General features: G+C 51.2%; 1 protein-coding gene and 1 long non-coding RNA gene across 4 annotated transcripts; one reads left to right on the forward strand and one right to left on the reverse strand.

The window, feature by feature from the left end:
* Positions 1-2,331: 2,331 nt before the first annotated feature.
* Positions 2,332-38,142, reverse strand: LOC140404076 (uncharacterized). The gene is made up of 3 exons (XR_011938451.1): positions 38,091-38,142; positions 7,075-7,189; positions 2,332-3,553 (listed from the first exon to the last, which is right to left on the reverse strand). It is a non-coding gene; the product is annotated as an uncharacterized lncRNA (long non-coding RNA).
* LOC140404075 (dynein axonemal light chain 4-like) lies at positions 29,230-42,493 on the forward strand. Of its 3 annotated transcripts, XM_072492452.1 has the most exons (5): positions 29,292-29,345; positions 35,497-35,660; positions 37,344-37,429; positions 39,473-39,556; positions 41,411-42,493. In XM_072492452.1, the coding sequence occupies exons 3-5, from the start codon at positions 37,361-37,363 to the stop codon at positions 41,573-41,575; spliced, it is 318 nt and encodes a 105-aa protein (XP_072348553.1). In that variant the 5' UTR covers positions 29,292-29,345; positions 35,497-35,660; positions 37,344-37,360; the 3' UTR covers positions 41,576-42,493. The 3 variants fall into 3 exon arrangements, with proteins under 3 accessions (XP_072348552.1, XP_072348553.1, XP_072348555.1); XM_072492451.1 differs by lacking the exon at positions 35,497-35,660 and having other exon boundaries at positions 29,230-29,345; XM_072492454.1 differs by lacking the exons at positions 29,292-29,345; positions 35,497-35,660 and adding an exon at positions 29,406-29,557.
* The last annotated feature ends 28,261 nt before the right edge of the window (positions 42,494-70,754 follow it).

Genomic DNA, 70,754 nt, shown 5'->3' on the forward strand with positions numbered 1-70,754 from the left:
CAAAGCGGTATACTTGTTTCTCAGGGGAACGACCGCAGGGGATCCCTGCACTGACTGCTTCTTCCCAGTCCCTCTTACCCAGACCCATCTATCTCCAATCTTTGGTGTAACTAATTCCCTGAAGCTGCTATCTATGACCCCCTCTGCCTCCCGAATGATCCGAAGTTCTTCCAACTCCAGTTCCAGTTCCCTAACTCGGTCTTGGAGGAGCTGGAGATGGCAGCACTTCCTGCAGGTAAAATCAGCAGGGACACTAACGGCATCCCTCACCAAACATCCTGCAGGAGGAACATTGCACTCCCTTCCCTGCCATCCCTCTAACTTTCTACCAAGATCTGGCTAACAACTAAATTAAATTTAAAAAAAAATAAAAATAAAATAATAATAATAATAATAAAATATGGTACTTACCTCACACCAATGGGTTTTATTATTAGGTTAGAGGAGGAGGGCGGGTGGGAGACACTACACGTGTAGTGTCTCGGGTTTCCTCTCCACCAGAATTTATTGGTGAGGGTCTTCCCAGAAGTCCGCGGGTCGAACTTCCTGTTCCCGCCTTAAACACTAAAATAAAAAAAAACAGCAAAGAGGGACCGAAAACGGGACCAGGTAAGTGTTTACCGCTGAAATTGACTAGCCTGCTCCTGTGAAGGTCTCCCAGAAATCACTAACGCACCGCTCCCGCTGAAATCGACTGGCCTGCTCCTGCAAAGACAAGTGTTTTTAAAGGAGAAACTTACCTCCCAGAAATCACTTGCGCACTGCTCCCGCTGAAATTGACTAGCCTGCTCCGCTCCCGCTGAAATCGACTCATGGAAAGACACTAGAGAGTGGATCAAATGACATAATTAATCACCTCAGTTTAACATCAGTAACAAAGTCACCTAAAACAAACTTGTTCAATGAATGCTCTGGTTGTACTTGAGGGAGCAGGAACCGTCAGACATAATGACAGCCATGGTTAAGGTTGTACACTGGTGCTCATATTCCAGGAGATAGCTGAAATGGTAGAATGGTAAAACCACAACTCGCATTTTTGAAAACATTTGTACATGGAATTGGGGCTATTGGCAAAGACTGCATTTGTTACCCATCCCTAATTGCCCTTGAACTGAACATTACAGAGGGTCTGGAATCACATGTAGTACAGCAGGTTTCTTTCTCCAAGGAACATTTGTGAACCAGGTGGGTCTTGATGACAACTGATGATAGTTTCTTCATGGTCACCATTACTGAGACTAGCTTTATGTTCCAGGTTTATTAGTTGAGTTTAAATTCCATTAGGCCCATCAAGTCTGCACCGACCCTCTGAAGGAGCACCCTCAAACAAAGAACAAAGAACAAAGAAATGTACAGCACAGGAACAGGTCCTTCGGCCCTCCAAGCCCGTGCCGACCATGCTGCCCTCCCTGAGATTTGAACCCATGTCCCCATATCCCCATGCCTGGGCCTCTAGAGTACTAATCCAGCAACATCACCACCATCTCCCCATTATATCACGGCTATAACGTAGTAAAATGTCCCACGCTGCTTCACAGGAATGCTATCAAACAAAATTTGACACTGAGACACGTCAGGAGCTATTACAGCAGAGGACTAAAAGCTTGGTCAAGGAGGTTTTGAGAAGCGGCTTTAAGGATGTGTGAGCGATTGAGTGTGGGAGAGGTCTGGGGGGTGAATTCCAGAGTTTAGAATCAAGGCAGCTGCAGGCACAGCCACCAATGGTGGAACAAAGGCAACACAGGTGCAGAGATCTCAGAAGGCTGCAGGTTACGACGGCAGCGAGACCATGGAGGGGTTTGAACACTGGACGAACAGGACGTGGTGTGAGTTAGAATATGGCCCAGCTGAGTTTATGACGAGATAAACTGCAAACTGAACCTTGAAAGGTTGTGTCACGATCTTGGTCATTGAATGCAACTCTGGTTCAGTATTACAAAGGCATGGCCTAACTAATGCTGAGACATATTTAACATTTGTGCCAGTAGAGACTGATTAATAATGGATGTCTAAGTGCTTTTTGTGCTCACTGGTTAACATTGTAATGATGTTGGGTGTGTTTTTATAGATGCTGTTGAATAAAACTGTGTTAATTTATGCATTTGCAAGCTCAGTTCTCAGTTAAGTGATTCTGGCAGGAGTTCATTGTGTTCTGGTCTTTGGCGCATTGTCAAGATCCAGGAGCAGACCCCAACATAAGGACAAGAACCCCAAACCCTTTTTTTTCAATTTGTAAAACTGTGTGGAAAGGATACTTCACTCCAGAAGTGATGACTCTGACCAATACGTATCTTTTAGATTAAAACAAACTTTATTCTTAACATCGGATTAAACACATTAACATCGCAGAAAATAGCTTACAATTAACAGTTTTAATAATTCTTAACAATAAAAGGAAACACTTTAACTTTAAACTGGTACCTTCTCATCTCCAAACAAGCAAAGCCCATCACAATTCAAAAGCCACTTATAAATGAAGTTAGCAAACACAGAGATACTTGTTATTCCCTGGATAGAGATTTCTTGGAAAGACTGCTTGGAGAAACCCTTTCAGACACCAGTCTTGCTGTCTTTGGGGGAAATACTGCTTAACCTGACAGCCTTTGGCAAAAGCTCTTGCTCAGCTTTAAGCTCCTAGCAAAACTACAAGCTAAACTACCTGCGACAGACCTTGCTCCTCCCATTTATTACATCATCTCTGTCCCACCAACTGGGTTATGACCATCTTACTAAGGCTACCCACAACCCCTCAATTATCTAAACCCCAGGAAACCTTCTTTCTATAAACAAAATTCCAATAGCCCTATATAGATAAACCATATACGTGGTTGGAATGAATTATGATCTCACGTTTATGACATCTTAATTGCACCTTTTGCAGCCACAGAGCCTGGATACCTTTCCTTTTTAAAAAAATAATCTTTATTGTCACAAGTAATCTACCTTAACCTAGCTTATTTAATAATATTACTGCAACAGATATATATACTTGAACTCAGGCTTATAAAAAAATTACTGCAACAGTTATAAAATACTATATATATATATATTTATGAAATTCCTACATTCATTACAGCACCTTCTGATTTTATTCACTGGGGACTGTGCCTTCTTTATTTGGGCACAAAGGTCTGAATTTCCCTCTCTAAACCTCTCCATCTCCCTCTCTTCCAAGGCGTTACTTTAAGCCTCCCTCTATGATTATGTTTCTGTCCTAATGTGGCTGGGTGCCAGATTTTGTTTGATAATGCTCCTGTGAAGCTATTTGAGATTGCATAATTCTTTTTTTTAAAAAGCAGGTTGTTGTTATACCTTGTCCCAGTACTGACTGTTTTGGAATGGGTAATCATCAGTACGTTGTGGATTGTGGTATTATAAGGTGGTCACTTTAGAGGAAATCCCGGAAAATGCGTGGACGGTTCCACTGGTGGTGGCTGCCCTCCAGCACGTTGTCTGATTCCTCACCCGTCATTGGGCTATTAGGCCAAGGTGGGCATCACGGGTCAGGATGCTGCCATCGTCACTCAGCACGTGGAATGTGAATTCAATTAATCTGGAATTGAAAGATAGTCTCAGTAAAACTGACCATGAAACCCCCAGTGAGGGTCATAAACACCCATCTGGTTCACCAATGTCCTTATCATAGAATCATAGAAGTTTACAGCATGGAAACAGGCCCTTCGGCCCAACCAGTCCATGCCGCCCAGTTTTTACCATTAAGCTAGTCCCAGTTGCCCGCACTTGGCCCATAACCCTCTATACCCATCTTACCCATGTAACTATCTAAATGCTTTTTAAAAGACACAATTGTACCCGCCTCTACTACTACCTCTGGCAGCCCATTCCAGACACTCACTACCCTCTGAGTGAAGAAATTGCCCCTCTGGGCCCTTCTGAATCTCTCCCCTCTCACCTTAAACCTATGCCCTCTAGTTTTAGACTCCCCTACCTTTGGGAAAAGATGTTGACTATCTACCTTATTTATGCCCCTCATTATTTTATAGACCTCTATAAGATCACCCCTAAGCCTCCTACGCTCCAGGGAAAAAAGTCCCAGTCTATCCAGCCTCTCCTTATAACTCAAACCATCAAGTCTCAGCAACATCCTAGTAAATCTTTTCTGCACTCTTTCCAGTTTAATAATATCCTTTCTATAATAGGGTGACCAGAACTGCACACAGTATTCCAAGTGTGGCCGTACCAATGTCTTGTACAACTTCAACAAGACGTCCCAACTCCTGTATTCAATGTTCTGACCAATGAAACCAAGCATGCCGAATGCCTTCTTCACCACCCTGTCCACCTGCGACTCCACCTTCAAAGAGCTATGAACCTGTACTCCTAGATCTCTTTGTTCTATAACTCTCCCCAACGCCATACCATTAACTGAGTAGGTCCTGGCCTGATTCGATCTGCCAAAATGCATCACCTCACATTTATCTAAATTAAACTCCATCTGTCATTCGTCGGCCCACTGGCCTAATTGATCAAGATCCCGTTGCAATCCTAGATAACCTTCTTCACTATCCACTGTGCCACCAATCTTGGTGTCATCTGCAAACTTACTAACCATGCCTCCTAAATTCGACAATCTCTATACTCTTCAAGGGATCCACTTGATCCCAGTTGCTTATGTACGTCATATGCCTCCTTCTTCTTTTTGACCAGAGTCTCAATATCTCGAGTCATCCAGGGTTCCCGACTTCTACCAGCCTTGCCCTTCACTCTAAAGGGAATGTGCTTACCCTGCACCCTGGTTAACACATTTTTAAAAGCCTCCCATTTACCAGCCGTCCCTTTGCCTGCCAACAGTCTCCCCCAATCTACCTCTGCAAGTTCCTGTCTGATACCATCAAAATTGGCCTTGCCCCAATTAAGAATTTTAACTCTTGGGCCAGACCTATCATTCTCCATAGCTATCTTAAAACTAATGGAGTTATGGTCACTTGTCCCAAAGTGATCCCTCACTAGCACTTCTGTCACTTGCCCTTCCTTATTTCCCAAGACGAGGTCAAGTTTTGCCCCCTCTCTAGTCGGTCCATCCACATACTGAATGAGAAATTCCTCCTGACTACACTCAACAAATTTCCCTCCATCCAAGCCCCTAATGCTCTGGCTGTCCCAGTCAATGTTGGGAAAGTTAAAGTCCCCTACTACTACCACCCTATTATTCTTGCAGCTATCTGTAATCTCCTTACATATTTGCTCCTCAATTTCCCGCTGACTATTTGGGGGCCTGTAGTACAGTCCTACCAAGGTGATCTCTCCCTTCTTATTTTTCAGTTCCACCCATATAGACTCAGTGGGCGAACCCTCGGATATATCCCCTCTAAGTACTGCCGTGATGTTCTCCCTAATTAAAAACGCCACTCCCCCTCCTCTCTTACCTCCTGTTCTATCCTTTCTATAGCATCTGTACCCAGGAACATTGAGCTGCCAGTCCTGCCCCTCCCTTAGCCATGTTTCAGTCATAGCTATAATATCCCAGTCCCATGTGCCCGTCCATGCCCTGAGTTCATCCGCTTTGCCCGTCAGGCCCCTTGCATTGAAATAAATGCAGTTTAATGTAGACCTTCCTTGCTCTCTGCCCTGCTTTCTCTGGTCATGCTTTACACACTCTCCCTTCCTGCCTTTTGTTTCTGTCCCCACTGACTTCCTACATCGGTTCCCATCCCCCTGCCACATTAGTTTAAACCCTCCCCAACTGCACTAGCAAACACACCCCCGAGAACATTCGTTCCGGTCCCACCCAGATGCAGACCGTCCGATTTGTACAGGTCCCACCTCCCCCAGAACCGGTCCCAATGTCCAAGGAATTTGAAACCCTCCCTCTTGCACCATCTCTCAAGCCACGTATTCATCCTAGCTATCCTGTCATTCCTAATCTGACTATCACGTGAAACTGGTAGCAATCCTGAGATTACTACCTTTGAGGTCCTACTTTTTAGTTTAACTCCTAACTCCCTAAATTTAGCTTGTAGGACCTCATCCCGTTTTTTACCTATATCGTTGGTGCCTATATGCACCACGACAGCTGGCTGTTCACCCTCCCCCTCCAGAATGCCCTGCAGCCGCTCCGAGACATCCTTGACCCTTGCACCAGGGAGGCAACATACCAACCTGGATTCTCATTTGCGTCCACAGAAACGCCTGTCTATTCCCCTTACAATTGAATCCCCTATCAGTATAGCTCTGCCACTCTTTTTCCCGCCCTTCTGTGCAGCAGAGCCAGCCACGGTGCCATGAACCTGGCTGCTGCCACCTTCCCCCGGTGAGCCATCTCCCCCAACAGTTTCCAAAACGGTAAATCTGTTTTGGAGGGAGATGACCGCAGGGGATCCCTGCACTGCCTTCCTACTCTTCCTCTGTCTGTTGGTCACCCATTCCCTATCTGCCTCAGTAATTTTAATCTGCGGTGTAACCAACTCACTGAATGTGCTATCCACAACTTCCTCAGCATCGCGGATGCTCCAAAGTGAGTCCATCCGCAGCTCCAGAGCCGTCAAGCGGTCTAACAGGAGCTGCAGTTGGACACACTTCTTGCAGATGAAGGAGTCAGGGACACCAGAAGGGTCCCTGACTTGCCACATCTCACAAGAGGAGCATGACACGGGTCTGAGCTCTCCTGCCATGACTTAAACCTGAAGTTAAATTTGAACTACACTACACAGCTAAGAGACGTCAAAGAGAGAGAACTCACTTACCAGTTACAAGCCAATCACTTACCTGCTGGCTGTGATGTAATTGCTCCCGAGGCTCCCTCACAGGTCTGCTTCTCTGCACCTCCTTAAGATGAGTTAATTAATTTACTTAATTAATTGGATTTTTTTTTTTGGGGGGGGGGGAAACTCAACCCCAAACACCAAACTCCAAAAAAAAACACAGCCCTCACTCAGCCTTACCCAAACTCAGATACACTCTGTTTGCCTCCAGCACTCTGTTTCTATAGGCACTTCAGCCACACCCTTTGTATCCTTCCTGATTTACAGTCAGCCAATAGGCCTGCTCCCGAAACTGATCTTCCGAAACTAACAACTGACCTGCAAGGTAAGGAAGTTGTTAAGCAGCACTTACCTCACCCACGCCGCGACCTTTTAAACTGTCCCCTCTGCCTCGCAGCTCCCGTGCTTTTTCAAACTCCCGCGCTGTTTCCAAGGTCCCGGCTCTCTCTCTCTCCCGAACAGCTGACCTGCAAGGTAAGGAAGTGGTTAATCAGTACTTACCTCACCCACGCCGCGACCTTTTAAACTGTCCCCTCTGCCTCGCAGCTCCCGCGCTTTTTCCTTCTGGGAAGGAAATCCTCCATCCTGACCTGGTCTGGCCTATAGGTGACTCCAGGCCCACAGAAATGTGTTGACTCTTAATTACCCTCTGCAATGCAATTGCAAGGGCAATTAGGGATAGGCAACTTACTGGCCTTGCCATTGATGTCACTTTCCATGAAATAATTTTTAAAAAATTCTAGTTGGAGGTAGGATTTCTTTCCCTATTTGTTTCCCTAGATCACTCAGGAAGTTGCCTTTTCACACTCTGTAAGAGTAGAAAGCCCTAAACAACGCTCTCTGCCTGCATCCTAAACATGCCCTGTCACATTAGCCTTCACGGCATACTATTAAAAATTTATGTCTCCATCCTGCCTTCTGCAGGCAGATTTACAACAAAAAAGTACTGATCGCTACAAGTAAAATATTAATCCCACTGCTGGATCTTTAACTGTTTCCTTTCAGGAAACAGCCTTGTGAGTTTGGTGCAGATGCTGGTTGGGGTTGTTGCTGAAAGCGCAGGTCCCTGCTCCTTCCCTCTCATTCAGATCATTGTTGGAGTGCAGCATCTGGTCCTATAGCTGCCACACTTTAATCATGATCCAACATTTAAATGCTCTCAGCAAATTGCTCTCCGTGCTTTTTCAAACAAGCACGTGCTAATCCATTAGCACAGCGCCTCCTGACACATTAGCTGCTAAATGGACTTGGCTGATTGAGAATCCAGGGGCAGAATTCTCCCCCCCCACGCTGGGTGGGAGAATCGGCGGGGCGCCGCGCGTGTCCCACCACGACGCCCCGACGCCTTTCTCCCACCCCACCCCCAAACTGGCGCGGCGATAATCACGGCTGGCCACTGGGAGAATCGCCGCTTTCCGTTTGTAACGGGCGAGCGGCAATTCTCTAGCCCGGATGGGCCGAGCGGCCTGCCCAACACGACAGGTTCCCGCCAGCGCCGTCCACACCTGGTCGCTGCCGGTGGGAACAGCGCGGGAACGCTGGGGGGGGCGGCCTGTGGGGGGGGGTTCCTGCACCGGGGGGGGGGGGGCCTCAAATGGGGTCTGGCCCGCGATCGGTGCCCACCGATCGGCGGGCCGGCCTCTCTGAAGGAGGACCTCCTTTCCTCCGCCGCCCCGCAAGATCCATCCGACATCTTATTGCGGGCGGCCTTGGGGAGGACGGCAACCGCGCATGCGCGGGTGGCGTCGCCGCATCATTTACGCGGCGCCGCTTCTACGCGGCGCCGAGGCCCGGCGCGCGTAAATGACACAACGCCGCTCCTAGCCCCCTGGGGGCGGGAGAATAGGGGGCTGGGAGCGGGCTCCGACGGCAGAGTCGGCACTTAGACTCCCGATGGGAGAATTGCGCCCCAGATGTGCGTATGTTCATTAAGGGCCAGTAAATAAAAATAAGCAACATGTTGGTCATGCTGGCGCGATACACATTCGCTTGGTGCGTGCATCTAAACTTTAACCTTTCTGAGCATTTGTTGGTAAAGTGTTGGGAATGAAATGTTTGTGAAGATTGTGAGTGCTTTACTACCTTGGTTGACTGATTGGTGGGAGGTGCCCCTGTATTGTGTGTAATATATTTTCTACTAATCTTAGTGCATGTGGCTTCTTTGTGTTGCTGGAGGTTCTCTCTCTGTCTCTCACTTTGCTGTTGTCCTCTAGCTGTGCAAATTTTCCCAGGTACTAGGGAATATTCTGGTTACTCCACAATAAATCTGCCACACTCTGTTTAATGCTCTTCTGTTTAACACTCTGTCTGTCTCGCCATCTCTCCACAACTCATTTTTATCACTTCCCCAAAGTGCTTCACCCCAAACTCACTACATAACCACTTTGCGGCAAAGCAACTGTGCGTCATGGAGATTTCAGCTATAATAACCTCTCACAGAATGAAGACATCACGTTCTTCTAACCTTCAAATTAACTGAAGGCACAATAATGGCTCTTACACTGGGCTGGTACATGCTCAAAGGGCTCCTACCTTCCAACCTGTGATAAGCAAATTCACACTTGGGACTCGGTTGTTTCAAGAAACATCAATTTGAGTTTGTGCAACTTAGGTTCAGGGCAATTCGGATTAATTGATGGGCTAAAAACAGGTTTCCTTTTTTTAAACTGACGCTACCTGGCTAGCAGAATGTTTCCAGCATTTTGTGTTTTATTTTCAGATTTTCAGAGTCTGTGCTAGTTTGCTTAATTGGAACTGCGGTTGTTTTGGGTTTGTACTGTCTGTCTGTTTATCACACACTGACCAGCCACTGGGTAGGGTGCAAAAGCTTCCTTTTTCTCGCCCAAGTGGATTCTGAAAGCAAAAACAACTGGCATTTATTTTTAAATAAATTTAGAGTGCCCAATTCATTTTTTCCAATTAAAAGGCAATTTAGCGCGGCCAATCCACCTAACCTGCACATCTTTGGGTTGTGGGAGTGAAACCCATGCACACACGGGGAGAATGTGCAAACTCCACACGGAAAGTGACCCAGGGCCGGGATCGAACCCGGGACTTCGGCGCCGTGAGACTGCTGTGCTAACCACTGCGCCACCGTGCTGCCTACAACTTGCATTTATATAACACCCACAATACAGTGAAATGTCCCATGGTGCTTCACAGTAACATTATTAAAAATTTGACACAGTCACACGAAGAGATGCTCAGGGCAGAAAACCAAAAGTTTAGCCGAGGAGGCAGGTTTTGGGAGTGTCTTGAAGGAAAAGAAAGAGAAAAAGAGCTGGAGGTTTAGAGATGGATTTCAGAGCTTAGATCTAGGCAGCTGAATGCATGACCACCGGTGGTGGAGCAATTAACGCAGGGGATGCTCAAGAGGCCTGAATGCAGGAGCATAGAGATCTCCTGCATTTAGCGTGGACAATCCACCTACCCTGCGCATCTTTGGTTTGTGGGGGTGAAACCCACACAGACACGGGGAGAATGTGCAAACTCCACACAGCGAGCAGGTGATAGTATTCTTGGGAAGGTGAGATTAGATGGGCTGAAGGGCCTTCTTAGCCTGAGTCTATGTTGTAGAAATCAGGGGAGCTTTACCTCGAGTCCTCTGGCCAACATTTATCCCTCAGCCAACACCAAATTTCAAATATAGTCAGTAACACATTGCTGTTCGTGGGTGTTAAGAACTATGCTGGTGTAACATGCTAGAGTGTCTCAACACCCGAAGGATAACTTGAAACACTGGTTCTTAATGGCGTATATTTGTTTGGAATAATGTGAGGAACCATGTAAACCCAGTGAGGAACCAGTTCAGTCATTGTGTAAACAATTAATAAAGAATATTTATTAAAGTAAAGAAAAAGGAAAAACACATAACAAAATACTATTATACACTAAGACACTTAAGTATAACAATAACTAAACACATTGTGTTATCTGAAGTTATCTCTTGCTGCCAAAATATACCTACATTCCCAGAACTCTGAGACTCCCCTTTTCCCCAAGTAACATCCAATTTTAGTAACTCTATAGGTCAAATCCAGTTAATAGTTACCACACAATACTGCTTAGGTGACCAAGTCGGGGAAAACATTTATTTCTGGTTCAGTGAAGGCACAAAACTGTGTTTTTTTTAAGAGGAGAATATCTGCAATCTGCTGTGTGTTCTAAATGTTTGATGGAACAGTCCTCTGCGGCTTAGATCATAAATGGAACTGGTCTGCCTGACTGTTGGATGGACAACTAGCCTACTTCCCCAATGAGGGTGTTAGCAGTTATACTGTTTAGTCTCGTTGATATTCCTCGCTGTAGATTCTGCTGTCTACCTCTCTCAAATTCATTGCTGTTACAAGTTATTATTTGTGTAGCCCCGTTGATCTCTGGTAAATGTTTCTGATATGGCCATTCGCACTTTGATGCCTCTAGACTCCTGCTAATCTTGTTACAGGACAGATCACATCTCATTATTCCTCTAGATACCTGCTAGTCGTGTTACTTGTCTGTTATTTTATTTTATCTCAAGTTCACTGTTAATCCCGTCAACTTCCCACATGCCTAACAATGGGATCTTGCTGTGTGCAAATGATATGCCATGTTTACTTTAAAAAAAAAAAATTTAGAGTACCCAATTCTTTTTCTTCCAATTAAGGGGCGTTTTAGTGTGGCCAATCCACCTACCCGGCACATCTTTGAGTTCTGGGGGTGACACCCATGCAGACATGTGGAGAATGTGCAAACTCCACACGGACAGTGACCCAGGGGCCTGAGGTAGCAATTCTAACCACTGCGTCACTGTGCTGCCCGACATGCCATGTTTCCTGCATTACAACAAGGGCAGCACGGTAGCATTGTGGATAGCACAATTGCTTCACAACTCCAGGGTCCCAGGTTCGATTCCGGCTTGGGTCACTGTCTGTGCGGAGTCTGCACATCCTCCTCATGTGTGCGTGGGTTTCCTCCGGGTGCTCCAGTTTCCTCCCACAGTCCAAAGATGTGCGGGTTAGGTGGATTGGCCATGATAAATTGTCCTTAGTGTCCAAAATTGCCCTTAGTGTTGGGTGGGGTTACTGGGTTATGGGGATAGGGTGGAGGTGTTGACCTTGGGTAGGGTGCTCTTTCCAAGAGCCGGTGCAGACTCAATGGGCCGAATGGCCTCCTTCTGCACTGTAAATTCTATGATGATAAACAACAATGATGACACTTTAAGGAGTACTTCATTCATGGTGAAGCCCCTTGGGATGTCCTGGGATTGTGAAATGTGCTGTAGAAATTAAAGTTCTTTATTTATTTATTTCTATCTTCTGACATAGTACATATATATTTTTAAATTATTTTTTGTCCAGCCCTTTTTTTGATCTCTTCAGTCTGTGCACTACCCCAGTCCCCACTTAAGTGGAAAGGGAGAGGTTGTTCCATGGCACTCTCTCTTGTTCAGTTTTGCCATTAGAAAAATTAGAACACAAGGAGATTACTCAGTCCCTTAAACCCATTTTTGCTGTTCAATTATGGTTAATAAAGATCAAAGAACAAAGAAAAGTACAGCACAGGAACAGGCCCTTCGGCCCCCCAAGCCCGTGCCGACCATGCTGCCCGACTAAACTACAATCTTCTACACTTCTGGGGTCCGTATCCCTCTATTCCCATCCTATTTATGTATTTGTTAAGGTGCCCCTTAAAGTCACTATCGTCCCTGCTTCCACCACCTCCTCCGGCAGCGAGTTCCAGGCACCCACTACCCTCTGCGTAAAAAACTTGCCTCGTACATCTACTCTAAACCTTGCCCCTCGCACCTTAAACCTATGCCCCCTAAACTTCACTCAAACTTCTGTAACTTCACTCCATTTATGGGTGAATGTCTTAATTACCACCACCCCTCATGTGAAGTGATTCCTGACATCACCCTTGAATGACCTAGCTTTATTATTATGTGCCTTTTATCTGCACTGGCCCAGCAAGGGGACAGATTCTATCTACCTGGTCAAAATACTTTAATCTTTAACCCTTCTGAAGTATCTAAACACAGCCTGAGATGACGTATGTCCAATTATTCCACTGTGCCTGTGGTGAGGCAATGAGATGGCCTGCCTCTCTGCTCTGCCTCCCACTGAGATTGTTGGCTAATGATGAGAACATTATTTTCTCTGTTAATGACTCCTGATGTAGGGAGTTTTTCCACCCCCCAGTCTTCTATTGAGGCCATCAAACTGCAGACAACACACACATTATTGATGAGCCACCGCTGAGAGTCCTGGTTAAAGGTTGACTTTATGTGGCAGTGGATTTGACTGAGCATTGCGCTGAACATTCTTGGCAGTTTCCACCCACTTCCCCCTCCTGAATGTGCTGACACTTAGCATGATTTGACAGGGCCAGTTTCTCACCAGTCTGCTGCCAAAGCAGTTAGCAAATCATTTGCTGTGAACTTTGACAATCAGCAGGGTGTTCAACTGCAGGTTCACCACAGCCAAACTCAATTCTTCCTTCTCCCTGTGATTGTATGTGCAAACATCCTGTGGGGAATTGTCTCTGCTACGGGTCAGGGTGAGTCAAAGCCAACAACAACCAATATTATGTAAAAGTTAAGGTAAAGTCACCATAGTCCCAGTTGACCATGGGCTGCTTTCCCCTTTGAGGGGTGTGGTGGTATGTATTAAGGGTAATACGGTACACCATGAATGCCAAGGAGCCATTGGAGGACAGATGCTGGATCCCGATTGGATCCGCCGCCTACTGGGCTCCACCCAGATAGGCGGGGTATAAGAACCTGGGTTTAATCCCCGCAGCTGCATTCTGTGACTGAGCTGCTGGGGAACGAGTCTGAACAAGTCTGCTCAATAAAGCCTTGATTGAAGTTCTTTACGTCTCGCCTCGTGTGTGATCGATGGTGCTACAATTTATTGAGCAGACTTAAAAAGGGATATGGAGCTCCGGATCACCCCGGAGTGCCTGCGAATCGGCCCCCATGCAGCTAACGCAACTTCGGCGTTTAAACACTGGCTGGCGTGCTTTGAGGGATACCTCCGAACGGCCCCCAGCAGACCAACAGAAGACCAGAAGATGCAGGTCCTGCATTCCAGGGTGAGTCCCGAAATCTACTCACTCATCGAGGACGCGGAAGAAGTCCCAGCGGCGCTCAACTTGCTGAAGGAGATCTACATTAAGCCCGTCAACCAGGTCTACGCACTCTACCAGCTCGCGATGAGACGACAAATCCCCGGGGAATCGCTAGACGATTTCTTCAATGCGCTAACGATCCTGGGACGAAACTGCAACTGCCCAGCGGTTACGGCGGAAGAACATACGGACCTCCTGATCAGAGACGCTTACGTAGCAGGTTTGGCATCGTCGCAAATTCGCCAGAGACTTTTAGAGAAAGACTCTCTCGGACTCACAGAGGCACGGGCCCTTGCAGCCTCCCTCGACGTGGCCTCCCAAAACGCCCACGCCTATGCCCCCGGCCGCGCTGCAGCCCCTTGGGCTCCGTGGACCCCCGCCGCAACTGTCCCCCAGGCAACCCCAACCCCTCCGCAAGCGTGCGCAGCCAGAATCCCAGACCACCCGGGGGGGCCCCGCTGCTACTTTTGCAGGCAGTCGAAACACCCCCGCCAGCGCTGCCCGGCCCGCTCGGCCACCTGTAAAAGCTGGGGTAAAAAGGGGCACTACGCAGCGGTGTGCCAGTCCCGTGGGGTCGCCGCTATCTCCGGGGAACAAATGGGACCACGGGCTCAAATCCCCCAGCGACCCACGGGCTCCGCCATTTTGGACCCCGGACACCACGAGGGGGGGACGGGCGCCGCCATCTTCCTACCCACGGGCCGCGTGCGATCCATGGGAGCGGCCATTTTGTCCACCCCCGACCGCGTGCGATCCATGGACGTCGCCATCTTGGCTGACAGGCAAGGACCCCAGCGTGGACGGCTCCACACTGCCTGAAGACAACGATCTGATGCACCAACCACGTTTGGCATCTGTGACCCTCGACCAGTCACGGCCCCGGACGCTCCAGACGACAACGACAAAGGTGCTGGTGAACGGGCACGAGACACCGTGTTTGATCGACTCGGGGAGCACGGAGAGTTTTATTCACCCGGACACGGTAAGACGCTGTTCCCTTGTAATTCGGCCAAGCACCCAAAACATTTTCCTGGCGGCGGGGTCCCACTCCGTTGAAATCAAAGGGTTCTGCATCGCAAACCTAACGGTGCAGGAGAGAGAGTTCAAAAATTACCGGCTGTATGTCCTTCCCCACCTCTGCGCTCCCACCCTCCTGGGGTTGGATTTCCAATGCAACCTCCAGAGCTTAACATTCAAATTTGGCAGCCCTATACCCCCACTGACTATCTGCGGCCTCGAGACACTCAAGGTCGAACCGCTCTCCCTGTTTGCGAACCTCACCCCGGATTGCAAACCCGTCGCCACTAGGAGCAGACGGTACAGCACCCAGGACCGGACGTTTATCAGGTCCGAAGTCCAGCGGCTGCTGCAGGAAGGCATAATCCAGGCCAGCAATAGTCCCTGGAGAGCCCAGGTGATAGTAGTGAAGACAGGGGAGAAGCAAAGGATGGTTGTAGACTACAGTCAGACCATCAACAGGTATACGCAGCTAGATGTGTACCGTGGGCAGCACGGTAGCATTGTGGATAGCACAATTGCTTCACAGCTCCAGGGTCCCAGGTTCGATTCCGGCTTGGGTCACTGTCTGTGCGGAGTCTGCACATCCTCCATGTGTGTGCGTGGGTTTCCTCCGGGTGCTCCGGTTTCCTCCCACAGTCCAAAGATGTGCAGGTTAGGTGGATTGGGCATGATAAATTGCCCTTAGTGTCCAAAATTGCCCTTGGTGTTGGGTGGGGTTACTGGGTTATGGGGCTAGGGTGGAGGTGTTGACCTTGGGTGGGGTGCTCTTTCCAAGAGCCGGTGCAGACTCGATGGGCTGAATGGCCTCCTTCTGCACTGTAAATTCTATGAAACTCTTCCCCGCATATCCGACATGGTCAATCGGATTGCACAGTACAAGGTCTTCTCCACCGTGGACCTTAAGTCCGCCTACCACCAGCTCCCCATTCGCCCCGGTGACCGCAAGTACACAGCCTTCGAAGCAGACGGGCGGCTATACCACTTCTTAAGGGTTCCATTCGGCGTCACGAACGGAGTCTCGGTCTTCCAACGGGAGATGGACCGAATGGTCGACCAGCACGGTTTACGGGCCACGTTCCCGTACCTCGACAATGTCACCATCTGCGGCCACGACCAGCAGGACCACGACACCAACCTCCGCAAATTCCTCCAGACTGCTAACGCCCTCAACCTCACCTACAACAAGGAAAAATGCGTGTTTAGCACCGACTGTCTAGCCATCCTTGGCTACGTAGTGCGTAATGGAGTGATAGGCCCCGACCCCGAACGCATGCGCCCCCTCATGGAGTTCCCTCTCCCCCACTGTACCAAAGCCCTGAAACGCTGCCTGGGCTTCTTTTCTTATTACGCCCAGTGGGTCCCCCAGTACGCAGACAAGGCCCGCCCACTAATCCAGTCCACTACTTTTCCCCTGTCGACAGAGGCCCGCCAGGCCTTCAGCCGCATCAAAACGGATATCGCAAAGGCCACGATGCGCGCCATCGACGAGTCCCTCCCCTTCCAAATCGAGAGCGACGCGTCCGACGTAGCTCTGGCGGCCACGCTCAACCGAGCAGGCAGACCCGTGGCCTTTTTCTCCCGGACCCTACATGCTTCAGAAATTTGCCACTCCTCAGTAGGAAAGGAGGCCCAAACCATAGTGGAAGCTGTGCGACATTGGAGGCATTACCTGGCCAGTAGGAGATTCACTCTCCTCACTGACCAACGGTCGGTAGCCTTCATGTTCGATAATGCACAGCGGGGCAAGATAAAGAACGACAAGATCCTGCGGTGGAGGATCGAACTCTCCACCTACAATTATGAGATCTTGTACCGTCCCGGAAAGCTGAACGAACCGTCCGATGCCCTATCTCGCGGCACTTGTGCCAACGCACAAGTGGACCGTCTCCAAGCCCTCCACGAGGACCTCTGCCACCCGGGGGTCACTCGTTTCTACCACTTCATAAAGGCCTGCAACCTCCCTTACTCCGTCGAGGACGTCCGAACAGTCACCAGGAACTGCCAAATCTGCGCAGAATGCAAACCGCACTTTTTCAGGCCAGATAGAGCGCACCTGATAAAGGCTTCCCGTCCCTTTGAACGCCTCAGTTTGGACTTCAAAGGCCCCCTCCCCTCCACCGATCGCAACACGTACTTTCTTAACGTCGTTGACGAATACTCCCACTTCCCCTTCGCCATCCCCTGCCCCGACATGACCGCGGCCACGGTCATTAAAGCCCTCGGCACCATCTTTACCCTGTTCGGTTTCCCCGCCTACATCCAGAGCGACAGGGGGTCCTCCTTCATGAGTGACGAGCTGCGGCAATTCCTGCTCAGCAAGGGCATAGCCTCGAGCAGGACGACCAGCTACAACCCCCGGGGGAACGGGCAGGTAGAGAGGGAGAACGGAACGGTCTGGAAGACCGTCCGACTGGCCCTACGGTCTAGGAGTCTCCCAACTTCCCGCTGGCAGGAAGTCCTCCCGGATGCCCTTCACTCCATCAGGTCCCTGCTGTGTACCACCACTAACCAAACGCCTCACGAGCGCCTTGTCTTCTCTAGGAGGTCCGCTTCTGGAACGTCACTTCCGACCTGGCTGGCAGCCCCGGGACCCATCCTGCTCCGAAAACATGTGCGGGCGCACAAATCAGACCCGCTGGTGGAAAAGGTACATCTACTCCACGCAAACCCGCAGTACGCCTACGTGGCGTACCCAGACGGCCGACAGGACACGGTCTCTCTGCGGGACCTGGCGCCCGCCGGAGCTCCCCCCCCCCCCCACCCCCCCAACACAAATCACCTCCCCCTCACTCCCGCCGGTGCACCCCACAGCCTCCCCTTCCCGGGGGGATCAGTTCTCCTCCCAGGGCCATCCAGGGGTAAGGCAACAGAGGGGGACAGCGCGATGCTCCCAGAGTCGACCGGACCCGAGCCTGCACCACCACCACCACCCGGGCTGAGACGATCGGAAAGGGCGACCAGAGCACCATCTCGACTCATCGAATCGACTTAAGATGTATATAATTCAGTGGCCCAGTAAAGCGGCATTGTTGTAAATAGTTAACGCTGCTAATCGGGTAAAATATGAATAATTCGGTAGCCCAGTAAAAGCGGCATGATGGTATATAGTTCAATGGTTAAGGTACCGACCCTGTAAACCCCTACCACCAAACCACCCACCACCCCCCCGGGTTCTTTTTTAACAAGGGGAGAATGTGGTGGTATGTATTGAGGGTAATACGGTACACCAGGAATGCCGAGGAGCCATTGGAGGACAGATGCTGGATCCCGATGGGATCCGCCGCCTACTGGGCTCCACCCAGATAGGCGGGGTATAAGAACCTGGGTTTAATCCCCGCAGCTGCATTCTGTGACTGAGCTGCTGGGGAACGAGTCTGAACAAGTCTGCTCAATAAAGCCTCGATTGAAGTTCTTTACGTCTCGCCTCGTGTGTGATCGATGGTGCTACAAGGGGGAGCACTGACTGGCGCTGATTTAACCTGAGGATCACCACACTTAAGGCAAGGGACAAGATTGAGAAGGCAGGGTCTTCATGAATAACTTCCAACCGGTACGGGAACTGAACCCCTGGCCTTGCTCTGCATTACAAACCAGCTGTCTAGCCCAGTGAGCTAAACCGGCCCTCAATATTTAAACAGTGACACAGAGGTTAGCACTGCTGCCTTACAGTGCCAGGTACCCAGGTTCAATTCCGAATTTGGGTGACTGTGAGGAGTTTGCATAATCTCCCAGTAACTGTGTAGGTTTCCTCCGGGTGCTCTGGTTTCTTCCCACAGTCGAAAGATGTGCAGGTTAGGTGGATTGGTCATGGTTAATTGCCCATTGGCGTCCAAAGATGTGCAGATGAGGTGGGGTTATGGGGATAGGGCAGGAGAGTGGGTCTCGGTAGGGAGCCCTTTCAGAGAGTCAGTGCAGAGTCAAAAGTCCAAAGAGCTTCCTCCTGCACTGTCGGAATTCTATGGTTCTATGGAAAGTAATGAAATGTCCCCAGGTGGTCCACAGGGCAGGAACATTATAAACAAAAGTCTGACACCAAACTACGTAAGGCAATGTTAGATCAGATGACCAAAGGCTTGGCCAATGTGGTAGGTTTTTAAAAAAAATATATATTTATTAAAGTTTTTTAACACAATTTTTCTCCCTTACAAACAATCACCCCCCCCCCCCCCCCGTCGTAACAAAAAAAAGCAAGAAATCACGCAGAGCAAGATATATACATGGCAAAATGATATATTTACACAGCTTTGTACACTGGCCCTCACCCGTACGTGCCAGTTTCCCCAACCCTTCATGTTATCTCTTGCTCATCCACCCTCCCAGGCAGTCCCCCTCTCCCCCCCCCCCTCCCAGGCAGTCCCCCCTTTCCCCCCCCCCCCCCCCCAAGGTTGCTGCTGCTGCTGACCGACCTTCCTCTAACGCTCCGCGAGATAGTCTAGGAACGGTTGCCACCGCCTGTAGAACCCCTGCGCAGACCCTCTCAAGGCGAACTTAATCCTCTCCAACTTTATGAACCCAGCCATATCATTTATCCAGGCCTCCAGGCTGGGGGGCTTCGCCTCCTTCCACATTAGCAAGATCCTTCGCCGGGCTACTAGGGACGCAAAGGCCAGAATGCCGGCCTCTTTCGCCTCCTGCACTCCCGGTTCGTCCACTACTCCAAATATTGCTAGCCCCCAGCTTGGCTTGACCCGGACTTTCACCACCCGAGATATTGCTCCCGCCACTCCTCTCCAGAACCCTCCAGTGCCGGGCATGACCAAAACATATGGACATGGTTTGCCGAGCTCCCTGAGCACCTTCCACATCTGTCCTCTACCCCAAAGAACCTACTCAACCTTGCCCCCGTCAAGTGCGCTCTGTGGACCACCTTAAATTGTATCAGGCTGAGCCTGGCACACGAGGAGGAGGAATTAACCCTACCTAGGGCATCAGCCCACAGACCTTCCTCGATCTCCTCCCCCAGCTCCTCCTCCCATTTACCCTTCAACTCTTATACCAGCGCTTCCGTCTCTTCTTTCAACTCCTGGAGTATTTCCGACACCTTGCCCTCCCCGACCCAGACACCCGAGATCACCCTATCTTGAACTTCTTGTGCCGGGAGCAATGGGAATTCCCTCACCTGTCACCTCACAAAAGCCCTCACCTGCATATATCTAAAGGCATTTCCCGGGGGTAACTCGAACTTCTCCTCCAGTGCCCCTAGGCTCGCAAACATCCAGTCGATGAACAGGTCCCCCATTCTTCCAATCCCCGCCCGATGTCAGCTCTGGAACCCCCCGTCCATCTTCCCCAGGACAAACCGGTGGTTACCCCGATCGGGGACCACACCGATGCTCCCATTGCACCCCGGTGCCGTCTCCACTGGCCCCAGATCCTTAGCGTTGCCGCCACCACTGGGCTCATGGTATACTTTGTCGGCGAGAGCGGCAGCGGTGCCGTCACCAACGCCCACAGGCTCGTTCCTTTACAGGACGCCATCTCCATCCTCTTCCATGCCGCACCCTCACCCTCCATAACCCGCTTGCGGATCATCGCCACATTTGCTGCCCAGTAGTAGCTCCCCAGGTTTGGCAGTGCCAACCCTCCTCGGTCCCTACTGCGTTCCAGGAACCCTCTCCTTACTCTCGGGGTCTTATTCGCCCACACAAACCCCATAATACTCCTGCCTACTCTCTTAAAAAAGGCCTTAGTGATCACGATGGAAAGGCACTGAAACACAAACAGAAACCTCGGAAGGACCACCATTTTGACCGACTGCACTCTACCCGCCAGCGAGAGCGGTAGCATGTCCCATCTTTTGAAATCCTCCTCCATTTGCTCCACCAACCTTGTCAGATTCAGTTTATGTAGGGTCCCCGAACTCCTGGCTATCTGGATCCCCAGATACCGAAAGCTCCCCTCCGCCCTCCTCAACGTTAGGTCCCCTATCCCTCTTTCTTGGTCCCCCGCCTGTAATACAAAGAGCTCACTCTTCCCTACATTGAGCTTATAGCCCGAAAACTCCCCAAACTCCCTTAGAGTCTGCATGAACTCCACCATCCCCTCCATTGGGTCCGCCACATACAGCAACAGGTCACCTGCATATAGCGACACCCGATGCTCTTCTCCCCCTCAGACCACCCCCCTCCATTTATTAGACTCCTTCAATGACATGGCCAATGGTTCGATCGCCAATGCGAACAACAGGTGGCACCCCTGCCTCGTCCCTCGGTACAGTTGAAAGTACTCCTTCCTCCGCCGGTTCGTCACTACACTCGCCACCGGGGCTCTGTAAAGGAGCTTAACCCAACTGATAAACCCTCCCCCGAACCCAAACCTACGCAGCACCTCCCAGAGGTACTCCCACTCTACTCGGTCAAAGGCCTTCTCCGCGTCCATAGCTGCCACTATCTCCGCCTCTCCCTCCTCCGATGGCATCATAATCATGTTTAAGAGCCGCCGCACATTGGTGTTTAATTGCCTGCCCTTTACAAATCCCGTCTGGTCTTCGTGGATTACCCCCGGGACACAGTCCTCGATCCTCGTGGCCAGCACTTTTGCCAGCAACTTTGCATCCACATTGGGGAGCGAGATCGGCCTGTACGATCCACATTGCAGTGGGTCCTCGTCCCGCTTTAGGATCAAAGAAATTGTCGCTTCCGACATTGTCGGGGGCAGGGTCCCCTCCTCTCTTGCCTCATTAAAGGTCCTCACTAATAGCGGGGCCAACAGGTCTACGTACTTCCTGTAGAACTCCACCGGGAATCCATCCGGTCCCGGGGCCTTCCCCGCCTGCATGCTCCCCAAACCCTTGCTCAGCTCCTCCAACCCAATTGGTGCCCCCAAACCAGCCACCTCTTGCTCCTCCACCTTCGGGAATCTCAGTTGATCTAGGAATCGGCTCATCCCCTCTTCCCCCGCTGGGGGCTGGGATCTATACAGCTCTTCATAAAAGGCCTTAAATACCTTGTTTATTTTCGTCGCACTCCGAACCGTGGCTCCCCTTCCATCTTTGACTCCCCCTATTTCCCTCGCTGCCATCCTCTTACGGAGCTGGTGTGCCAGCATCCGACTAGCCTTTTCCCCATACTCGTAGGTCGCCCCCTGCACTTTCCTCCACCTACCCTGTGGTCAACAGGTCAAACTCCGTCTGGAGCCGTCGTCTTTCCCCAAGTAATCTTTCCTCCGGGGCCTCTGCGTATCTCCTGTCCACTCTCAAAATCTCCCCCACTAACCTCTCCCTTTCCATACCCTTTGTCTTCTCCCTATGAGCCCTAATGGAGATTAGCTCTCCCCTGATCACTGCCTTCAATGCCTCCCATACCACCCCCACCCGCACCTCCCCGTTGTCGTTGGCCTCCAAGTACCTTTCGATACACCCCCTCACCTTCCCACACACCACCTCGTCCGCCAGCAGTCCCACGTCCAGCCGCCACAACGGGCGTTGGTCCCTCTCCTCTCCCAGCTCCAGTTCCACCCAGTGCGGGGCATGGTCCGAAACGGCTATGGCTGAATACTCCGTCCCCTCCACCCTCGGGATGAGCGCCCTACCCAGAACAAAGAAATCTATCCGGAAGTAGGCTTTGTGTACATGGGAGAAGAAAGAAAATTCCCTGGCCTGCGGCCTTGCAAACCGCCATGGGTCCACTCCCCCCATCTTATCCATAAACCCCCTAAGTACCTTGGCCGCCGCCGGCCTCTTTCCAGTCCTTGATTTGGAGCGGTCCAGTGCTGGATCCAACACTGTATTGAAGTCCCCTCCCATTATCAGGCCTCCTATCTCCAGGTCCGGAATGCGCCCCAACATGCGCTTCATGAATCCTGCATCATCCCAGTTCGGGGCGTATATGTTTACCAACACCACCCACGTCCCTTGCAGCCTACCGCTCATCATTACATATCGCCCTCCATTGTCCGCTACAATAGTCTTGGCCTCAAATGACACCCGCTTTCCCACCAATATTGCCACCCCTCTATTCTTCGCGTCCAGTCCTGAGTGGAATACCTGTCCTACCCATCCCTTTCTTAACCTGACCTGGTCCGCCACCTTCAGGTGTATCTCTTGGAGCATGACCACTTCCGCCTTCAGTCCCATTAAGCGCACGAACACTTGAGCCCTCTTCACCGGCCCATTCAGGCCCCTCACATTCCACGTTATCAGCCGGATTGGAGGGGCTCTCACCCCCCCCCCCCCCCCCTCCCCCGCCGACGAGCCATCTCTTTTTCTGGGCCAGTCCCGTGTCCACGCCTCCCTCACCCTCGAGTCCCCCAGACGGGGGACCCCCGTCCCGACCACCTCTTCTGTGTCCCATTCCCTTTCGGCCAGTGCAGCAGCAACCCTTTTCCCCCCCCTTCCCCCCCCGCTAGACCCGTCTAGCTTTTTTGCTCCCACCATGTCACTCCCGTAAGTCAGCTGACGCCTGCTGACCCCGGCTTCCCCCGCCGTCCCTTTGACCCCCCCGTGTGGGAGTCTCCCAAACAATATGCATTCCTTCGTTCCCCTTCCCAACTTTCTTCCCGCGTGCGGGAAAAAACCCCGTGCTTTCCAAAGCCCGCTCCGCCCCCTCTGGCGCAGCTCCTGTCGCGGCCTTGTCTCTCTCCCCCAGCCCATGTAACATTTCCTGCACGTGATTGACCCCCTATATACAACAACCATCACACATCAAACATCACCCCCACCCTCACAAACCCTCAGTTAGAGTCCAACTTTTCGGCTTGTACAAAGGTCCACGCCTCTTCAGGCGTTTCAAAGTAATAGTGTTGGTCCTTGTATGTGCCCCACAGTCGCGCTGGCTGCAGCATTCCGAATTTCACTTCTTTCCGGTACAACGCCGCTTTGACCCGGTTGAAACCCGCTCTCCGCTTTGCAACCTCCGTGCTCCAGTCCGGGTATATTCGGATCTCTGCATTGTCCCACTTACTGCTCCGCTCCTTCTTGGCCCATCTCAGGACTCACTCTCTGTCCGTGAACCGGTGGAACCTCACCACCATCGCCCTTGGCGGCTCATTTGCCTGGGGCTTCTTCGCCAGCACCCGGTGTGCCCCGTCCAACTCCAGCGGCCCCGAAGGGGCCTTCGTGCCCATCATCGCCTCGAGCATCGTGCTCGCGTATGCCCCGGTATCGGCCCCTCCACTCCCTCAGGGAGACCCAGGATTCGCAGATTCTTTCTCCTCGACCTGTTCTCCAGGTCTTCGAGTCTTCCCGCCCACCTCTTGTGTAGCGCCTCGTTCTGCTCCACTCTCACCGCCAGGCCCAAGAGCTCGGCCTCGTTCTGGCTGACTCTTTTCTGTACCTCCTGGATCTTAACTTCTTGGGCCTTCTGGGTGATCCCGAGTCCTTCGATTGCCGAAAGCATAGGCGCCAACATCTCCTTGCGCATCTCCTCGCGCTGCTCCTCGAAGCAGCGCTTGATGAACTCCTGCAGCTCCCCTTTGTCCCTGGCCGCCGCCATTTTGTTTTCTTTCCCTCGCTTCTCCCGTTGCTCCAGTGCCGCTCCTTTGGCCGTTACACTTCTGGTCCGTTTCATAGAAGTTGGAGGGGGTCCTCTCTCTTCCCTTCCCCACAGGTTGCGTCAAAAAAAAATTCCGTTGGGGCTCCTCTAACGAGCCCGAAAGTCCGTGGTAGCGGGAGCTGCCGAATCGTGCGGCATAGCTCCGCATAGCCGCAACCGGAAGTCCCAATGTGGTAGGGTTTAAGGAGAGTGCCGAGGGCTGGGAATCTGGAACTCACTGCCTGAAAGTGTGGTAGAAGCAGGAACCCTTACAATACTTAAGAAGCAGTCAGATGAGCAGTTGAAACGCCGTGGCATACAAGGATATGGATCAAATGCTGGAAAGTGTGTGTAGAATAGAAGGGTGCTTGATGGCCGGCACAGACATGATGGGCCGAAAGGCCTCTTTCTGTGCTGTAAAGCTCGAGGATTCGATGGCCCAATCCATTCCTCAAGGCTCACTCGCAGAGCCCGGTAACTCGGCCGATCTCTCACTCACTAATGAGTCTTGTCTGAATTTCATGCGGGTTGGAAATGGCTATTCTCACGGCTCCTGATCACATTGCTGAATACATCTAACATTCCCCGAGCAGTGAATCCAGGCTGACACTGACAGGAGGTGCCGCACTGTCAGAGGGTCAGTACTGAGGGAGTGCCGCACTGTCAGAGGGTCAGTACTGAGGGAGTGCCGCACTGTCAGAGGGTCAGTACTGAGGGAGTGCTGCACTGTCAGAGGGTCAGTACTGAGGGAGTGCTGCACTGTCAGAGGGTCAGTACTGAGGGAGTGCTGCACTGTCAGAGGGTCAGTACTGAGGGAGTGCCGCACTGTCGGAGGGTCAGTACTGAGGGAGTGCCGCACTGTCAGAGGGTCAGTACTGAGGGAGTGCCGCACTGTCAGAGGGTCAGTACTGAGGGAGTGCCGCACTGTCAGAGGGTCAGTACTGAGGGAGCGGCGCACTGTCAGAGGGTCAGTACTGAGGGAGCGCCGCACTGTCAGAGGGTCAGTACTGAGGGAGCGCCGCACTGTCAGAGGGTCGGTACTGAGGGAGCGCCGCACTGTCAGAGGGTCGGTACTGAGGGAGTGCCGCACTGTCGGAGGGTCTGTACTGAGGGAGTGCCGCACTGTCGGAGGGTCAGTACTGAGGGAGTGCCGCACTGTCGGAGGGTCAGTACTGAGGGAGTGCCGCACTGTCGGAGGGTCAGTACTGAGGGAGTGCCGCACTGTCGGAGGGTCAGTACTGAGGGAGTGCCGCACTGTCGGAGGGTCAGTACTGAGGGAGTGCCGCACTGTCGGAGGGTCAGTACTGAGGGAGTGCCGCACTGTCGGAGGGTCAGTACTGAGGGAGTGCCGCACTGTCGGAGGGTCAGTACTGAGGGAGTGCCGCACTGTCGGAGGGTCAGTACTGAGGGAGTGCCGCACTGTCGGAGGGTCAGTACTGAGGGAGTGCCGCACTGTCGGAGGGTCAGTACTGAGGGAGTGCCGCACTGTCAGAGGGTCAGTGCTGAGGGAGTGCCGCACTGTCGGAGGGTCAGTACTGAGGGAGTGCCGCACTGTCGGAGGGTCAGTACTGAGGGAGTGCCGCACTGTCGGAGGGTCAGTACTGAGGGAGTGCCGCACTGTCGGAGGGTCAGTACTGAGGGAGTGCCGCACTGTCGGAGGGTCAGTACTGAGGGAGTGCCGCACTGTCGGAGGGTCAGTACTGAGGGAGTGCCGCACTGTCGGAGGGTCAGTACTGAGGGAGTGCCGCACTGTCGGAGGGTCAGTACTGAGGGAGTGCCGCACTGTCAGAGGGTCAGTGCTGAGGGAGTGCCGCACTGTCAGAGGGTCAGTGCTGAGGGAGTGCCGCACTGTCGGAGGGTCAGTACTGAGGGAGTGCTGCACTGTCAGAGGGTCAGTACTGAGGGAGTGCCGCACTGTCAGAGGGTCAGTACTGAGGGAGTGCCGCACTGTCAGAGAGTCAGTACTGAGGGAGTGCTGCACTGTCGGAGGGTCAGTACTGAGGGCGTGTCGCACTGTCAGAGGGTCAGTACTGAGGGAGTGTCGCACTGTCAGAGGGTCAGTACTGAGGGTGTGCTGCACTGTCAGAGGGTCGGTACTGAGGGAGTGCTGCACTGTCGGAGGGTCAGTACTGAGGGAGTGCCGCACTGTCGGAGGGTCAGTACTGAGGGAGTGCCGCACTGTCGGAGGGTCAGTACTGAGGGAGTGCCGCACTGTCAGAGGGTCAGTACTGAGGGAGTGCTGCACTGTCGGAGGGTCAGTACTGAGGGAGTGCCGCACTGTCGGAGGGTCAGTACTGAGGGAGTGCTGCACTGTCAGAGGGTCAGTACTGAGGGAGTGCTGCACTGTCAGAGGATCAGTACTGAGGGAGCGCCGCACTGTCGGAGGGTCAGTACTGAGGGAGTGCTGCACTGTCAGAGGGTCAGTACTGAGGGAGTGCCGCACTGTCGGAGGGTCAGTACTGAGGGAGTGCTGCACTGTCAGAGGATCAGTACTGAGGGAGTGCTGCACTGTCAGAGGGTCAGTACTGAGGGAGTGCTGCACTGTCAGAGGGTCAGTACTGAGGGAGTGCCGCACTGTCAGAGGGTCAGTACTGAGGGAGTGCTGCACTGTCAGAGGGTCAGTACTGAGGGAGTGCTGCACTGTCAGAGGGTCAGTACTGAGGGAGTGCCGCACTGTCAGAGGGTCAGTACTGAGGGAGTGCTGCACTGTCAGAGGATCAGTACTGAGGGAGTGCCGCACTGTCAGAGGGTCAGTACTGAGGGAGTGCCGCACTGTCGGAGGGTCAGTACTGAGGGAGTGCTGCACTGTCAGAGGATCAGTACTGAGGGAGTGCTGCACTGTCAGAGGGTCAGTACTGAGGGAGTGCCGCACTGTCAGAGGGTCAGTACTGAGGGAGCGCCGCACTGTCGGAGGGTCAGTACTGAGGGAGTGCTGCACTGTCAGAGGGTCAGTACTAAGCGAGTGCCGCACTGTCAGAGGGTCAGTACTGAGTGAGTGCCGCACTGTCGGAGGGTCAGTACTGAGGGAGTGCCGCACTGTCAGAGGGTCAGTGCTGAGGGAGTTCCGCACTGTCGGAGGGTCAGTACTGAGGGTGTGCTGCACTGTCAGAGGGTCAGTGCTGAGGGAGTTCCGCACTGTCGGAGGGTCAGTACTGAGGGAGTGCCGCACTGTCAGAGGGTCAGTACTGAGGGAGTGCTGCACTGTCAGAGGGTCAGTGCTGAGGGAGTGCTGCACTGTCAGAGGGTCAGTGCTGAGGGAGTTCCGCACTGTCAGAGGGTCAGTACTGAGGGAGTGCCGCACTGTCAGAGGGTCAGTACTGAGGGCGTGCCGCACTGTCAGAGGGCCAGTACTGAGGGAGTGCCGCACTGTCAGAGGGTCAGTACTGAGGGAGCGCCGCACTGTCAGAGGGTCAGTACTGAGGAAGTGCCGCACTGTCAGAGGGTCAGTACTGAGGGAGTGCTGCACTGTCAGAGGGTCAGTACTGAGGGAGCGCTGCACTGTCAGAGGGTCAGTACTGAGAGAGCGCTGCACTGTCAGAGGGTCAGTACTGAGGGAGTGCTGCACTGTCAGAGGGTCAGTACTGAGGGAGCGCTGCACTGTCAGAGGGTCAGTACTGAGGGAGCGCTGCACTGTCAGAGGGTCAGTGCTGAGGGAGTTCCGCACTGTCAGAGGGTCAGTACTGAGGGAGTGCCGCACTGTCAGAGGGTCAGTACTGAGGGAGTGCTGCACTGTCAGAGGGTCAGTGCTGAGGGAGTGCTGCACTGTCAGAGGGTCAGTGCTGAGGGAGTTCCGCACTGTCAGAGGGTCAGTACTGAGGGAGTGCCGCACTGTCAGAGGGTCAGTACTGAGGGCGTGCCGCACTGTCAGAGGGTCAGTACTGAGGGAGTGGCGCACTGTCAGAGGGTCAGTACTGAGGGAGTGCTGCACTGTCAGAGGGTCAGTACTGAGGGCGTGCCGCACTGTCAGAGGGTCAGTACTGAGGGTGTGCTGCACTGTCAGAGGGTCAGTACTGAGGGAGTGCCGCACTGTCAGAGGGTCAGTACTGAGGGCGTGCCGCACTGTCAGAGGGTCAGTGCTGAGGGAGCGCTGCACTGTCAGAGGGTCAGTACTGAGGGAGTGCCGCGCTGTCAGAGAGTCAGTACTGAGGGAGTGCCGCGCTGTCAGAGGGTCAGTACTGAGGGAGTGCCGCACTGTCAGAGGGTCAGTACTGAGGGAGTGCCGCGCTGTCAGAGGGTCAGTACTGAGGGAGCGCCGCACTGTCAGAGGGTCAGTACTGAGGGAGTGCCGCACTGTCAGAGGGTCAGTACTGAGGGAGTGCTGCACTGTCAGAGGGTCAGTACTGAGGGAGTGCTGCACTGTCAGAGGGTCAGTACTGAGGGAGTGCCGCACTGTCAGAGGGTCAGTACTGGGGGAGTGCCGTACTGTCAGAGGGTCAGTACTGAGGGAGTGCCGTACTGTCAGAGGGTCAGTACTGGGGGAGTGCCGTACTGTCAGAGGGTCAGTACTGAGGGAGTGCCGTACTGTCAGAGGGTCAGTACTGAGGGAGTGCCGCGCTGTCAGAGGGTCAGTACTGAGGGAGTGCCGCGCTGTCAGAGGGTCAGTACTGAGGGCGTGCCGCACTGTCAGAGGGTCAGTACTGAGGGAGTGCCGCACTGTCAGAGGGTCAGTACTGAGGGAGTGCCGCACTGTCAGAGGGTCAGTTTAACAGCAACAACAATCAAACGTTCCGCGGGCTCCACCCTCTTCCAGGCCCCGCCCCGCGCCGCTCGCCGATTGGCTTTACCGCCGACCATTGGGCGACCACTCCTTCGCTGACCGACACACGGCGGTGGCCAATCACAACCAGCGGAAGGCGGGACCCACTCTGAGTGGCGTCTCTAGCCATCAATCAGGCGGCGGAGTCGCGGCGGCGGCGGCCAATGGATTGCGTGGGAGGGCGGGACATCCGGCGGTTGCTGGGGGGACCCGGATTCTGTGCCTGACAACGGCCCGAGCGACGGCGGGAGCGGGTCGCCGGCCCAGGTGAGCCCGCCGCCTCTCCGGCCTGAGGGACGTTGCTCCGGGGCGGAGGAATGAAGGAATTGCATTTCTCTAGCGCCCAGGACATCTCAGTTGGAAGCCCTTTTCTCTCTGAAGCGCAGTTGTTGTTGTATTGTGGGAAACAGCAGCAAATTTCCGCACAGCACACAGCAAGATCCCACAAACAGCTATGGGATAATGGCTGGCGAATCTGAGTTGGGTTGGGGGTTGTGTTGGGGATTGGGGGTTGTGTTGGGGGTTGTGTTGGGGATTGGGGGTTGTGTTGGGGGATTGTGTTGGGGATTGGGGGTTGTGTTGGGGGATTGTGTTGGGGATTGGGGGTTGTGTTGGGGATTGTGTTGGAGATTGGGGGTTGGGGGATGTGTTGGGGGTTGGGTGTTGGGGGTTGGGGATTGGGGGTTGTGTTGGGGGTTGGGGATTGGGGGTTGTGTTGGGGGTTGTGTTGGAGATTGGGGGTTGTGTTGGGGATTGTGTTGGAGGTTGGGGGTTGTGTTGGGGGTTGGGGGATGTGTTGGGTGTTGGGGGTTGGGGATTGGGGGTTGTGTTGGGGGTTGGGGATTGGGGGTTGTGTTGGGGGTTGGGGATTGTGTTGGGGGTTGGGGATTGTGTTGGGGGTTGGGTTGGGGGTTGTGTTGGGGTTGGGGGTTGTGTTGGGGGTTGGGGGTTGGGTTGGGGGTTGGGGGTTGTGTTGGGGGTTGGGGGTTGTGTTGGGGGTTGGGTTGGGGAATGGATTGGGTTGTTGGATTGGGCGGCGGGGAGGGTTGGCTGGTGGGGGAATGTTTGACCAGGAGCTGTGGTCCTGAGCAGTGAAGGCCACGCGGTGGAATGGGTCCAGGCACCCAGAAGCATCCGGGATTCCGACAGCGCCTTGGGTGTTGAATGAAACTCCCCAGGATGCTTCGCAGAGACAAACTTCACGTGGACAGAATTGGTGCCGAACCTTGGTTTGACTCCACCTGGGCTGCGGCGTGCAGTTTCAATCCCCTCACCATAGGAAGCATTTTATTGCCAACAGAGGTTCACTGGACCTGTTCGGCCGGGATGGCGGGACTGTCCTATAAAGCAGTGTTCTTCAAACTTTTTTTCCGGGTACCCATTTTTACCAACCGGCCAACCTTCGGGACCCAACCCGGCTGATCTTCGCAACCCACGCCGGCTGACCATCGCGACCCACCATTTTCTCTTTCCTTGTTTGCTGCTGACAAAAATGGAGGAAATGGTTTTGGGTCTCTTTGGCCCTCGTACTCGCTCCTCCAATGGAACCTGTTGGATGAAGGTGAAGCCTTCCGGTGTCAGAAAGTATGGAGTCTCCATCTGTCCAAAGTTCTGCATTTCTTTCCTGTAAAATTTTATCAAATAAATCCCCCCCGAACTTGGAAAGAAAAATGAAGTGAATAAAATAAATGAATAAATCCCCCCTGAACTTGTAAAACAAAAAGCTGCGACCGTTTAAATAAAAAAGTGGCCGCACTGCGCATGCGCACTGATGATCGGGCACGCATGCGCAGTGCGGCCGTATTTGTTTTACATGATCGTGGCCGTTTTGAAGGCTGCTTGCAGCCGGCGTTATTAACAGCCGGCTGTTGCGCGCAGATTTGCGCGATCGGGTGCGCCGTGACGGACGGCTCCGCGGTCGCGCCCCTGAGTTTGACAATGCCTGCTATAAAGGGCAGTTGCTGAAACTGGGCCTTTATTCGTAGAATGAGGGGTGATCTTATTCAAACCTGCTAAATGAATATTTTTCGTCAGTATTCACACAGGAAAAAGATAATGTTGTCGAGGAGAATACTGAGATTCAGGCTACTAGACTAGAAGGGCTTGAGGTTCATAAGGAGGAGGTGTTAGCCAGTGTTAAAATAGATAAATCCCCTGGGCCGGGTGGGATTTATCCTAGGATTCTCTGAGAAGCTAGGGAGGAGATTGCTGAGACTTTGGCTTTGATCTTTAAGTCATTTTTGTCTACAGGAATAGTGCCAGAAGAACTGGAGGATAGCAAATGTTGTCCCCTTGTTCAAGAAGGGAAGTAGAGACAGCCCCGGTAACTATAGACCAATGAGCCTTACTTCTGTTGTGGGCAAAATCTTGGAAAGGTTTATAAGAGATAGGATGTATAATCACCTGGAAAGGAATAATTTGATTAGAGATAGTCAACACGGTTTTGTGAAGGGTAGGTCGTGCCTCACAAACCTTATTGAGTTCTTTGAGAAGGTGACCAAACAGATGGATGAGGGTAAAGCAGTTGATGTGGTGTATATGGATTTCAGTAAAGCGATTGATAAGGTTCCCCACGGTAGGCTACTGCAGAAAATACAGAGGCATGGGATTCAGGGTGATTTAGCAGTTTGGATCAGAAATTGGCTAGCTGGAAGAAGACAAAGGGTGGTGGCTGATGGGAAATGTTCAGACTGGAGTCCAGTTACTAGTGGTGTACCACAAGGAAATGTTTTGGGGCCACTGCTGTTTGTCATTTTTATAAATGACCTGGAGGAGGGCATAGAAGGATGGGTGAGTAAATTTGCAGATGACACTAAAGTCGGTGGAGTTGTGGACAGTGTGGAAGGATGTTACAAGTTACAGAGGGACGTAGATAAGCTGCAGCGCTGGGCTGAGAGGTGGCAAATGGAGTTTAATGCAGAAAAGTGTGAGGTGATTCATATTGGAAGGAATAACAGGAAGACCATACTGGGCTAATGGTAAGATTCTTGGCAATGTGGATGAGCAGAGAGATCTCTGTGTCCATGTGCATAGATCCCTGAAAGTTGCCACCCAGGTTGAGAGGGTTGTTAAGAAGGCGTACGGTGTGTTGGCTTTTATTGATAGAGGGATTGAGTTTCGGAGCCATGAGGTCATGTTGCAGCTGTACACAGCTCTGGTGTTGCCGCATTTGGAGTATTGCGTACAATTCTGGTCGCCGCATTATAGGAAGGATGTGGAAGCATTGGAAAGGGTGCAGAGGAGATTTACCAGAATGTTGCCTGGTATGGAGGGAAGATCTTATGAGGAAAGGCTGAGGGACTTGAGGCTGTTTTCGTTAGAGAGAAGAAGGTTAAGAGGTGACTAATTGAGGCATGCAAGATGATCAGAGGATTGGATAGGGTGGACAGTGAGAGCCTTTTTCCTCGGATGGTGATGTCTAGCACGAGGGGAGATAGATATAAGACAGATGTCAGAGGTAGGTTCTTTACTCGGAGAGTAGTAAGGGCGTGGAATGCCCTGCCTGCAACAGTAGTGGACTCACCAACACTAAGGGCATTCAAATGGTCATTGGATAGACATATGGACGATAAGGGAATAGTGTAGATGGGCTTTAGAGTGGTTTCACAGGTTGGCGCACCATCGAGGGCCGAAGGGCCTGTACTGCGCTGTAATGTTCTATGTTCTACCAAATACTTAAAGGGATAAATGGTGTTGATGCAGGTAAGGTGTTTCCCTTGGTTAGGGGCTCTAGAACCAGGGGTCGCAATGTCAAAATAAGGGGGAAAGCCACTTGGGTCTGAGATGAGAAACTAAATTGCCCATTGTGTTCAGAAAGGTTAGGTGGGGTTACTGGGTTGTGGGGATAGTGTGGGGTGTGGGCTTAGGTGGGTTGGTATTTCCAGTGCGGACCCAATGGGCCAAAAGGGCTCCTTCTGCACTGTACATTCTATGTCTACCTATGCGGAGGGTTGTGAATCTTTGTGATTCCCCACCCCAGATGGCGGTGGAAGCTCAGCCATTGAATATGTTTAAGGAAAAGATTGACAGATTTCCAAATACAAAGGGTGAGGGGAAGAGGCATTGAAGTGAAGGGTCGGCCATGATCAGATGAAATGGTGGAACAGGCTGAATGGGCTGAATGGCCTACACCTCCTATGATCTTCCAGCCCCTGTTACAGGGTGTCTCGATGTACAGCCATGAAGTACTGAGATCAGTTCTGGTGTCCTGAAGGATATGGGGCAGACAATCCATTTCAGAAGGAGTGTTTCCTTTGCTGATGGCTGAGAAGGGCAATCCCTGAGCGGCAGGTTCTGCCACATGAAGCTGCCAAGCAATGTTGTGTGTTATTGATTTTTTTGGCGTCTGTTGCCAAGACACTAGCCACAGGTCAACCTGTTGGTGCACACCAGCCCACACAAAGTGTCTCTTTTCCTCCAGTGTCAGCTATAGACTCCCAATCTGTGAGAATTGATGTCTGGGGCCCAGGGTTTTGGGCATCCTACAGTCAACTGCCCCCTCCTACAGAAAGTCCTGGGGTGTGCAGCCAGCTTCCATTGTACAACCATGAAGTGTAGAAAATGTGGCAGCCAGTTTACACACCACAAAATCCCTACAATCACCAAGGTGATAATGACCAAATCATACATTTTAGTGATTAGAGGGATCTCTATTGTTGATCCACCAGTTAATTTGATCTTGTCTACCTTCGTTTTTTTTGTGTTGTAAAATAGTTGGAGTAAATAAGCAGAAACTGAACCAGGGGACACCGATTGAAAGTAATTAGTAAAAGAAGGTGATTAGGAATGATTTTTAAAATATTGTGAGTTGCAATAACTGCCTGCAAGGCGCGTGGGAACAGATTCATTAGTAACTTTCAGAAGCGAATGAGATAAATACTTCAAAAGAAACAGAAATGTGCACGGTTATGGGGAAAGGGGTGTGGGACGAATTGGAAAGCTCTGGCAGAGAGCTTACACCGACAGATGGACCAAATGGCCTCCTTTTTTGCTCTAATTTTCTATTGGGAGGAAAGATTTAAATATTATAGAATCTGAGGTGAGTAGTGAGGATGGGGCATAATTGCAACGTGGTTTGCTGATACAGTTCACCCTCCCCCTACACCCTCCCCGCCATCTCTCCTAGCCCTCCTAGAAGACCGATTGCAACCCCTACATGCTCTCCTTACATTTATATTTCCATTAGCAAATTTGATATCCACACTTGAACTGGAAACTTGAGAGTTACAACCTCCCGTCAGTGATGGTACTGCATCAGCATCTAAATTAATAATAATCTTTATTGGTGTCACAAGTAGGTTTACATTAACACTGCAATGAAATTACTGTGAAAATCCCCTAGTCGCCACACTCGGCGCCTGTTCGGGTACACAGAGGGAGAATTCTAAATGTCCAATTCACCTAACAAGCACGTCTTTCGGGACTTGTGGGAGGAAACCGGAGTACCCGGAGGAAACCCATGCAGACATGGGGAGAACGTGCAGACTCCGCACAGTCAGTGACCCAAACCGGGAATCGAACACGGGTCCCTGGTGCTGTGAAGCAACAGTGCTAACCACTGTGCACCGTGCTGCCCTGGCAACTTGCTCATCGTCCATAAAATCATAGAATTTACTGTGCGGAAGGAGGCCATTTGGCTCATCGAGTCTGCACCGGCCCTTGAAAAGAGCACCCTACTTAAGCCCACGTCTACACCCTGTCCCCGTATCCCAGTAACCCGTCCTAACCTTTTTTGGACACAAAGGGGCAATTTGGCACGGCCAATCCACCTAACCTGCACATCTTTAGACTGTGGGAGGAAGTTGGAGCACCCGGAGGAAACCCACGCTGACACGGGGGAGAACGTGCAAACTCCACACAGACGGTCACCCAAGGTTGGAATTGAACCCTGGACTCTGGAGCTGTGAGGCAGCAGTGCTGACCACTGTGTCACCGTGCCGCCCACAGAAATTTACTCCGATTAAATATTAGGAAAACGGAAGCTAATGTCTGAGGTCCCCATTACAAACTCCAGTCCTTGGTCACCTTCTCTCTCCCGAGCAACAGCCTGAAACTAAATTGGTCTGTTCACAACCTTGGTGTCATATTGGACCCCAAGACCAGCTTCCGATCATATACCCTCTCCAAATAAGATTGCTTATTTCTGTTTCAGTAGCTTCTACCCCTACCTCAGCTCATCTGTTGCTGAAGCCCTCACCCATACCGCTGTTACCTCTGGACTGCTGGCCGTCCTCCTTCATTCTACCCTCTGCAAAATAGAGAACATCCAAACTCTGCAGCCTGTGCCCTCACGCAAAACAAGTTCTGCTCATCTGTAACCCCTTGTACTCCCTGACCTATATTAGTTCATGGCCAAGCAGTGTCTTGATTTAAAAATTCTCATTCTTGTTTTCAATATCCCTCCTTGTCTCACCACCAGCCCCAGAACCCTCCAATAAATCAGCGCACCTCTAATCCTGGCCTCTTGAGCATTCCCAAGCTCAACCGCTCCACCAATGGTGTCTGTGCCTTCAGCTGCCTCGACTCTCAACTTTGCAATTCCCTGCTGAAGCCTCTTCAAATCTCAACCCCTCTTCCTTGAAGGTACTCCTCAAAGCTTTCCTCGCTGACCAAGTTTTTTGCACCTGTCCTACGTGGCTTGATGTCTCATTTTAGTTTATATCACTCCTGTGAAGCACCTTGCTGCCAAACCTGCTGAGTTTTCCCAGCATTTTCTGTTTTTATTGCACGTTCAAAACTTTTACCACTTAAATTACAGCACTGGATACTTTCTCCATCCTTTTAATCCCACGCTCCTCTTTTGAGTAAAGATCCTTTTGAGCCAATCACATGGATTGTTTGTCTCTAATGAAATCCAGGAAGGATATAAACAAATTGTCCCTTTACATGTTCATTTGATTTTCTCCAAAAGAGTATGAAAAAATTATACTGGTCGCCACAGTCAAAAAGCCAAAACACATAATAACCATCTGGGCTAGCTTCAGAAAGCTGCCGAGCATCACTGACCATCGATAACTATGGACGACAAAGTCTATGAGGTTCACTAAGACCTACAGGTGATTAATATACTGCAGCATGAAGCACTTAGCAACATTATTAAACCACAAACAAGTCAACAATTCATTCCTAACCCCTTGCATTAAATGCAGCTTGTTGTTAGGTTGAGGGAAGTGCAAAAATCAGCTAAGGTTTCCTTATCACTGGGCAGTACCATATACGGAGTGTCTGGTGGTTTTGGGTGGACCACTCTGCTGCTGTTCATTATGAGGTTTGGCTATTTGACTGTGGCTACCAGTATAATTCTTTTAATACTCAATTAACAAGTAAGGGACAATTTGTTTATATCCTTACTGGGTTTCATTAGAGGCAAATACTCTTATGTGATTGACTCAAAGAGATCTTTGCTCAAAAGAGGAGCGTGGGCTTAAAAGGTTTCGAAAGTATCCAGGGCGGGATTCTCCAAACCCGCGGCAGAGTGTCCACGCCATCATAAACGTCATTGCGTTTTACGACGCCGTGTACGGGCCACTCCCAGGACTAATTCTGGCCCCTACAGGGGGCCAGCATGGCGCTGGAGCGGCCAGCACGGTTTGCCGGCACCAACGAGGATATGCAGTGGCGCCAACCTGCGCATGCGCAGTGGCCTCCTTCAACGCGCCGGCCCCGACGCAACATGGCGCAGGACTACAGGGGCTGGCGCGTAGGAAAGGCGGCCCCCAGCCAGAGAGGCCGGTCCGCCGATCGGTGGGCCCCGATCGCAGGCCAGGCCACATCGGAGGCCCCCCCCCCGGCCACCCGCCCCTTCCTCGCCGAGGTCCCGCCGGCCCAGAGCAGCTCAGAACGGCGGGACTTGGCTCTTTTTTTACAGCCGCTCGGCCCAATCGGGCCGGGAAATTGGCGGGCCATGCCGTGCCAACCACGATGGCGCTGATTCTCCGTTCTGTAGAGAATTGCGTGCCGGCGTTGGGGCGGCGTGGCCCGTTCGCGGGGATTCTCCGGCCCGGCCCAGGGGTGGGAGAATCCCGCTCTCAGTGTTATAGTTTAAGTAATAATGTTTTTAACCTGGTATAAAAACAGAAAATGCTGAAAAAACTCAGCAGGGATGTCAGCATCTGTGGAGAGAAAACAAAGTTAATGTTTCCAGTCCGTTTGACTCTGTTTTTATTTCAGATTTCCAACATCCGCAGTATTTTACTTTGATGTAAGTTTTTAATGTGATTGACTTTCTAAAATGGGAATATTAACAACCTGTTCTTTCCTAAAAAGGGTAGAGCTTATGCGGAATGGCAGAGCCCGAGGTGAAAAAGGAAGATGCAGATTCCAGGCGAATTCAGACCTTCCCTATCGTCAGGGTGAGTTTCTGTTTAAGATGCATGAAACCCCCTTCCCAGCTGAGAGTGAGAAAGGCCATTTGATTCAAAGGCCTATCCAGCTCGTGGGTCTAAGCCAGATTGCTGCCTCTGATTGTGGAGCTGATTCCCGACAGTTTGGAGCTTAATTGTTATTGCATGTTACTGAGCAGATCCAGAGCAAAGCTTTACTTGTCAAGACCGGGTTCACTGCCACAGACAGACACTCAATGTCAGTTAACCTCTTGTCATTCTCACCAAGATCAGGTCACAGAAGTAGCTATAACGCTTATTAATTAATTAACTGGTACTCTCGCTATAAAATAATTTGAATTTCATTTTAAGCTTCGAGAAAATACTTGTCTTGCTAGATTCGGATGTTGTTCTGATTAAACCCAGAGAGCTTTGATAGGGCTAAATAAAATCATTCATTTTGAGCTACTGCCACTAGATGAGAGAGAACTATCAGTAAATGGCTTCAATCATGGTGGTGAACCTTCGGCGCGGCCCACTCGCACACATCCCTGATCGGTGGTCAGGCATTGTCCATCATTGGTTTAAAAAAAATCCATGATTGCAGGTTGTCCTAGAAGTACCTATGGCCAGATTTTAAGTGACCCTCAAAAGTTTCACCTGTTCAATCCAACAAATTATTTAAACTGACCTGTGAGAGTTTTTACTTTCAATGCCGTCCCCTCTTTAACAAGCTCCTGGTAAGCTTTGTCTTATGCTGTCTATGTAACGGTGTACTCTGATCCTGTGAACAATTATTAATCCAAATTCCAGAGAATATCAGTCCACTTAAGCCTGTGGAGGGGGATCCCTGTGCGAATGCTTTTGGGAAGTCTCGATGCATTTTAAAATAGGTATCCACCCATATGTGAATTGCCTTTAATCTAGGGTCTGGCAGATGGAATTCAATGTTGCCAAGTGTGAGGCTATCCATTTTGGGAGGAATAACAGCAGAATGGATTATTATTCAAACGGTAAGATGTTAAAACATGCTGCTGTGCAGAGGGACCTGGGTGTGCTGGTGCACGAGTCGCAAAAAGTTGGTGTGCAGGTGAAACAGGTGACTTAGAAGGCTAATCGAGTTTTGTCTTTCATTGCTAGAGGGATGGAGTTCAAGACTAGGGAGGTTATGCTTCAATTGTATAAGGTGTTGGTGAGGCCACATCTGGAGTATTGTGTTCAGTTTTGGTCTCCTTACCTGAGAAAGGACATATTGGCACTGGAGGGAGTGCAGAGGAGATTCACTAGGTTGATCCCAGAGTTGAGGGGATTAGATTATGACGAGAGGTTGAGTAGACTGGGACTGTACTCATTGGAGTTTAGACGGATGCGGGGGGATCTTATTGAAACATATAAAATTATGAAGGGAATAGGTAGGATAGATGCGGGCAGGTTGTTTCCACTGGTCGGGGAAAGCAGAACTAGGTGGCATAGCCTCAAAATAAGGGGAAGTAGATTTAGGACGGAGTTTAGGAGGAACTTCTTCACCCCAAGGGTTGTGAATCTCTGGAATTCCTTGCCCAGTGAAGCAGTTGAGGCTCCTTCTTTAAACGTTTTTAAGAAAAAGATAGATACCTTTCTAAAGAATAAAGGGATTTGGGAATATGGTGTACGGGCTGGAGAGTGGAGCTGAGTCCACAAAGATCAGCCATGATCTCATTGAATGGCGGAGCAGGCTCGAGGGGCCAGATGGCCTACTCCTGTTCCTAGTTCTTATGTTCTTATTTGGGAAATGGAGGAATTTTCACATTAATGCTCTCAAGCGATTGTGCTGAAGAATATTGTTGGGGCAAAGTATACGGAGCTTAACTACTTGCTATGTTGGATACTGGTGTCCAAAATTGCAAAGTTATTTCATAAACCCATACCCAAATCTTTCAGGTTAAATTTACTTTGTGTCAATTACTCCTGTGTGTTCCAGGCAAACATGCCAATTAATAGTGACTTCCACACTGAGGTTTGACTGTAAGTTGCACATACAGTTCTCGGTCCAGTGGAAGCTGCCTCCTCAGTCTGTGTATCTTCTGTTTTCAGTATTGCGATATGCCGGAGGAAATGAAAGTGGAAACGATGGAATTGTGTGTCACCGCTAGTGAAAAGTTTTCTGCCAACAATGAGGTGAGTGTGTTTTGCTCAGATTATATGTGCAGCTGGCCTGTGGATGGGTGGCTGGTTTCACAGATGTTTTGTTCTGCTGTGTGCATATTGATGATCCCCCAATCGTTCAGTTGCCAAAGGTATTACTACACAGGTTCAGTATTCTCCCTAAACTGTGTGGGTGCATTGCTGCAAAGCAATCTGAAAGGGCCTGCCTGGGGTAATAAACACCATGCACAACAAAGGAATTTGAGGCAACATTGCACGTGATACTAAACGGTATAGTTCAGGAAACTGATGGGTTTGATACATGCTCTGTGATAAACCAGCAATCCTGTTCCTGACTAATATCTGGACATTCTGCTAGAATGTGTTTGTGTTCAGATCTTGCCAATCATGCCCTTCATGATCCAGTTCCTTGTCAGTGCTCAGTGTCTTTGCTCACACAGCAAGGACAGCCATAATTGTGAGCTCGGAGAACTGTGACCAAGCAGCATCTTTTTGAAGAGGAGAGTGGTAATAAAGAGTATTCTTTAGTGGAAGGGGGAGAGGTATGAACCATTGTGTTGATGTACCTGAACTGTGAAACTGCTTGATAACTCTTCCTGGATTCAGTGAAAAGAGAACATTACAGCGCAGTACAGGCCCTTCGGCCCTCGATGTTGCGCCGACCTGTGAAATCACTCTAAAGCCCATCTACACTAGTCCCTTATCGTCCATATGTCTATCCAATGACCATTTGAATACCCTTAGTGTTCCCTCCTGTGATACAACACTGCTTTACACTTCTCAAACCCCCTTCCCCCTTGCTCTGTCTTTGTATCTGTTCCTCTTTCTGATCAGTGTTCTCTTGATGTGGATGAGGGTGACGAGGCTGAATTAATTGCCCATCCCTAGATCCTTGAAGAGGTAGTGATGAGTATTTTCTTCGAAGGGCTACAGTCCTGTGTGTGTGAAGAAGCAGCAGCTTTTTCCAGAATGATGTGAAGGTGGGAGGAGAGGAAGTGTCACTGTGCCCCTCCACTGCTGCAAATGTGGCCTGTGGGGTAAGGCCCTAAGCACTCGATTTAATGTGTGCTCCATTCACCAGAATAAATAGCTTGGGAGGGAATGCATAAATAAAAGGCACAATGGGATCAGTCGTAAGCAACTGCACCTCTGCCCAGTTGGCGTGTGTGTCCAATACTCTGACTGAGCTTAGGGATCTGGAGTGCGCAATATTGTAACCAGCAGCTCTCATTCAGTCAGCTCAACGCATCAACACATGGCCAGAAGAGAAGAGTTTTGATCCCATTTTGGCGTAATCCCATGTACCTATCTCTCTTCCTTTCCTTTGGGGGAGCCCGGCACTGCCGGGCTTTGCCACAAAACTGAGACTGACTCCGAATGTGTGAGGGCAGCTCCCACGTAACCCCATATCAGCCCCCCCCCCACCCACCCACCCAAATCAAAACTTCCCTACACACACACACACACACCATTTTTATTTCAAGGTAGTGGAAGCACATTAGAAAACACGTTTTCTTGGGTGGCTATGTTGCAGGGTCACTCACTCAGTTGGATTAAACAATAGATACATAGAAGATAGGATCAGGAGGAGGCCTTTTGGTCCTTCGAGCCTGCTCCGCCATTCATCACTATCATGGCCGATCTTCCAACTCAATAGCCTAATCCTGCTTTCTCCCCACGGCCTTTGATCCCATTCTCCCCAAGTGCAGTCAATGGAGAGGATACCAGACTCTGCGTTCTGAACTCGAATACCTGAATTTCTGGACAATAAAGACCAGAGACAGTGTTCCCCTGAATTGACAGCACCGCAGCCCAGCTTTAAAAAAAAATAAATTAAAAAATTAACTTGTTTCATCTCTCCCACAGACTGCAGCTAAAATGATTAAAGAAACCATGGACAAGAGATTTGGTGCTTCCTGGCATGTGGTGGTTGGCGAAGGGTTTGGGTTTGAAGTCACTCACGAAATGAAGAACATTCTCTACATGTATTTTGGGGGCAACATGGCCGTGTGTGTGTGGAAGTGCACATAGCACGACAGGACTGCGCAGGGCCCAGCAACGCTGATTCTCCTCACTCCTCCGATCCTGACTTGTCTCTGAACACAACCGCACAAAGGACACAGATTCAATCCAGTCGCTGCGATGGGTCAGACTTCAAACAGACCACCTGCAGCTAGAAAAGACGCAAAGCATTTCTTCTGGTTTCAGCCGGGGCAGGGACTGAAGAGTATTTTTAATCTCCTGTTTTTTAATAAGGTTCAGAAACTAAATGGTCAATAATGAACCATACTGTCACTCAACCAGGATTCCCTGCCCTATTGTAATGTGGTTGGAATGTTAACAAGGTGAATGAACCACATCAAGGCTGCATTTCCGTAGTGTGTATGTATTTTTAAAAATTTCTTTCCGTTAAATGGCGACCAGAATAATGCATCCGCTTCCAAAGGGTTTCTCTGGCACGGCATCTGAACGGGAGCCCCGATTGTATGTTGCCGTTGAAGCAGCAACCAGCATTTTAGATTAAAATGGAATGGTGCAGGCATTCCTGGGTAGGGGAGGCAAAGGGGAGAAGGCAGATTACAATGAGAGTTTCGCACCCTGACCATCAAATAAAGCCCTCAGCCCCCGGTTAGTCTGTGGTTACCCATTGGAAACATAACTGAGATTCTGTCGAGCTTATTTTTTGATGCAACTTCCAGGGACCTGACGAACGGGCCAGGGAGACGAGAGTCCGATCTATTTTAGCGATAGAAAAATTATTCTCATTTCAGGCTCGCTTCTTACCAGCACCATGGATGTGGATGAGAGTATCACAGGCCCTCGAGTTAAACCCTCGCTGGACCTGATTCCAAAAGTTTGCCTTTTTTAAAAACAACTTTTCAAAATATTGTAACAGAAATGTTCTCACTTGTATCTTCACAGGTTTTAATAAAAAAAACACTATCGAAATTCATTCTGCAGTTTATTTAAACTTTAATTAGGTGAAGGAGACGCTGTTCGATTGACATCTGTGTTCAAATTGATCATTAAAGAGTTTATAGCTGAACACTTGTACAAACTCAATGTAATTGGAAAGAGGCAGCGTGGTGTTATGAAAAGCAAATCATGTTTAACTTATTTAATTTATTAGAGTTCTTTCAAGGAGTAAGATGTGCTGTGGATAGAGGGGAACATGTAGATGTACTGTACTTGGATTTCCAGAAGGCATTTGATAAGTTGCCAGATCAAAGGTTATTTCAAAAAATAAAAGCTCATGGTATAGGGGTAACATATTAGCCAGGATTGAAGGTTGACTGGCTGGTAGAAAACAGTAAGCATAAATGTGTCATTGTCTGATTGGCAGGATACGACGAGCGGAGTCTCACAGGAGTCTGTGCTGGGCCTCAACTTTTTACAATTCACATCAATGACTTAGATGGAGGGAGCGCAGGCACGGTAGCTAAATTTGCAGACAACACAAAGATAGGCAGGAAAGTATGTTGCGAAGAAGACATGAGAAATTTGCAGATGGATACAGATAGGTTGAGTGAGTGAACAAAAATATGGGCGAGGGAGTATATTGTGGGAAAATGTGAAGCTGTTCACTGGCAGGAAGAATAAAAAAGAATATTACTTAAATGGAGAATGACGACAGAGGGATTTAGATAGTCTAGTGCATGAGTCACAAAAGGTTAGACTGCGGGTACAGCAAGTAATCACGGCAGCTAATGGAATGTTGTCCTTTATTATGAGTGGATTTGAATGTAAGCGTAAGGATGTGACGCTCCAGTTGTACAGGGCACTGGGTGAGACCACATCTGAAATACTGTGTGCAGTTTTGGTCCACTTAGTAAAGGAAAGATGTAAATACATTGGAGGCGGTTGAGGAGGTTTACAAAAGAACAATACAGCACAGGAACAGTCCCTTCGGCCTTCCAAGCCTGTACAGGTCGTGATACCAATCTTTACTAGAATGAATGGGTCTCATGAGGAAAAGTTGGACAGTCTGGGCTTGTCTCCACTGGAGGTTAGAAAAGTGAGGCGTGATTTTATTGAAGTGCATAAGATCCTGAATGGTCTCGACAAGGTGGATGGGGGAAGAATGTTTCCTCTTGTGGGTGAGTCAAGGACGAAGGGGCAATGTTTTAAAATTAGGGGTCACTCTTTTAGGGCAGAGATGAGAATGTTTTCTCTCTGAGTGTTGTGCGACTTTGGAACTCTGCCTCAGAAGGAGGTGGATGCCGAGCAGAGGGGTGTCACTGAATATTTTTAAGGCGGAGGTAGATTCTTGTTGGACAAGGGAATGAAAGGTTATCAGGAGATGTGGAATTCAAAACACAAACAGACCAGTCTGATCTTATTGAATGGAAGAGCAGACAGGAGGAACTGAATGACCTACTCCTCCTGTTTTGTAAGTTTGTCCTGCCCTTTGGAGTTTGTGTCCTAAGTGGGTTTGAAACGCAATTTGTGCAGTGCCAGGTCCCACGAATAACAAGGCGACAACTGAAACATAATCCGAAGACTTAATGTTGGCGAGGACATTGAGAATGCCCCAGCCCTTCTAATCTTTAGCTCCACATGACTGATGGGACCTCTGACATCTCTGAAAGACAGCATCTTCGACAGTGCAGCACTGCCTCAGTATTGAACAGGAGCGGCAGACTGGATTATGGTCTGAAATCTCTGGGATGATACTTAAATCCACAAATGTCTGACTCGCGAAAGGGAGCGGTACCCACTGAGCTTCACCGAGCCTCACCTGGAATAGGGATTGTTGGACAGAGCTCAGGACTGCAATCCTGTTTGATCATCCCCACTTTGAACATTTCTAATTATCTGTACTGTTGATGAACGAGCTGTGCAATCCCATAAGACATAGGAGCAGAATTAGGCCACTCGGCCCATCGAGTCTGCACCATTCAATCATGGCTAATATTTTTCTTATTCCCATTCTCCTGCCTTCTCCCCGTAACCCCTGATCTCCTTATTGATCAAGAACCTATCTATCTCTTTTAAAGACACTCCGTGATTTGGCCTCCACAGCCTTCTGCGGCAAAGAGTTCCACAGATTCACCACCCTCTGGCTGAAGAAATTCCTCCTCATCTCTGTTTTAAAGAATTGTCCCTTTAGTCTGCGATTGTGTCCTCTGCTTCTAGTTTTTCCTACAACTGGAAACATTTTCTCCACGTCCACTCTATCCAGGCCTCGCAGTATCCTGTAAGTTTCAACAAGATCCCCCCTCATCCTAAACACCCGAGTACAGACCCAGAGTCCTCAACCATTCCTCATACGACAAGCTCTTCATTCCAGGGATCATTCTTGTGAACCTCCTCTGGACCCTTTCCAAGGCCAGCACATCCTTTTTTATGGGGCCCAAAACAGCCCACAATACTCCAAATGGGGTCTGACCAGAGCCTTATACAGCCTCAGAAATACATCCCTGGTCTTGTATTCTAGCCCTCTTGACATGAATGCTAACATTGCATTTGCCTTCCTAACTGCCGACTGAACCTGCACGTTAACCTTAAGAGAATCGTGAACAAGGACTCCCAAGTCCCTTTGTGCTTCTGATTTCCTCAGCATCTTCCCATTTAGTAAATAGTCTATGCGTAAATTCCTCCTTCCAAAGTGCGTAACCTCACACTTTTCCACATTGTATTCCATCTGCCACTTCTTTGCCCACTCTCCTAGCCTGTCCAAGTCCTTCTGAAGCCTGTCTGCTTCCTCAATACCACCTGCCCATCTGCAGATCTTTGTATCATCTGCAAACGTAGCAATCGTGCCTTTAGTTCCTTCCTCCAGATCATTAACGTACATTGCATTGCCACTCTATAAAAGATATTGAGGAGGAACCGGGATTCGGGAATATAACAGTTGGGGAAACTCTGCTGCCTTTAGTGCCGATCTGACTGATGGACTGTGAAACCATGTTTGCTGTAATCTAAATCCAACATCTCCAGTGAAAAAATGCATTTACCCACTAGATGGGGCACTTTAATAATGTTTGAGGGATTCTCCTAACCTATTTCATCAATTATTTTATAAACTACAGCTACCATCATCCAGTATAAATTAATCTCAAAAACACCCACCCTTGTTAACTTTGTTAACCGCCTCCATGTCAGTCGGTTGTGGGTTCAAGCCCCGACTCTGGGAATTGACCTGGTAATTCAGCTAGACATTGGGTACTGAGGGGGCTCTGTGTCATGGCTTGGGTAGGCAGTTGCCTGGGCGAACATTCTTCCCTAATTAGCCACTTTGCCTTGTCAGCTGCCTTGTCAGCTGCTATTTTCAGTCACGCAATGGGTTTCAGTTAACTAGGTAATTGCTTGTGATTTTCTGTAAGCTGGGCGTGGTCATCTCGGGTGATTCACTCTCTGTTTCTATCACTTTGTCAAATTAATTGTGTGTTTTAATTGCTAACTCTGTCCCTGTCCCTGCAGTGTTGGGCAGGACACAACAGTATGAACTATTTATACAATGTTAAAGTTGGGTGAACAGTGACCTGGGAACGGGCTTATCCACCTGTTTGCAGGTAACACCGCAAGGTGAGAAGATTGTTTCAAAAAATCATACCAGTACTCATGGGATCAGCGGTAATATGGATCAAAAACAGAGAGGAGGAATAAACAAGCCATTTTCAGGTTGACTGGCTCCACCTGGTGGACAGAACGTGGGGCTCAGCCTTTTGGAAACTTTATCGATAACCTGGTCAAGGACACAACTGTGTGTCAATGTTTTCAAACAGGGAGGGCAATTGTGGGTCACATTCTTGATGAACTTAAGTGGACTTAAATGTACTGTCAGAGTCAGTACTGAGGGAGTGCTGCACTGTCAGCGTCAGTACTGAGGGAGCGCTGCACTGTCAGAGGGTCAGTACTGAGGGAGTGCCGCACTGTCAGAGGGTCAGTACAGAGGGAGTGCTGCACTGTCAGAGGGTCAGTGCTGAGGGAGTGCTACACTGTCAGAGGGTCAGTGCTGAGGGAGTGCTGCATGTCAGAGGGTCAGTACTGAGGGAGTGCTGCACTGTCAGAGGGCCAGTGCTGAGGGAGTGCCGCACTGTCAGAGGGTCAGTACTGAGGGAGTGCTGCACTGTCAGAGGGTCAGTACTGAGGGACTGCCGCACTGTCAGAGGGTCAGTACTGAGGGAGTGCTGCACTGTCAGAGGGCCAGTGCTGAGGGAGTGCCGCAGTCAGAGGGTCAGTACTGAGGGAGTGCTGCACTGTCAGATAGTCAGTACTGAGGGAGTGCTGCACTGTCAGAGGGTCAGTACTGAGGGAGTGCTGCACTGTCAGAGAGTCAGTACTGAGGGAATGCTGCACTGTCAGAGGGTCAGTACTGAGGGAATGCTACACTGTCAGAGGGTCAGTACTGAGGGAATGCCACACTGTCAGAAGATCAGTGCTGAGGGAATGCCACACTGTCAGAAGATCAGTGCTGAGGGAGTGCCACACTGTCAGAAGATCAGTGCTGAGGGAGTGCTGCACTGTCAGAGGGACAGTACTGAGGGAGTGCTGCACTGTCAGAGGGTCAGTACTGAGGGAGTGCCGCACTGTTAGAGGGTCAGTACTGAGGGAGTGCCTCGCTGTCGCAGGGTCAGTACTGAGGGAGTGCCGCACTGTCAGAGGGTCAGTACTGAGGGAGTGCTGCACTGTCAGATGGTCAGTACTGAGGGAGTGCCGCACTGTCAGAGGGTCAGTACTGAGGGAGTGCCTCGCTGTCGCAGGGTCTGTACTGAGGGAGTGCCGCACTGTCAGAGGGTCAGTACTGAGGGAGTGCTGCACTGTCAGATGGTCAGTACTGAGGGAGTGCCGCACTGTCAGAGGGTCAGTACTGAGGGAGTGCCTCGCTGTCGCAGGGTCAGTACTGAGGGAGTGCTGCACTGTCAGAGGGTCAGTACTGAGAGAGTGCTGCACTGTCAGAGGGTCAGTACTGAGGGAGTGCTGCACTGTCAGAGGGTCAGTACTGAGGGAGTGCCGCACTGTCAGAGGGTCAGTACTGAGGGAGTGCCGCACTGTCAGAGGGTCAGTACTGAAGGAATGCTGCACTGTCAGAGGGTCAGTACTGAGGGAGTGCCGCACTGTCAGAGGGTCAATACTGAGGGAGCGCTGCACTGTTAGAGGGTCAGTACTGAGGGAGTGCCTCGCTGTCGCAGGTTCAGTACTGAGGGAGTGCTGCACTGTCGGAGGGTCAGTACTGAGGGAGTGCTGCACTGTCAGAGGGACAGTGCTGAGGGAGAGCTGCACTGTCAGAGGGTCAGTGCTGAGGGAGTGCCGCTCTGTCAGAGGGTCAGTACTGAGGGAGTGCCGCACTGTCAGAGGGTCAGTACTGAGGGAGTGCCGCACTGTCAGAGGGTCGGTACTGAGGGAGTGCTGCACTGTCAGAGGGTCAGTACTGAGGGAGTGCTGCACTGTCAGAGGGTCACTGCTGAGGGAGTGCTGCACTGTCAGAGGGTCAGTACTGAGGGAGTGCCGCACTGTCAGAGGGTCAGTACTGAGGGACTGCCGCACTGTCAGAGGGTCAGTACTGAGGGAGTGCTGCACTGTCAGAGGGACAGTGCTGAGGGAGTGCCGCACTGTCAGAGGGTCAGTACTGAGGGAGTGCTGCACTGTCAGAGAGTCAGTACTGAGGGAGTGCTGCACTGTCAGAGGGTCAATACTGAGGGAGTGCTGCACTGTCAGAGAGTCAGTACTGAGGGAATGCTGCACTGTCAGAGGGTCAGTACTGAGGGAATGCTACACTGTCAGAGGGTCAGTGCTGAGGGAATGCCACACTGTCAGAAGATCAGTGCTGAGGGAATGCCACACTGTCAGAAGATCAGTACTTAGGGAGTGCAGCACTGTCAGAGGGTCAGTACTGAGGGAGTGCTGCACTGTCAGATGGTCAGTACTGAGGGAGTGCTGCACTGTCAGAGGGTCAGTACTGAGGGAGTGCCGCACTGTCAGAGGGTCAATACTGAGGGAGCGCTGCACTGTTAGAGGGTCAGTACTGAGGGAGTGCCTCGCTGTCGCAGGGTCAGTACTGAGGGAGTGCTGCACTGTCGGAGGGTCAGTACTGAGGGAGTGCTGCACTGTCAGAGGGTCAGTTCTGAGGGAGTGCCGCACTGTCAGAGGGTCAGTTCTGAGGGAGTGCTGCACTGTCAGAGGGTCAGTACTGATGGAGTGCCGCACTGTCAGAGGGTCAGTACTGAGGGAGTGCCGCACTGTCAGAGGGTCAGTACTGAGGGAGTGCCGCACTGTCAGAGGGTCAGTTCTGAGGGAGTGCTGCACTGTCAGAGGGTCAGTACTGAGGGAGTGCCGCACTGTCAGAGGGTCAGTACTGAGGGAGTGCCGCACTGTCAGAGGGTCGGTACTGAGGGAGTGCTGCACTGTCAGAGGGTCAGTACTGAGGGAGTGCCGCACTGTCAGAGGGTCAGTTCTGAGGGAGTGCTGCACTGTCAGAGGGTCAGTACTGAGGGAGTGCCGCACTGTCAGAGGGTCAGTTCTGAGGGAGTGCCGCACTGTCAGAGGGTCAGTACTGAGGGAGTGCCGCACTGTCAGAGGGTCAATACTGAGGGAGCACTGCACTGTTAGAGGGTCAGTACTGAGGGAGTGCCTCGCTGTCGCAGGGTCAGTGCTGAGGGAATGCCACACTGTCAGAAGATCAGTGCTGAGGGAATGCCACACTGTCAGAAGATCAGTACTGAGGGAGTGCAGCACTGTCAGAGGGTCAGTACTGAGGGAGTGCTGCACTGTCAGATGGTCAGTACTGAGGGAGTGCTGCACTGTCAGAGGGTCAGTACTGAGGGAGTGCCGCACTGTCAGAGGGTCAATACTGAGGGAGCGCTGCACTGTTAGAGGGTCAGTACTGAGGGAGTGCCTCGCTGTCGCAGGGTCAGTACTGAGGGAGTGCTGCACTGTCGGAGGGTCAGTACTGAGGGAGTGCTGCACTGTCAGAGGGTCAGTTCTGAGGGAGTGCCGCACTGTCAGAGGGTCAGTTCTGAGGGAGTGCTGCACTGTCAGAGGGTCAGTACTGATGGAGTGCCGCACTGTCAGAGGGTCAGTACTGAGGGAGTGCCGCACTGTCAGAGGGTCAGTACTGAGGGAGTGCCGCACTGTCAGAGGGTCGGTACTGAGGGAGTGCTGCACTGTCAGAGGGTCAGTACTGAGGGAGTGCCGCACTGTCAGAGGGTCAGTTCTGAGGGAGTGCTGCACTGTCAGAGGGTCAGTACTGAGGGAGTGCCGCACTGTCAGAGGGTCAGTACTGAGGGAGTGCCGCACTGTCAGAGGGTCAGTACTGAGGGAGTGCCGCACTGTCAGAGGGTCAATACTGAGGGAGCACTGCACTGTTAGAGGGTCAGTACTGAGGGAGTGCCTCGCTGTCGCAGGGTCAGTACTGAGGGAGTGCCGCACTGTCGGAGGGTCAGTACTGAGGGAGTGCTGCACTGTCAGAGGGACAGTGCTGAGGGAGAGCTGCACTGTCAGAGGGTCAGTGCTGAGGGAGTGCCGCACTGTCAGAGGGTCAGTACTGAGGGAGTGCTGCACTGTCAGAGGGTCAGTACTGAGGGAGTGCTGCACTGTCATAGGGTCAGTACTGAGGGAGTGCAGATAGGAGGGAAATGATGAACTGCTTCTTCACCCAGAGAACGGAATGTACCTGGAATTCGCTGCCCAGATCGGTGGTTGAAGTGGAAATTGTCAACTCATTTAAAAGTTACCAGGATCTGCACCTGAAGTTCTGGAACCTGAAACGATATGGACCAGGTGCTGGGAGGTGAGATTAAATGGGCGGCTTGTTTTTAGTTTGTCAGCCAGTGGCGGACAAGTTGTGCTGAATGGCCTCTTTGTGCTGTAACCTATCCATAGATCTACAGGAATTGTCAATAAACTAGCTGTCACCTGGGCTAGTAGGCAGTCAATCCCAGTCCCGCTGGTCCCTGAGTCGCAACACAGGTAAAGTTAGGTTTTATTTAAAATACTCGAGGCCCTTGGCGGAGCCCAATAAACTGCAATCACGTGGCTTGTAATTTTAACACAAGTAACATTTTATTATGCACAATTTTGGAATTAATCTGGCAGAAAATGTAACTGACTATCTACTACCCCTTTCCCAACCCCCCCTTCCTAACTCAACCTACTCTCTAAACACACACACATGCACACCCACAGACAACACAGAGGGGAAAGGGTGGTGGAAGGGAACATAGAACATAGAACATTACAGCGCAGTACAGGCCCTTCGGCCCTCGATGTTGCGCCGACCTGTGAAACCACTCTAAAGCCCATCTACACTCTTCCCTTATCGTCCATATGTCTATCCAATGACCATTTGAATACCCTTAGTGTTCCCTCCTGTGATACAACACTGCTTTACACTTCTCAAACCCCCTTCCCCCTTGCTCTGTCTTTGTATCTGTTCCTCTTTCTGATCAGTGTTCTCTTGATGTGGATGAGGGTGACGAGGCTGAATTAATTGCCCATCCCTAGATCCTTGAAGAGGTAGTGATGAGTATTTTCTTCGAAGGGCTACAGTCCTGTGTGTGTGAAGAAGCAGCAGCTTTTTCCAGAATGATGTGAAGGTGGGAGGAGAGGAAGTGTCACTGTGCCCCTCCACTGCTGCAAATGTGGCCTGTGGGGTAAGGCCCTAAGCACTCGATTTAATGTGTGCTCCATTCACCAGAATAAATAGCTTGGGAGGGAATGCATAAATAAAAGGCACAATGGGATCAGTCGTAAGCAACTGCACCTCTGCCCAGTTGGCGTGTGTGTCCAATACTCTGACTGAGCTTAGGGATCTGGAGTGCGCAATATTGTAACCAGCAGCTCTCATTCAGTCAGCTCAACGCATCAACACATGGCCAGAAGAGAAGAGTTTTGATCCCATTTTGGCGTAATCCCATGTACCTATCTCTCTTCCTTTCCTTTGGGGGAGCCCGGCACTGCCGGGCTTTGCCACAAAACTGAGACTGACTCCGAATGTGTGAGGGCAGCTCCCACGTAACCCCATATCAGCAGCCCCCCCCCCCCCACCCAAATCAAAACTTCCCTACACACACACACACACACACACCATTTTTATTTCAAGGTAGTGGAAGCACATTAGAAAACACGTTTTCTTGGGTGGCTATGTTGCAGGGTCACTCACTCAGTTGGATTAAACAATAGATACATAGAAGATAGGATCAGGAGGAGGCCTTTTGGTCCTTCAAAGAACAAAGAACAAAGAAATGTACAGCACAGGAACAGGCCCTTCGGCCCTCCAAGCCCGTGCCGACCATACTGCCCGACTGAACTACAATCTTCTACACTTCCTGGGTCCGTATCCTTCTATTCCCATCCTATTCATATATTTGTCAAGATGCCCCTTAAATGTCCCTATCGTCCCTGCTTCCACTACCTCCTCCGGTAGTGAGTTCCAGGCACCCACTACCCTCTGCGTAAAAAACTTGCCTCGTACATCTACTCTAAACCTTGCCCCTCTCACCTTAAACCTATGCCCCCTAGTAATTGACCCCTCTACCCTGGGGAAAAGCCTCTGACTATCCACTCTGTCTATGCCCCTCATAATTTTGTATACCTCTATCAGGTCGCCCCTCAACCTCCTTCGTTCCAGTGAGAACAAACCGAGTTTATTCAATCGCTCCTCATAGCTTATGCCCTCCATACCAGGCAACATTCTGGTAAATCTCTTCTGCACCCTCTCTAAAGCCTCCACATCCTTCTGGTAGTGTGGCGACCAGAATTGAACACTATACTCCAAGTGTGGCCTAACTAAGGTTCTATACAGCTGCAACATGACTTGCCAATTCTTATACTCAATGCCCCGGCCAATGAAGGCAAGCATGCCGTATGCCTTCTTGACTACCTTCTCCACCTGTGTTGCCCCTTTCAATGACCTGTGGACCTGTACTCCTAGATCTCTTTGACTTTCAATACTCTTCAGGGTTCTACCATTCACTGTATATTCCCTACCTGCATTAGCCCTTCCAAAATGCATTACCTCACATTTGTCCGGATTAAACTCCATCTGCCATCTCTCCGCCCAAGTCTCCAGACAATCTAAATCCTGCTGTATCCTCAGACAGTCCTCATCGCTATCCGCAATTCCACCAACCTTTGTGTCGTCTGCAAACTTACTAATCAGACCAGTTACATTTTCCTCCAAATCATTTATATATACTACAAAGAGCAAAGGTCCCAGCACTGATCCCTGTGGAACACCACTGGTCACGCCCTCCAATTAGAAAAGCATCCCTCCATTGCTACCCTCTGCCTTCTATGGCCTAGCCAGTTCTGTATCCACCTTGCCAGTTCACCCCTGATCCCGTGTGACTTCACCTTTTGTACTAGTCTACCATGAGGGACCTTGTCAAAGGCCTTACTGAAGTCCATATAGACAACATCTATGCCCTACCTGCATCAATCATCTTAAAGTGACCTCCTCGAAAAACTCGAGCCTGCTCCGCCATTCATCACCATCATGGCCGATCTTCCAACTCAATAGCCTAATCCTGCTTTCTCCCCACGGCCTTTGATCCCATTCTCCCCAAGTGCAGTCAATGGAGAGGATACCAGACTCTGCGTTCTGAACTCGAATACCTGAATTTCTGGACAATAAAGACCAGAGACAGTGTTCCCCTGAATTGACAGCACCGCAGCCCAGCTTTAAAAAAAAAAAATTAAAAAATTAACTTGTTTCATCTCTCCCACAGACTGCAGCTAAAATGATTAAAGAAACCATGGACAAGAGATTTGGTGCTTCCTGGCATGTGGTGGTTGGCGAAGGGTTTGGGTTTGAAGTCACTCACGAAATGAAGAACATTCTCTACATGTATTTTGGGGGCAACATGGCCGTGTGTGTGTGGAAGTGCACATAGCACGACAGGACTGCGCAGGGCCCAGCAACGCTGATTCTTCTCACTCCTCCGATCCTGACTTGTCTCTGAACACGACCGCACAAAGGACACAGATTCAATCCAGTCGCTGCGATGGGTCAGACTTCAAACAGACCACCTGCAGCTAGAAAAGACGCAAAGCATTTCTTCTGGTTTCAGCCAGGGCAGGGACTGAAGAGTATTTTTAATCTCCTGTTTTTTAATAAGGTTCAGAAACTAAATGGTCAATAATGAACCATACTGTCACTCAACCAGGATTCCCTGCCCTATTGTAATGTGGTTGGAATGTTAACAAGGTGAATGAACCACATCAAGGCTGCATTTCCGTAGTGTGTATGTATTTTTAAAAATTTATTTCCGTTAAATGGCGACCAGAATAATGCATCCGCTTCCAAAGGGTTTCTCTGGCACGGCATCTGAACGGGAGCCCCGATTGTATGTTGCCGTTGAAGCAGCAACCAGCATTTTAGATTAAAATGGAATGGTGCAGGCATTCCTGGGTAGGGGAGGCAAAGGGGAGAAGGCAGATTACAATGAGAGTTTCGCACCCTGACCATCAAATAAAGCCCTCAGCCCCCGGTTAGTCTGTGGTTACCCATTGGAAACATAACTGAGATTCTGTCGAGCTTATTTTTTGATGCAACTTCCAGGGACCTGACGAACGGGCCAGGGAGATGAGAGTCCGATCTATTTTTGCGATAGAAAAATTATTCTCATTTCAGGCTCGCTTCTTACCAGCACCATGGATGTGGATGAGAGTATCACAGGCCCTCGAGTTAAACCCTCGCTGGACCTGATTCCAAAAGTTTGCCTTTTTTAAAAACAACTTTTCAAAATATTGTAACAGAAATGTTCTCACTTGTATCTTCACAGGTTTTAATAAAAAAAACACTATCGAAATTCATTCTGCAGTTTATTTAAACTTTAATTAGGTGAGGGAGACGCTGTTCGATTGACATCTGTGTTCGAATTGATCATTAAAGAGTTTATAGCTGAACACTTGTACAAACTCAATGTAATTGGAAAGAGGCAGCGTGGTGTTATGAAAAGCAAATCATGTTTAACTTATTTAATTTATTAGAGTTCTTTCAAGGAGTAAGATGTGCTGTGGATAGAGGGGAACATGTAGATGTACTGTACTTGGATTTCCAGAAGGCATTTGATAAGTTGCCAGATCAAAGGTTATTTCAAAAAATAAAAGCTCATGGTATAGGGGTAACATATTAGCCAGGATTGAAGGTTGACTGGCTGGTAGAAAACAGTAAGCATAAATGTGTCATTGTCTGATTGGCAGGATACGACGAGCGGAGTCTCACAGGAGTCTGTGCTGGGCCTCAACTTTTTACAATTCACATCAATGACTTAGATGGAGGGAGCGCAGGCACGGTAGCTAAATTTGCAGACAACACAAAGATAGGCAGGAAAGTATGTTGCGAAGAAGACATGAGAAATTTGCAGATGGATACAGATAGGTTGAGTGAGTGAACAAAAATATGGCCGAGGGAGTATATTGTGGGAAAATGTGAAGCTGTTCACTGGCAGGAAGAATAAAAAAGAATATTACTTAAATGGAGAATGACGACAGAGGGATTTAGATAGTCTAGTGCATGAGTCACAAAAGGTTAGACTGCGGGTGCAGCAAGTAATCACGGCAGCTAATGGAATGTTGTCCTTTATTATGAGTGGATTTGAATGTAAGCGTAAGGATGTGACGCTCCAGTTGTACAGGGCACTGGGTGAGACCACATCTGAAATACTGTGTGCAGTTTTGGTCCACTTAGTAAAGGAAAGATGTAAATACATTGGAGGCGGTTGAGAGGAGGTTTACAAAAGAACAATACAGCACAGGAACAGTCCCTTCGGCCTTCCAAGCCTGTACAGGTCGTGATACCAATCTTTACTAGAATGAATGGGTCTCATGAGGAAAAGTTGGACAGTCTGGGCTTGTCTCCACTGGAGGTTAGAAAAGTGAGGCGTGATTTTATTGAAGTGCATAAGATCCTGAATGGTCTCGACAAGGTGGATGGGGGAAGAATGTTTCCTCTTGTGGGTGAGTCAAGGACGAAGGGGCAATGTTTTAAAATTAGGGGTCACTCTTTTAGGGCAGAGATGAGAATGTTTTCTCTCTGAGTGTTGTGCGACTTTGGAACTCTGCCTCAGAAGGAGGTGGATGCCGAGCAGAGGGGTGTCACTGAATATTTTTAAGGCGGAGGTAGATTCTTGTTGGACAAGGGAATGAAAGGTTATCAGGAGATGTGGAATTCAAAACACAAACAGACCAATCTGATCTTATTGAATGGAAGAGCAGACAGGAGGAACTGAATGACCTACTCCTCCTGTTTTGTAAGTTTGTCCTGCCCTTTGGAGTTTGTGTCCTAAGTGGGTTTGAAACGCAATTTGTGCAGTGCCAGGTCCCACGAATAACAAGGCGACAACTGAAACATAATCCGAAGACTTAATGTTGGCGAGGACATTGAGAATGCCCCAGCCCTTCTAATCTTTAGCTCCACATGACTGATGGGACCTCTGACATCTCTGAAAGACAGCATCTTCGACAGTGCAGCACTGCCTCAGTATTGAACAGGAGCGGCAGACTGGATTATGGTCTGAAATCTCTGGAATGATACTTAAATCCACAAATGTCTGACTCGCGAAAGGGAGCGGTACCCACTGAGCTTCACCGAGCCTCACCCGGAATAGGGATTGTTGGATAGAGCTCAGGACTGCAATCCTGTTTGATCATCCCCACTTTGAACATTTCTAATTATCTGTACTGTTGATGAATGAGCTGTGCAATCCCATAAGACATAGGAGCAGAATTAGGCCACTCGGCCCATCGAGTCTGCACCATTCAATCATGGCTAATATTTTTCTTATTCCCATTCTCCTGCCTTCTCCCCGTAACCCCTGATCTCCTTATTGATCAAGAACCTATCTATCTCTGTTTTAAAGACACTCCGTGATTTGGCCTCCACAGCCTTCTGCGGCAAAGAGTTCCACAGATTCACCACCCTCTGGCTGAAGAAATTCCTCCTCATCTCTGTTTTAAAGAATTGTCCCTTTAGTCTGAGATTGTGTCCTCTGCTTCTAGTTTTTCCGACAACTGGAAACATTTTCTCCACGTCCACTCTATCCAGGCCTCGCAGTATCCTGTAAGTTTCAATAAGATCCCCCCTCATCCTAAACACCCGAGTACAGACCCAGAGTCCTCAACCATTCCTCATACGACAAGCTCTTCATTCCAGGGATCATTCTTGTGAACCTCCTCTGGACCCTTTCCAAGGCCAGCACATCCTTTTTTATGGGGCCCAAAACAGCCCACAATACTCCAAATGGGGTCTGACCAGAGCCTTATACAGCCTCAGAAATACATCCCTGGTCTTGTATTCTAGCCCTCTTGACATGAATGCTAACATTGCATTTGCCTTCCTAACTGCCGACTGAACCTGCACGTTAACCTTAAGAGAATCGTGAACAAGGACTCCCAAGTCCCTTTGTGCTTCTGATTTCCTCAGCATCTTCCCATTTAGTAAATAGTCTATGCGTAAATTCCTCCTTCCAAAGTGCGTAACCTCACACTTTTCCACATTGTATTCCATCTGCCACTTCTTTGCCCACTCTCCTAGCCTGTCCGAGTCCTTCTGAAGCCTGTCTGCTTCCTCAATACCACCTGCCCATCTGCAGATCTTTGTATCATCTGCAAACGTAGCAATCGTGCCTTTAGTTCCTTCCTCCAGATCATTAACGTACATTGCATTGCCACTCTATAAAAGATATTGAGGAGGAACCGGGATTCGGGAATATAACAGTTGGGGAAACTCTGCTGCCTTTAGTGCCGATCTGACTGATGGACTGTGAAACCATGTTTGCTGTAATCTAAATCCAACATCTCCAGTGAAAAAATGCATTTACCCACTAGATGGGGCACTTTAATAATGTTTGAGGGATTCTCCTAACCTATTTCATCAATTATTTTATAAACTACAGCTACCATCATCCAGTATAAATTAATCTCAAAAACACCCACCCTTGTTAACTTTGTTAACCGCCTCCATGTCAGTCGGTTGTGGGTTCAAGCCCCGACTCTGGGAATTGACCTGGTAATTCAGCTAGACATTGGGTACTGAGGGGGCTCTGTGTCATGGCTTGGGTAGGCAGTTGCCTGGGCGAACATTCTTCCCTAATTAGCCACTTTGCCTTGTCAGCTGCTATTTTCAGTCACGCAATGGGTTTCAGTTAACTAGGTAATTGCTTGTGATTTTCTGTAAGCTGGGCGTGGTCATCTCGGGTGATTCACTCTCTGTTTCTATCACTTTGTCAAATTAATTGTGTGTTTTAATTGCTAACTCTGTCCCTGTCCCTGCAGTGTTGGGCAGGACACAACAGTATGAACTATTTATACAATGTTAAAGTTGGGTGAACAGCGACCTGGGAACGGGCTTATCCACCTGTTTGCAGGTAACACCGCAAGGTGAGAAGATTATTTCAAAAAATCATACCAGTACTCATGGGATCAGCGGTAATATGGATCAAAAACATAGAGGAGGAATAAACAAGCCATTTTCAGGTTGACTGGCTCCACCTGGTGGACAGAACGTGGGGCTCAGCCTTTTGGAAACTTTATCGATAACCTGGTCAAGGACACAACTGTGTGTCAATGTTTTCAAACAGGGAGGGCAATTGTGGGTCACATTCTTGATGAACTTAAGTGGACTTAAATGTACTGTCAGAGTCAGTACTGAGGGAGTGCTGCACTGTCAGCGTCAGTACTGAGGGAGTGCCGCACTGTCAGAGGGTCAGTACAGAGGGAGTGCTGCACTGTCAGAGGGTCAGTGCTGAGGGAGTGCCGCACTGTCAGAGGGTCAGTACTGAGGGAGTGCTGCACTGTCAGAGGGTCAGTACTGAGGGAGTGCTGCACTGTCAGAGGGTCAGTGCTGAGGGAGAGCTACACTGTCAGAGGGTCAGTGCTGAGGGAGTGCTGCATGTCAGAGGGTCAGTACTGAGGGAGTGCTGCACTGTCAGAGGGTCAGTACTGAGGGAGTGCTGCACTGTCAGAGGGTCACTGCTGAGGGAATGCCACACTGTCAGAAGATCAGTGCTGAGGGAGTGCCGCACTGTCAGAGGGTCAGTACTGAGGGAGTGCTGCACTGTCAGAGGGTCAGTACTGAGGGAGTGCTGCACTGTCAGAGGGTCAGTGCTGAGGGAGTGCTACACTGTCAGAGGGTCAGTGCTGAGGGAGTGCTGCATGTCAGAGGGTCAGTACTGAGGGAGTGCTGCACTGTCAGAGGGCCAGTGCTGAGGGAGTGCCGCACTGTCAGAGGGTCAGTACTGAGGGAGTGCTGCACTGTCAGAGGGTCAGTACTGAGGGACTGCCGCACTGTCAGAGGGTCAGTACTGAGGGAGTGCTGCACTGTCAGAGGGCCAGTGCTGAGGGAGTGCCGCAGTCAGAGGGTCAGTACTGAGGGAGTGCTGCACTGTCAGATAGTCAGTACTGAGGGAGTGCTGCACTGTCAGAGGGTCAGTGCTGAGGGAGTGCTGCACTGTCAGAGAGTCAGTACTGAGGGAATGCTGCACTGTCAGAGGGTCAGTACTGAGGGAATGCTACACTGTCAGAGGGTCAGTACTGAGGGAATGCCACACTGTCAGAAGATCAGTGCTGAGGGAATGCCACACTGTCAGAAGATCAGTGCTGAGGGAGTGCCACACTGTCAGAAGATCAGTGCTGAGGGAGTGCTGCACTGTCAGAGGGACAGTACTGAGGGAGTGCTGCACTGTCAGAGGGTCAGTACTGAGGGAGTGCCGCACTGTTAGAGGGTCAGTACTGAGGGAGTGCCTCGCTGTCGCAGGGTCAGTACTGAGGGAGTGCTGCACTGTCAGAGGGTCAGTACTGAGGGAGTGCTGCACTGTCAGATGGTCAGTACTGAGGGAGTGCCGCACTGTCAGAGGGTCAGTACTGTGGGAGTGCCGAACTGTCAGTGGGTCAGTACTGAGGGAGTGCTGCACTGTCAGAGGGTCAGTACTGAGGGAGTGCCGCACTGTTAGAGGGTCAGTACTGAGGGAGTGCCTCGCTGTCGCAGGGTCAGTACTGAGGGAGTGCCGCACTGTCAGAGGGTCAGTACTGAGGGAGTGCTGCACTGTCAGATGGTCAGTACTGAGGGAGTGCCGCACTGTCAGAGGGTCAGTACTGAGGGAGTGCCGCACTGTCAGAGGGTCAGTACTGAGGGAGTGCTGCACTGTCAGATGGTCAGTACTGAGGGAGTGCCGCACTGTCAGAGGGTCAGTACTGGGGGAGTGCCTCGCTGTCACCGGGTCAGTACTGAGGGAGTGCTGCACTGTCAGAGGGTCAGTACTGAGAGAGTGCTGCACTGTCAGAGGGTCAGTACTGAGGGAGTGCTGCACTGTCAGAGGGTCAGTACTGAGGGAGTGCCTCGCTGTCGCAGGGTCAGTACTGAGGGAGTGCCGCACTGTCAGAGGGTCAGTACTGAGGGAGTGCTGCACTGTCAGATGGTCAGTACTGAGGCAGTGCCGCACTGTCAGAGGGTCAGTACTGAGGGAGTGCCTCACTGTCGCAGGGTCAGTACTGAGGGAGTGCTGCACTGTCAGAGGGTCAGTACTGAGAGAGTGCTGCACTGTCAGAGGGTCAGTACTTAGGGAGTGCGGCACTGTCAGAGGGTCAGTACTGAGGGAGTGCCGCACTGTCAGAGGGTCAGTACTGAAGGAGTGCTGCACTGTCAGAGGGTCAGTACTGAGGGAGTGCCGCACTGTCGGAGGGTCAGTACTGAGGGAGTGCTGCACTGTCAGAGGGATAGTGCTGAGGGAGAGCTGCACTGTCAGAGGGTCAGTGCTGAGGGAGTGCCGCTCTGTCAGAGGGTCAGTACTGAGGGAGTGCTGCACTGTCAGAGTGTCAGTACTGAGGGAGTGCCGCACTGTCAGAGGGTCAGTGCTGAGGGAGTGCTGCACTGTCAGAGGGTCAGTACTGAGGGAGTGCCGCACTGTCAGAGGGTCAGTACTGAGGGAGTGCTGCACTGTCAGAGGGTCAGTACTGAGGGGGTGCCGCTCTGTCAGAGGGTCAGTACTGAGGGAGTGCTGCACTGTCAGAGGGTCAGTACTGAGGGAGTGCCGCACTGTCAGAGGGTCAGTACTGAGGGAGTGCTGCACTGTCAGAGGGTCAGTACTGAGGGAGTGCCGCACTGTCAGAGGGTCAATACTGAGGGAGCGCTGCACTGTTAGAGGGTCAGTACTGAGGGAGTGCCTCGCTGTCGCAGGGTCAGTACTGAGGGAGTGCTGCACTGTCGGAGGGTCAGTACTGAGGGAGTGCTGCACTGTCAGAGGGACAGTGCTGAGGGAGAGCTGCACTGTCAGAGGGTCAGTGCTGAGGGAGTGCCGCTCTGTCAGAGGGTCAGTACTGAGGGAGTGCCGCACTGTCAGAGGGTCAGTACTGAGGGAGTGCCGCACTGTCAGAGGGTCGGTACTGAGGGAGTGCTGCACTGTCGGAGGGTCAGTACTGAGGGAGTGCTGCACTGTCAGAGGGACAGTGCTGAGGGAGAGCTGCACTGTCAGAGGGTCAGTGCTGAGGGAGTGCCGCTCTGTCAGAGGGTCAGTACTGAGGGAGTGCCGCACTGTCAGAGGGTCAGTACTGAGGGAGTGCCGCACTGTCAGAGGGTCGGTACTGAGGGAGTGCTGCACTGTCAGAGGGTCAGTACTGAGTGAGTGCTGCACTGTCAGAGGGTCAGTTCTGAGGGACTGCTGCACTGTCAGAGGGTCAGTACTGAGGGACTGCCGCACTGTCAGAGGGTCAGTACTGAGGGAGTGCTGCACTGTCAGAGGGCCAGTGCTGAGGGAGTGCCGCACTGTCAGAGGGTCAGTACTGAGGGAGTGCTGCACTGTCAGATAGTCAGTACTGAGGGAGTGTTGCACTGTCAGAGGGTCAGTACTGAGGGAGTGCTGCACTGTCAGAGGGTCAGTACTGAGGGAATGCTACACTGTCAGAGGGTCAGTGCTGAGGGAATGCCACACTGTCAGAAGATCAGTGCTGAGGGAATGCCACACTGTCAGAAGATCAGTACTGAGGGAGTGCCGCACTGTCAGAGGGTTAGTGCTGAGGGAATGCCACACTGTCAGAAGATCAGTGCTGAGGGAGTGCTGCACTGTCAGAGGGTCAGTACTGAGGGAGTGCTGCACTGTCAGAGGGTCAGTACTGAGGGAGTGCCGCACTGTTAGAGGGTCAGTACTGAGGGAGTGCCTCGCTGTCGCAGGGTCAGTACTGAGGGAGTGCCGCACTGTCAGAGGGTCAGTACTGAGGGAGTGCTGCACTGTCAGATGGTCAGTACTGAGGGAGTGCCGCACTGTCAGAGGGTCAGTACTGAGGGAGTGCCGAACTGTCAGTGGGTCAGTACTGAGGGAGTGCTGCACTGTCAGAGGGTCAGTACTGAGGGAGTGCCGCACTGTTAGAGGGTCAGTACTGAGGGAGTGCCTCGCTGTCGCAGGGTCAGTACTGAGGGAGTGCCGCACTGTCAGAGGGTCAGTACTGAGGGAGTGCTGCACTGTCAGATGGTCAGTACTGAGGGAGTGCCGCACTGTCAGAGGGTCAGTACTGAGGGAGTGCCTTGCTGTCGCAGGGTCTGTACTGAGGGAGTGCCGCACTGTCAGAGGGTCAGTACTGAGGGAGTGCTGCACTGTCAGAGGGTCAGTACTGAGGGAGTGCCGCACTGTTAGAGGGTCAGTACAGAGGGAGTGCCTCGCTGTCGCAGGGTCAGTACTGAGGGAGTGCCGCACTGTCAGAGGGTCAGTACTGAGGGAGTGCTGCACTGTCAGATGGTCAGTACTGAGGGAGTGCCGCACTGTCAGAGGGTCAGTACTGAGGGAGTGCCGAACTGTCAGTGGGTCAGTACTGAGGGAGTGCTGCACTGTCAGAGGGTCAGTACTGAGGGAGTGCCGCACTGTTAGAGGGTCAGTACTGAGGGAGTGCCTCGCTGTCGCAGGGTCAGTACTGAGGGAGTGCCGCACTGTCAGAGGGTCAGTACTGAGGGAGTGCTGCACTGTCAGATGGTCAGTACTGAGGGAGTGCCGCACTGTCAGAGGGTCAGTACTGAGGGAGTGCCTTGCTGTCGCAGGGTCTGTACTGAGGGAGTGCCGCACTGTCAGAGGGTCAGTACTGAGGGAGTGCTGCACTGTCAGATGGTCAGTACTGAGGGAGTGCCGCACTGTCAGAGGGTCAGTACTGAGGGAGTGCCTCGCTGTCGCAGGGTCAGTACTGAGGGAGTGCTGCACTGTCAGAGGGTCAGTACTGAGAGAGTGCGGCACTGTCAGAGGGTCAGTACTGAGGGAGTGCTGCACTGTCAGAGGGTCAGTACTGAGGGAGTGTCGCACTGTCAGAGGGTCAGTACTGAGGGAGTGCCGCACTGTCAGAGGGTCAGTACTGAAGGAATGCTGCACTGTCAGAGGGTCAGTACTGAGGGAGTGCCGCACTGTCAGAGGGTCAATACTGAGGGAGCGCTGCACTGTTAGAGGGTCAGTACTGAGGGAGTGCCTCGCTGTCGCAGGGTCAGTACTGAGGGAGTGCCGCACTGTCGGAGGGTCAGTACTGAGGGAGTGCTGCACTGTCAGAGGGACAGTGCTGAGGGAGAGCTGCACTGTCAGAGGGTCAGTGCTGAGGGAGTGCCGCTCTGTCAGAGGGTCAGTACTGAGGGAGTGCCGCACTGTCAGAGGGTCAGTACTGAGGGAGTGCCGCACTGTCAGAGGGTCAGTTCTGAGGGAGTGCTGCACTGTCAGAGGGTCAGTACTGAGGGAGTGCCGCACTGTCAGAGGGTCAGTACTGAGGGAGTGCCGCACTGTCAGAGGGTCGGTACTGAGGGAGTGCTGCACTGTCAGAGGGTCAGTACTGAGGGAGTGCCGCACTGTCAGAGGGTCAGTTCTGAGGGAGTGCTGCACTGTCAGAGGGTCAGTACTGAGGGAGTGCCGCACTGTCAGAGGGTCAGTACTGAGGGAGTGCCGCACTGTCAGAGGGTCAGTACTGAGGGAGTGCCGCACTGTCAGAGGGTCAATACTGAGGGAGCACTGCACTGTTAGAGGGTCAGTACTGAGGGAGTGCCTCGCTGTCGCAGGGTCAGTACTGAGGGAGTGCCGCACTGTCGGAGGGTCAGTACTGAGGGAGTGCTGCACTGTCAGAGGGACAGTGCTGAGGGAGAGCTGCACTGTCAGAGGGTCAGTGCTGAGGGAGTGCCGCACTGTCAGAGGGTCAGTACTGAGGGAGTGCTGCACTGTCAGAGGGTCAGTACTGAGGGAGTGCTGCACTGTCAGAGGGTCAGTGCTGAGGGAGTGCCGCTCTGTCAGAGGGTCAGCACTGAGGGAGTGCTGCACTGTCAGAGGGTCAGTACTGAGGGAGTGCCGCACTGTCAGAGGGTCAATACTGAGGGAGCGCTGCACTGTTAGAGGGTCAGTACTGAGGGACTGCCTCGCTGTCGCAGGGTCAGTACTGAGGGAGTGCTGCACTGTCGGAGGGTCAGTACTGAGGGAGTGCTGCACTGTCAGAGGGACAGTGCTGAGGGAGAGCTGCACTGTCAGAGGGTCAGTGCTGAGGGAGTGCCGCTCTGTCAGAGGGTCAGTACTGAGGGAGTGCCGCACTGTCAGAGGGTCAGTACTGAGGGAGTGCCGCACTGTCAGAGGGTCGGTACTGAGGGAGTGCTGCACTGTCGGAGGGTCAGTACTGAGGGAGTGCTGCACTGTCAGAGGGACAGTGCTGAGGGAGAGCTGCACTGTCAGAGGGTCAGTGCTGAGGGAGTGCCGCTCTGTCAGAGGGTCAGTACTGAGGGAGTGCCGCACTGTCAGAGGGTCAGTACTGAGGGAGTGCCGCACTGTCAGAGGGTCGGTACTGAGGGAGTGCTGCACTGTCAGAGGGTCAGTACTGAGGGAGTGCTGCACTGTCAGAGGGTCAGTTCTGAGGGACTGCTGCACTGTCAGAGGGACAGTACTGAGGGACTGCCGCACTGTCAGAGGGTCAGTACTGAGGGAGTGCTGCACTGTCAGAGGGCCAGTGCTGAGGGAGTGCCGCACTGTCAGAGGGTCAGTACTGAGGGAGTGCTGCACTGTCAGATAGTCAGTACTGAGGGAGTGTTGCACTGTCAGAGGGTCAGTACTGAGGGAGTGCTGCACTGTCAGAGGGTCAGTACTGAGGGAATGCTACACTGTCAGAGGGTCAGTGCTGAGGGAATGCCACACTGTCAGAAGATCAGTGCTGAGGGAATGCCACACTGTCAGAAGATCAGTACTGAGGGAGTGCCGCACTGTCAGAGGGTTAGTGCTGAGGGAATGCCACACTGTCAGAAGATCAGTGCTGAGGGAGTGCTGCACTGTCAGAGGGTCAGTACTGAGGGAGTGCTGCACTGTCAGAGGGTCAGTACTGAGGGAGTGCCGCACTGTTAGAGGGTCAGTACTGAGGGAGTGCCTCGCTGTCGCAGGGTCAGTACTGAGGGAGTGCTGCACTGTCAGAGGGTCAGTACTGAGAGAGTGCGGCACTGTCAGAGGGTCAGTACTGAGGGAGTGCTGCACTGTCAGAGGGTCAGTACTGAGGGAGTGTCGCACTGTCAGAGGGTCAGTACTGAGGGAGTGCCGCACTGTCAGAGGGTCAGTACTGAAGGAATGCTGCACTGTCAGAGGGTCAGTACTGAGGGAGTGCCGCACTGTCAGAGGGTCAATACTGAGGGAGCGCTGCACTGTTAGAGGGTCAGTACTGAGGGAGTGCCTCGCTGTCGCAGGGTCAGTACTGAGGGAGTGCCGCACTGTCGGAGGGTCAGTACTGAGGGAGTGCTGCACTGTCAGAGGGACAGTGCTGAGGGAGAGCTGCACTGTCAGAGGGTCAGTGCTGAGGGAGTGCCGCTCTGTCAGAGGGTCAGTACTGAGGGAGTGCCGCACTGTCAGAGGGTCAGTACTGAGGGAGTGCCGCACTGTCAGAGGGTCAGTTCTGAGGGAGTGCTGCACTGTCAGAGGGTCAGTACTGAGGGAGTGCCGCACTGTCAGAGGGTCAGTACTGAGGGAGTGCCGCACTGTCAGAGGGTCGGTACTGAGGGAGTGCTGCACTGTCAGAGGGTCAGTACTGAGGGAGTGCCGCACTGTCAGAGGGTCAGTTCTGAGGGAGTGCTGCACTGTCAGAGGGTCAGTACTGAGGGAGTGCCGCACTGTCAGAGGGTCAGTACTGAGGGAGTGCCGCACTGTCAGAGGGTCAGTACTGAGGGAGTGCCGCACTGTCAGAGGGTCAATGCTGAGGGAGCACTGCACTGTTAGAGGGTCAGTACTGAGGGAGTGCCTCGCTGTCGCAGGGTCAGTACTGAGGGAGTGCCGCACTGTCGGAGGGTCAGTACTGAGGGAGTGCTGCACTGTCAGAGGGTCAGTGCTGAGGGAGTGCCGCACTGTCAGAGGGTCAGTACTGAGGGAGTGCTGCACTGTCAGAGGGTCAGTACTGAGGGAGTGCTGCACTGTCAGAGGGTCAGTGCTGAGGGAGTGCTACACTGTCAGAGGGTCAGTGCTGAGGGAGTGCTGCATGTCAGAGGGTCAGTACTGAGGGAGTGCTGCACTGTCAGAGGGTCAGTACTGAGGGAGTGCTGCACTGTCAGAGGGTCACTGCTGAGGGAATGCCACACTGTCAGAAGATCAGTGCTGAGGGAGTGCCGCACTGTCAGAGGGTCAGTACTGAGGGAGTGCTGCACTGTCAGAGGGTCAGTACTGAGGGAGTGCTGCACTGTCAGAGGGTCAGTGCTGAGGGAGTGCTACACTGTCAGAGGGTCAGTGCTGAGGGAGTGCTGCATGTCAGAGGGTCAGTACTGAGGGAGTGCTGCACTGTCAGAGGGCCAGTGCTGAGGGAGTGCCGCACTGTCAGAGGGTCAGTACTGAGGGAGTGCTGCACTGTCAGAGGGTCAGTACTGAGGGACTGCCGCACTGTCAGAGGGTCAGTACTGAGGGAGTGCTGCACTGTCAGAGGGCCAGTGCTGAGGGAGTGCCGCAGTCAGAGGGTCAGTACTGAGGGAGTGCTGCACTGTCAGATAGTCAGTACTGAGGGAGTGCTGCACTGTCAGAGGGTCAGTGCTGAGGGAGTGCTGCACTGTCAGAGAGTCAGTACTGAGGGAATGCTGCACTGTCAGAGGGTCAGTACTGAGGGAATGCTACACTGTCAGAGGGTCAGTACTGAGGGAATGCCACACTGTCAGAAGATCAGTGCTGAGGGAATGCCACACTGTCAGAAGATCAGTGCTGAGGGAGTGCCACACTGTCAGAAGATCAGTGCTGAGGGAGTGCTGCACTGTCAGAGGGACAGTACTGAGGGAGTGCTGCACTGTCAGAGGGTCAGTACTGAGGGAGTGCCGCACTGTTAGAGGGTCAGTACTGAGGGAGTGCCTCGCTGTCGCAGGGTCAGTACTGAGGGAGTGCTGCACTGTCAGAGGGTCAGTACTGAGGGAGTGCTGCACTGTCAGATGGTCAGTACTGAGGGAGTGCCGCACTGTCAGAGGGTCAGTACTGTGGGAGTGCCGAACTGTCAGTGGGTCAGTACTGAGGGAGTGCTGCACTGTCAGAGGGTCAGTACTGAGGGAGTGCCGCACTGTTAGAGGGTCAGTACTGAGGGAGTGCCTCGCTGTCGCAGGGTCAGTACTGAGGGAGTGCCGCACTGTCAGAGGGTCAGTACTGAGGGAGTGCTGCACTGTCAGATGGTCAGTACTGAGGGAGTGCCGCACTGTCAGAGGGTCAGTACTGAGGGAGTGCCGCACTGTCAGAGGGTCAGTACTGAGGGAGTGCTGCACTGTCAGATGGTCAGTACTGAGGGAGTGCCGCACTGTCAGAGGGTCAGTACTGGGGGAGTGCCTCGCTGTCACCGGGTCAGTACTGAGGGAGTGCTGCACTGTCAGAGGGTCAGTACTGAGAGAGTGCTGCACTGTCAGAGGGTCAGTACTGAGGGAGTGCTGCACTGTCAGAGGGTCAGTACTGAGGGAGTGCCTCGCTGTCGCAGGGTCAGTACTGAGGGAGTGCCGCACTGTCAGAGGGTCAGTACTGAGGGAGTGCTGCACTGTCAGATGGTCAGTACTGAGGCAGTGCCGCACTGTCAGAGGGTCAGTACTGAGGGAGTGCCTCACTGTCGCAGGGTCAGTACTGAGGGAGTGCTGCACTGTCAGAGGGTCAGTACTGAGAGAGTGCTGCACTGTCAGAGGGTCAGTACTGAGGGAGTGCCGCACTGTCAGAGGGTCAGTGCTGAGGGAGTGCCGCTCTGTCAGAGGGTCAGTACTGAGGGAGTGCTGCACTGTCGGAGTGTCAGTACTGAGGGAGTGCCGCACTGTCAGAGGGTCAGTGCTGAGGGAGTGCTGCACTGTCAGAGGGTCAGTACTGAGGGAGTGCCGCACTGTCAGAGGGTCAGTACTGAGGGAGTGCTGCACGGTCAGAGGGTCAGTACTGAGGGAGTGCTGCACTGTCAGAGGGTCAGTACTGAGGGAGCACTGCACTGTCAGAGGGTCAGTACTGAGGGAGTGTTACACTGTCAGAGGGTCAGTATTGAGGGAGTGCCGCACTGTCAGAGGGTCAGTACTGAGGGAGTGCCGCTCTGTCAGAGGGTCAGTATTGAGGGAGTGCCGCACTGTCAGAGGGTCAGTACTGAGGGAGTGCCGCACTGTCAGAGGGTCAGTACTGAGGGAGCACTGCACTGTCAGAGGGTCAGTACTGAGGGAGTGTTACACTGTCAGAGGGTCAGTACTGAGGGAGTGCCGTACTGTCAGAGGGTCAGTACTGAGGGAGTGCCGCACTGTCAGAGGGTCAGTACTGAGGGAGTGCAGATAGGAGGGAAATGATGAACTGCTTCTTCACCCAGAGAACGGAATGTACCTGGAATTCGCTGCCCAGATCGGTGGTTGAAGTGGAAATTGTCAACTCATTTAAAAGTTACCAGGATCTGCACCTGAAGTTCTGGAACCTGAAACGATATGGACCAGGTGCTGGGAGGTGAGATTAAATGGGCGGCTTGTTTTTAGTTTGTCAGCCAGTGGCGGACAAGTTGTGCTGAATGGCCTCTTTGTGCTGTAACCTATCCATAGATCTACAGGAATTGTCAATAAACTAGCTGTCACCTGGGCTAGTAGGCAGTCAATCCCAGTCCCGCTGGTCCCTGAGTCGCAACACAGGTAAAGTTAGGTTTTATTTAAAATACTCGAGGCCCTTGGCGGAGCCCAATAAACTGCAATCACGTGGCTTGTAATTTTAACACAAGTAACATTTTATTATGCACAATTTTGGAATTAATCTGGCAGAAAATGTAACTGACTATCTACTACCCCTTTCCCAACCCCCCCTTCCTAACTCAACCTACTCTCTAAACACACACACATGCACACCCACAGACAACACAGAGGGGAAAGGGTGGTGGAAGGGAACATAGAACATAGAACATTACAGCGCAGTACAGGCCCTTCGGCCCTCAATGTTGCGCCGACCTGTGAAACCACTCTAAAGCCCATCTACACTATTCCCTTATCGTCCATATGTCTATCCAATGACCATTTGAATGCCCTTAGTGTTGACGAGACCACTACTGTTGCAGGCAGGGCATTCCACGCCCTTACTACTCTCTGAGTAAAGAACCTACCTCTGACATCTGTCCTATATCTATCTCCCCTCAATTTAAAGGTATGTCCCCTTGTGCTAGACATCACGATCTGAGGAAAAAGGCTCTCACTGTCCCCCCTATTCAATCCTCTGATCATCTTGTATGCCTCAATTAAGTCACCTCTTAACCTTCTTCTCTCTAACGAAAACAGCCTCAAGTCCCTCAGCCTTCCCTCATAAGATCTTCCCTCCATACCAGGCAACATTCTGGTAAATCTCCTCTGCACCCTTTCCAATGCTTCCACATCCTTCCTATAATGTAGTGACCAGAATTGCACGCAATACTCCAAATGCGGCCGCACCAGAGTGTTGTATAGCTGCAACATGACCTCATGGCTCCTAAACTCAATCCCTCTACCATTAAAAGCTAACACACCGTACGCCTTCTTAACACCCCTCTCAACCTGGGTGGCAACTTTCAGGGATCTATGTACATGAACACCGAGATCTCTCTGCTCATCCACACTGCCAAGAATCTTACCATTAGCCCAGTACTCAGTCTTCCTGTTATTCCTTCCAAAATGAATCACCGCACACTTTTCTGCATTAAACTCCATTTGCCACCTCGCAGCCCAGCGCTGCAGCTTATCTATGTCCCTCTGTAACTTGTAACATCCTTCCGCACTGTCCACAACTCCACCGACTTTAGTGTCACCTGCAAATTTACTCACCCATCCTTCTACGCCCTCCTTTAGGTCATTTATAAAAATGACAAACAGCAGTAGCCCCAAAACAGATCCTTGTGGTACACCACTAGTAACTGAACTCCAGTCTGAACATTTCCCATCAACCACCACCCTTTGCCTTCTTCCAGCTAGCCAATTTCTGATCCAGACTGCTAAATCTCCCTGAATCCCATGCCTCCGTATTTGCTGCAGTAGCCTACCATGGGGAACCTTATCAAGCGCTTTACTGAAATCCATATACACCACATCAACTGCTTTACCCTCATCCACCTGTTTGGTCACCTTCTCAAAGAACTCAATAAGGTTTGTGAGGCACGACCTACCCTTCCCAAAACCGTGTTGACTATCTCTAATCAAATTATTCCTTTCCAGATGATTATACATCCTATCTCTTATAAACCTTTCCAAGATTTTTCCCACAACAGAAATAAGGCTCACTGGTCTATAGTCACTGGGGTTATCTCTACTCCCCTTCTTGAACAAGGGGACAACATTTGCTATCCTCCAGTCTTCTGGCACTATTCCTGTAGACAAAGATGACTTAAAGATCAAGGCCAAAGGCTCAGCAATCTCCTCCCTAGCTTCCCAGAGAATCCTAGGATAAATCCCATCTGGCCCAGGTGACTTATCTATTTTCACACTTTCCAGAATTGCTAACATCTCCTCCTTATGAACCTCAAGCCCTTCTAGTCTAGTAGCCTGAATCTCAGTATTCTCCTCAACAACATTGTCTTTTTCCTGTGTGAATACTGACGAAAAATATTCATTTAGCACCTCTCCTATCGCCTCGGACTCCAAGCACAACTTCCCACTACTGTCCTTGACTGGCCCTACTCTTACCCTAGTAATTCTTTTATTCCTGACATATCTATAGAAAGCTTTAGGGTTATCCTTGATCCTACCTGCCAAAGATTTCTCATGTCCCCTCCTGGCTCTTCTTTGCTCTCTCTTTAGGTCCTTCCTAGCAAACTTGTAACTCTCGAGCGCCCTAACTGAACCTTCATGTCTCATCTTTACATAAGTCTCCTTCTTCCTCTT

The sequence above is a fragment of the Scyliorhinus torazame genome, chromosome 29, assembly GCF_047496885.1.
Source record: "Scyliorhinus torazame isolate Kashiwa2021f chromosome 29, sScyTor2.1, whole genome shotgun sequence".
NCBI lineage: Eukaryota > Metazoa > Chordata > Chondrichthyes > Carcharhiniformes > Scyliorhinidae > Scyliorhinus > Scyliorhinus torazame.

Coding starts and splice junctions, on each gene's coding strand:
- LOC140404075 (XM_072492451.1), top strand. CDS start 37,361: ATGGCAGAGCCCGAGGTGAAAAAGGAAGATGCAGATTCCAGGCGAATT. Junction 37,430..39,472: donor AGACCTTCCCTATCGTCAGG/GTGAGTTTCTGT, acceptor TTCTGTTTTCAG/TATTGCGATATGCCGGAGGA. Junction 39,557..41,410: donor AGTTTTCTGCCAACAATGAG/GTGAGTGTGTTT, acceptor TCTCTCCCACAG/ACTGCAGCTAAAATGATTAA.